General features: G+C 42.9%; 1 protein-coding gene across 1 annotated transcript; it reads left to right on the top strand.

Annotated features, from left to right (window-relative positions):
* Window positions 1–14,004: 14,004 nt before the first annotated feature.
* Window positions 14,005–40,579, top strand: LOC311246849 (ubiquitin carboxyl-terminal hydrolase 11-like; the record flags this gene model as incomplete). The annotated part of the gene is made up of 2 exons (XM_084337092.1): window positions 14,005–14,108; window positions 38,176–40,579. The coding sequence occupies 2 exons, from the start codon at window positions 14,005–14,007 to the stop codon at window positions 40,577–40,579; spliced, it is 2,508 nt and encodes an 835-aa protein (XP_084193218.1).
* Between the last annotated feature and the right edge of the window lie 31,510 nt (window positions 40,580–72,089).

The raw sequence follows: 72,089 nt of genomic DNA, 5'->3' as shown, positions 1-72,089 counted from the left end.
AATATACACACCGAATATACAGTATATACACACCAAATATACACACCGAATATACACACCGAATATATATACACACCAAATATATAAGTGTGAGGTGTTGACAGTCTGTTTGATCTGTAGATGGGAAATATGTTTTACTTCAGTGTTTACAAACATTACCAATGTAAACAAACTTCCACAAATTACAGCAAATACAATTAAAATATATTTGTACCTGTTTTCCAGTCTTGGTCCTTCAAGACCTAACTCAATCAACTAGACTCAAAATATCATATGGTATTTCTCCATTTTGGTGTTATCCATTTATTTACATTTGTACCACTGACTGGGTACCGACAGAGAAATGAAGGCTAGATAGACTAGATAGCACCTCATTGACGTGCTATTCATTCAAATGAATATATCTTACAAGATGGAGGTCTTGATGCAATTTACTGCTGCACACACACACATTTACATTCACATTTAGTCATTTAGCTGACACCTTTATCCAAAGCAACTTACAGGTTCTAGGTCAGCAGGAACACACACACACTGACAACTGACAGCAGATAGGATAGGATGATGATCCATTTATGGAATGACGTTATGAAGGCTGATTTGTCGTGTGCATGGCAGAGTGGCATTAGCCCGAGATTGGTCATCATATGTTGCTATAGAACAGAGGATGACTTGAACCAAGACAGTGAGGGGATATTTAATACCACATTATGGATCAACAGCTGTTGTGGGTGCCGGTGTAAAGGGGAGTCTCTGGTCACATGACCCTCTATAGTGATAGTCAATAGGGAATGAAAGAGGAGCAACTTCCCTTGAACTTTTTCTATAAACATAAGCTGAGACTGAATTTAGGTTAGATTGGAGGGCGCGACGACCAGGCGGCCAGGACATACGGCGGTGAAACTAACCTCTGTTATATTACTTGTTCTGTGTTTGTCAAGTAGCTCAGGCCGCTTAATAGCCAATAATTCTCTTGTCATCATATGTGCCACTAGTTTGTTAACAATCATTGATTTGTAGGCGGTTATGTCATTACATCAGAGCCTTATTATTGTAAAATGGTAATATAATATGAAGTAATTAAGATTGTTCATGATCATTGAGAAAAGAAGTTTGTGCAATCTATATACTCATCAACGGTGAATTGATTTATAAATATATTACTGCCTTGTAGTACCCATCCAGCACTGGTGTATGCTAGGGTTTGGAGGCTGGAAATTCTTATTAGGAGCTGTGGCTGTTTGGATGTATGAGCGTACGTTGGCCACTGTGGTTGTGGCAGGACGTGTCAGTTCTTATATAGGTACAGTACCTCGGATGACCATCTTCCCAGATATTAGATTATGGATTGTGGGAGACTGTTATTCACTGCTGTGGTCGCTGCCCCTATTCTGAAAGGTGCTGGATGTGAGGTGCTGGATGTGAGGTGCTGGATGTGAGGTGCTGGATGTGTGCTGCTGGATGTGAGCTGCACGAATGATAACATTATTGCAAACAGCTGTCGGGCAAGAGAGGAAGAAGGAGCATGGACCATTGCTTGTTGATAGTTTAGACCAGGGGTTCTCAAACTTTTTTATACCACGACCCCATTTTATTTGATTTACGTTGTTGAACTTGATCATGCATATTTATTAGAAGATGAAATTACAGCAATATGTTATCAATGAAATTAATTAATATTATCAACAAAAGCAACAGAATTGTTTCTGTAAAAAAATCTAAAATTAGGCATATTTAGCCCAACTATGTTGCCAGAACATAAAAGAAATAAAAGAAAATGCGTTTACATGCACTTTTCAAGAATAAAAAAACTAGATTTAATGGGAAGGGTGTGCTTGTCCATTTGAACAGTTGGCTGCATTGTGCTGAGAAAGAGGCGCAGATCCGCTTCTACTTTGAGGTTAGATCTGTTTTTATTTTGTCAGTGCCGAAAATCCGGCCTCACAGATGTATGTTGATGCGAAGGGGACAAGCCTTCTCAGCGCAGCATTACACAACACACTGGGTACTCGTTCTGGACTGATTTGCAAGGGCCTGTCCAGTTAACTTGACTTTCTCGACATACGAAATATCATGTTGCGTCATGCGTAATGAACGGATCTAGGATCCAGTTGTCCAAATTGTCTGTGTTTGTCTGTGTTCACCCTGAAGAAGGCCATGTAGGCCGAAACATGTTGGACTTTTAAAAGATTTTTCTAAATAATGTAAGCCACTTATTAAAGGCTTTTTAAAAACTGTAGAGCTGCCTTGGATCTCAACCTCTCTTATATAAGCGAATCCTACCCCGGATTTAATCCAAAGAGCACCTACCTGAAACAAAATAAGAACGCTGAAGCCCTCTCCATATCCTTTGTTTTGTCTGTGTAATAGTTCCGAAATGTTTCAATGAGCCCTTCGAAGTAGCTACAGATGGTGGGCTTCAAATAATTTTTTGCAACATTCTGTTCCTCCAAAAAGCCATCAAGCTGAGTAAATACCCCAAAATCTCCACTGATTATCCTGGAGTGCCACAATCCAGCTCTCCATTTTAGCTGCAAGTCCAAACAGGTCTGTGTCCGGACCTTGTAGTCCCAGATTCAACACATTGAGGCAGTCAAAGATCTCGCCCGGCGGCGGTCAGGTGGCGTAGCGGAGATTGTGCTCGTCACCAATGCAAGAGGCTGCGGTCTCGACTCCCGGAGAGTCAGCATTGCCTTGGCTCGGGCTGATCGCTATACTAACTCGTTTGGCTGAGTTAGGGGGAGGGGAGCCGTGGGTGGGTCCTGGGCGTTGTGGACAGCGACCCCTACAGTTCGGTCGGGGTGCCTGCTCAGCGAAGGTAGGATCTGGTGAGAGGTAGTGCGGCCTCCCACACGTTACACTCTCCCAGTGAGAATTTGCACGGCCCGGCTGGCTGCACATGCGTCGGAGGAAAGCATGTGACAGTCTCCGGCCTCTCGGACCAACAGTAGGGGAAAGTGCGCAACAACCAGGAAGGGGGTTGGGAATTGGCATAACGACTAACAGTGGGATGGGAGAAAAATCGGAAAAAGAAGGAGGGGGAAAAATATAATCAAAAAAAAATATATATATATCTCGCCCGGCTAGATATGCCAGCTTTGCCAGCCATTCATTATCAGCACATTTCTCTGCCAATGTGTTGTTTATGTCTGCAAGGAAAATCCGCGCTTCTTCTCTCTCGCGCTTCTGACAACAAACCTATCCATTGCGAGTGTCAATGTTACACACAAAAGACGAGACGTGGTCTCCACGATTATACTGTATATGCACAGGATGTAGTGAGATGTGTATAGGAATACTGTGTCGGCCTCCGTTGATCAAGGGGCGAGACATGGAAAATACAAACAGCTTCCAGGTGGAAAACTCAATCTGAGTTGGGCTCGTCGATTTTTCTCTCGATTTACTTATTTATTTATTTATTTATTTATTTTTGCCAATGCGCTGTCACGACCCCACTTTGGGTCGCAACTCGTAGTTTGAGAACCGCTGGTTTAGACGACTGCTGTTAAATATGTGAATGAGGAGGGATTTCTGTGGTGCTAACATTGCCTAGAGCTAAAACAGTCCATACAATGCTGCACTTCCTGGAGTTCTGATGGCTATGTGCACGCAATGTAAGCATCGCTAAGTAGTCTCAATTTCTTGAAGTAGTGAGAAGCAGTAGACTGTTGACATCATGCTGGCTGTTGATGCTGATGCTGAAGAGGTGGTTTCAGTGATTGAATCTCTCTTCCTCCCCATCTCTCTCTCATTCTCTCTCTCTCCAAACCTCTCTCTCTCTCTGTGGTAAATTACTTGGTACAGCCTTCCTTTGATTAGTAAGAAGAGGGTTGTCGAAGCAGTTTTCTTATCAGTCCTGGACTAATAACGAGTTGAGTTCTAACAAAGAACGTATTACATGCTGGGTAGGCTGATAGAGTGTATGCACGTTCACCCGAGGGGGAGTCAGATTCTGGCAGGGAGTCCGAATTCGGCACAACACCGGCACCCGAGACTGTCAGCTAGTGGCCACTCCCCTCAGAACCCCCCCGCGATTTATATTTTGTTTTACAATGAGTCATGACAAACCAATTACATAATCCAACATTGTGTAAACAACTAACATATTCCAGGTGAATGTATCTTTTTTGAATGAGTCGTTATGACGAAATCAATATATCCATTCATAAAGATTATTGTCCGCCATCTTGGTTTCATTCATAAAAACAATGAACGGTGGAGTGATTCGGAAAAAAAGTTATTCGGTTGTGGGCTGGTTCTGGGATCACGTGGAGTGTGTTATACGAAATAACAACCGGCAACTTCACTGTTTCAGCCAATCAGAATCAAGAAATGTGCATGCCATTGTATAAGGGACTATAATTAACCGAGATACTCAGATAAAAGGCACCCTTACATGTTTTTATGTGTCTATGTTATGTATATGTGATGTGTTGTGGTGTCATGTATGCAGGGCTTGACATAAACTTTTTGGCTCACTAGCCACTGTGGCTAGTGGTTTTCCAAAGTCACTAGCCACTCAGCATTTTCACCAGCCAAAAATCACCACTAAATAATTTTTTCATCAATACGTTCCCATTTTATAGCGTGATGATGAATAGGTTTAAAATCAAAATGCATATGATCGGTATCATGTTCCACCATGAATGCATGAAAGGGGGGGGGGGAAACGTTGTTTCTGATTATTGATTACCAATAACGGCATTCGTTATTGTAGCATCATACACTGCTGTGTCATGATGTCATGATGTCATGTATGTTGTGTATGTCATAAATGTCACTATATATTGAAAATGGGGGACCCTGATGTAAACAAGACAAACGTCTTTCTCTGGTCTGTATCCCCTTAAAAATTGTGTGTATTGAGCCGTACTGTATTGTACCCATTCTGCAATCTGTTAAATAAAGTTTTCATTCATTCATCGGCTGGTTGGCTATGCTAACAAGGCCTGATCAGCATGAAATCGTTCTTACCTGTGGCCGGTTGGATCCCAAAAAGGATTTCCCAGTTATTGATCGCCATCTGGTAGATCGTATGTCCATTGGCTGATGCTATATTCCTTTACTGCATACTGAATTAGGCGTCGCAAAAGGTATTCCATGCGATCTTATGAAGGCATAGCTTCACGCTAACAGAAAAAGTAGGCCTGCATGAAAAAAAGTAACATCTGGTCTGAAAACAAGGAGTACTCCATTCTCGAGACAGCACCACTACCAGGATCTGGCCGGTAATGCACTTTTCCGAATTGTTGTGGGAGTTGTAGTATTATGTAGTATCACTTGGATTGACTTAATTATTGCCGATGCCTTTTGTAGACTACAATGTTTTTTTTTATAGAAAAAAAGTCACCAGCCACTGTGGCCGGTAGAATGACAGAGTTAATGGTCAGGTGTTAATGTCAAGCCCTGCATGTATGTATGATGCATGTCTAAGCATTTCGTTCCCCTACCCCCCACAACAGGACCACAATGAAAATAAGCTCTGAGCTTTTTTGTGTCCATCCTTGGCAGTATTTCCTGACTGTGCTTCTGCCACATGTTATTTTATATATTGTCAAATAAAGTCATTCATTCAAGTAATTCATTCAAGTAATTCATTCAACCCAACGACCCAACAGGAGTGCAATTATAAGCTCAAGAGCCATTGCATAGAGCGCATTGGCCTGCTGAAAGTTTGGTGGCTGTGCTCGTTTGGCACGGGGGGGGCAGACGCAGAACACCCACCTCCAAACGCTGCAGCAATTCAGTCAAGAGGATCATACAACAGTTTTAAGTAAGTCTACCCTTGCAAGGTCTTAATCTAACTTTAAAAAACTAAAAAAGACATTTATTTATTTTGGTTATCACCGCAAACGCTAACGCAAGTGCAAGCGCAAAATAGTGGTTACGAGTTTTTATTCTCCATTGGGTTGCACAGGTAGCAATTTGCTTCAGTGACTCATTAATTTCAGTCATTACAGTGCAAATGTTGGGTCAGCTTGTCATATATTTCTGTCAATGTGCTGGTTCTGTAGGACTGCGTCAGTCAACACCCTTGGCTCCCGGCGCGCCGAAGATAGTCTGGAGGCTCCCTACTCCTGGGTGTCCACGGGAATGGGCAACTCAGCAGAGTGAAATTGACAACTTCATTAGATTGATTTATTCACAAAAAATATTTAAAATCATACAATTAAATATTGTTTAAAATAAAAAGCTAAATACTATTTTGTAAAATAAGATTGTTCACAACTAAATGATTTCTACCTTCAATTTGTTGGTTAGATGACCTCCGTGATCAACCTCCGTGAAGTTTCTCTTTTTAGTTTGCTTACATTCCACAAACAGGCATGTTTCCATGGGGGTGTTTAATTACCATATACTGTAACGTTTGGGGTTTTGCTCTCCTCAGGGAGCAAAGCCCTAGCGTTACCTGGTGGTAATTGGCCCTGATTGCATTCATTGCCATCTGGTGTGTCTAGTTAGGGTGGCTTTATATGCTCTTCCGTGTCACTACTGACACCGTGAGTCGATTGCCAGACTATCTGAGTAACACTTATCGCTCCTGCCATGGAGAATAAGTTTGTTCGCCATGTATATTAATTGCAGTGTCTTTTCCTTATCGATTGTGTAACCTTATTGTGTGGTTATGTAGCACCGTCGTCCGCTGTGTTTCTTTCATGATGTGTTTTGGAGACAGCGTTTTCTCCCCTTTGCTTTGCCAATTTATTATATAGTTCAGTTTATTGTGTTGTATATTTGGCTAGTACTTCTGTCTACGTGTGTGGACGACCACCGGTCAGATGCAAATGTAGCAGTGCAGATGAATCGAGTCCCACACAGGTGCAATTTGAGTGGTATCAAGAATGACTCTTTTATTGAAGGCGTCCTGGCAAAACGGTCGTCTCAAAGCATTCTCTATGGCAAATACACACTCGTTCTGGATTTCCCAGTATTCAAAAGTATTTAGTTACAAAGTTCTGGTCGTACAAAAGTTTCTTCTCCAGCAGTTTTCAGCAGCAGGAGCGGGCCTTCATCGTCGCCCAAATCCAATCTATGGATGGTGTTGTTTTTCTCTTCTTCTCTTTTTCGTCCGTCTCTCTGTCTCCATCCTCCTGTATCGATCCTTTAAAACCAACTCAGCCCGCCTCTTGCCCACGTCATTTTGCATGACGCTTGCAAGTGCTCAGCCAATCAGAGCAGCCGGGGGCCATCTCTGAAATGTGAGAGACAGAGAAGACTCCTCCTCCCTCTCTACCAACATGCTTTAACACCTTTACTTATTTGACCAAAACGGACCTTTGCACTGTATCATATCATATATTTTTGTTAAATTGGTCTCCTTCCCTCATAATTAATATCATAGTGCAATTCCTGAGACGATTTGGTTATCAGACAAGCCGTTTCGATATTCCATCAATTTAATAAGGTTTCTTTATATTCCAATAACACTTCATCATCATAGGGTCATCCAACACTAATGAGTACTGTTTTAGACTTTATTGTCTTATCTAGACCTGTGATCCTATATGATTTACTTAATAATTCCAGTTATTGTTATAGTAAAACCCACTTTCTTAATATCTATGCATTCAGAATAATAAGCAGAATGTCCTTATTATATTTCTAGGTTTGTTTACTGCCAATATTAGCTATAAATCCTGCTTTTGGTCAAAACGCTCTCTGTGTTTTGTGGGCAGATCTATTAGTTAACATCTGGTAGCCTCCTCTGGTCAGATTTGGAGCCAGGCTCTTTGGGTACCACTGACCCAAAGCTGCTATAAAGATTAAAGCTATAGTTCCTTTGAACTGTTGACCATAAATACCTAGGGTCCTGTATAGACACATTTAACTGATGCCTCAATCTTGAGGACTTGCTTAAAACATGGACCGCGGAACGCATTTGGAATGGGTAGGGCCAATTGGCCAAAATTATGTGACGTTGCTCCCTCCGACCCAAACCAAGCCACATGCTCGTAACGCATTTGTTTATTGATTATAGCCTACATTTAGTCACAATCAAATAGTATCATCATATGCATTACTTAACCAGTATGATTAGAAAGCATAAATAATGTGACACGGCGGTCAACCAGTTGCATACCGTTGATCAAATTGTATCATAATATGCAATGCATTACTTAACCAGCCAGAATAAGGAAAAGAATAAGGGGTAAGATGAAAAAGGCAGGAGAAAGAGCTTTTTCTTTAACGGGGAAGAGGGGCAACTAACGTAGGCGAAATTGTGTGCAGAAAAGTTTTGCTCTTGTTTAGTTGTTCGACAAAACGTTAGCCATCTGTGGTCCTTGAACCACTTGGGATGAACAGACCGGTTTCTTTGAGATACCTCTGTGTGCTCACATGACACAATAGCCAATCAATCATTAGGAAACAGAATTGGTTGCTTGTGATAGGCTAGTTCAAGTATTTTTTTTATATTTCTTTTTTACGTAGGCTTACAGATAGTGGAAATTAACCTGGGAAGCGTGCAGAAGTGCAATACATTAAAAACGTAAATGTATTTGCTGATATATTATATTATTAAATGTTAAAATATTAAATGTTTACATAATGTTTGATGTTTGATACACCCCAAAGTAGGTAGGGCCATGGCCATACTGGCCCTACCCGTTCCGCTGTCCATGTTGCTGACCCACCGTCCGTTGCAACGTGGCCATTTTAAGACCGCTGCTGATCTCATCTGATAAGGTTCTGTTCTGAACCGTTTTGGTGGAATGTGCCATGGAGTTAACCGGCTTTTACAGTCCTCTGACCACACATCTCAGCTGCCCGTTTGACATATCGGTAGGCCGATAATATCGGACATCCCTATCTCCAACCTTTGTCAATCAAGTTGTACATGTTTTATTTGTATTTTTTCTCCTTACATTTACATTTAGTCATTTAGCTGACGCTTTTATCCAAAGCGACTTACAAGTTCTGTACGACAAGTCATCAGGAAGGGCACAACTCTATCAGCTGAGTAACAATGGGTCTCATTCCCGAACGAATTTACGACCAAAAATGTCCTCTTAGGCAGATTTCTGCCCATTTAAGACATATTAGGGCTGGTAGCGCGAGTCCCCACATTTTCCTGAGATCAGATTTGAGCGTGGCTGAGAGCAGATTTAAGAGTGCTGAGGAGCACACTTATGATTGATTGACTAATTGAAAATTGTATTAACTTGACAGACTGTGTTCTCATAGTGATTCCTTCATGTTAACGCTACAGGCCTCCTTGGAATTAATTACTTAATCATAATTAAAATAAATATGACAATATTTGTACGATAAGAAATTACGCATTTGATGTCGGAAAAATAAATAATATGGATTCATCTGATCACAGGGCAGCTGCTTAACCATATCTGAACCAGCTATTTTGGACAAATGTATAATTACTTTAATTACTCAGATATTCAAACACAATTATGCAATTATTGTGAAATGATTGAGAATAATAATTATTTAATGCCTTCTGTGGAATTTGTATTTCTTATTTGTTACACATCTGTTTTAATGATTAATTATATACATTTGAAAGAATGCAGGTCAACATGCAATATATCCCATTGATTAGTATACAATGGGACAGACCTTTGTTTGATTGATTGAAAACTTTATTAACAGATTGCAGAATGGGTACAGTACAGTACAGCTCAATTACATACAATTGTTAAGGGGATGCAGATCAGAGAAAGACTTTCATCTTGTTTACATCAGGGTCCCCCATTTTCAATTCATCATAACATATATGACACACACGACATACAGATAGACAGTACTGCTACATCTATACATTTATGACATACCAGATTTGCAAATACAGTACTGTTTGTGATACAAAAAGAGTCCAGAAAAGAGAGTATATACATTTGACGTAGAAACTGTTGGAGGAGGTTGGGTAGGTGGGGTGGGGTTGGGTGGGTGTGGGGGGGGGACTGTACATTGGAGGTGGTTGGGTGGGGGGGGGGGTAGGTAGAGGGGTGGGTGGGGGACACTGTACAAGCAAAACTGTACATTGGAATATTGACAACCATACTTGGTAATTTACTGTACATTGGAGGGGGTTGATAGCTATAAACCTGCATTCCTTCGAATATATCATTAATCATTTAAAGTTATATTGAAATACACTATATAGCCTATACACCAACACTGAAATAACAGTGGATAAATAAGAACTAAAGTTAATCGCATGGAAATAGACTGCATTAATATTCCATAACAAGTCTTGTGTGCGCCAGTATGGCCTACGTGTCTAATGAACAGTATAGGCTTAATATATTCTACTTACTTGTTTCATTAGGATTTAGTAGATACTATATATATGCTCTGCCTCTGCCCTACGTACAGTATAAGTACAGACTGTACCTATACTGTACGTAGGGCAGAGCATATATCTACTAAATCCTAATGCAACAAGTCATTAATGGAATAATAAGCCTATACTGCGTTCATTCATTACGCCGTAGGCATTAATGGAATAATAAGCCTATACTGCGTTCATTCATTACGCCGTAGGCTACAGTATACTGCGTGTGTGTGTGTGTGTGTGTGCGTGCGTGCTGCGGCAGGTGTACCATGAGCTGTACTATATATGATGACAATACATTAATCTAATCTCATTTCGATGGGTCGCACAAGACTCGCAAGGCACTTCCGCATCCATTTCCACACAGCTGCGTCATTACTTTGCCTTATAAGGAGCTCTGGAGGCGATGTTTTGTATGCAAATGACCTGAACGGGAACGCGCTTTCGAATTTAAGACATAATGCCATTCTCCAAGCAGATATCAGATCATATCACAGGTGCGACCGTTTCAGCCACTTAAGACATATTACCAGCACGTTCGGGACTCAGAGTGAACTTGTCATTGATTCTGTCTCAGTCGGTTCCAAGATAAGTCTTCCAAGAGAACTCTTTGAAAAATGTTGGAGAATGAGACCCAGTGACATTTTTGTTTTCTTTTTTTTGCAGTGTAGCAATGCATTATCAGAGACAGGACGCATTCCACACGTCCGCCCATCCTCTCATCCCCTCTGAGATTCACTCCTTATACTCTGCTGACTGGTTAGAAGATGTTTTCCCTACAGCGCTTCTGTAAGAAAAGGTGTAGAAGAGAGGAGGAGATTAAAACACTCTTTCATTCTCTGCTTCTACTCTCTACAAAGTCTGCCCGAGTGGAAAATAGGAATTGTCCCTCTGAAATATTCATTGGAAACTGTTTACGTCTTGCTGGGCCCCTTTTAGCACATTGAGGCTGGGAGAGAAACGGATCAGAAGTCTCTCGTTCTTTCTCACTCTGGGTCATATGCACGCACACACACACACACACACACACACATACACACACACACACACCACACACCACACACACACACACACACACACACACACACACACACACACACACACACACACACACACACACACACACATACTCAGTCAGGGACTCTTGTACATATGTGTAACCGGCGAATGCAGAATCATATTAAAGCCATCATTTTGTATCATTAATAACAGATGTCATGGTACGAGCAGCTCACTGTATTATTTATCATCCTGAATGTCCTTCAGAACGGGGCTGATGAGGCAGTGGGTTAAATTTAGCTGTAATTGCAGTGTGGAGTGGAGAGTGGAAGAGACACTGACTCATTTACTAAAAACACCATTGCCGTATAGAGAGGGAGACACCAACTCATTTAGTTAAAAACACCATCACCATACCACCCCATGACTCATCATGGAGAGAAAGTGAGAGAACTCGAAAGGCAACTGAGTTTTCCCTAATTTACATTAACGTCAAGTGTATAGAAATAGGCATAAATAAAGCATATAATATCACACAACATATACAATCAAGAAGACAACAAGATGAGGGTAGCAAGGAACCGGCAAAGGGAACCGCTCCTGCTTATCTCCGGTTAATGGTCTCTAACTACACACCCTCAAGACCCCTACGCTCTGCATCTTCTGGTCGCGTCAGACCTACTCCTATCCAAGCTCCGGGAGGGTCATCAAATTATTTATTTTTTAATTAAAAAAAAATCTAACCCTAACTAACCTTACTGTCATGCACTTGTCCTAATAAACTAACCTACACTGTACTGCCCTGTCAAGGCTAACCACATGTAACTTCCAAACAGTGAAACTGAGAAAAATGGCTTTAAAGTTTTCTGACTTGCCATCCAAAATGTGTTATAGGTAGATAGATGATAGTACCCAGATTTAACATGTATTAATGAAGTAATCTTTAGGCATACAAAAATATGACGTAATTATTTGAATTAACCCCAAAAAATCTGATACTGCACTCTGCTGCACGATTTCCCTTAAATAATTATACAGGTAATGTACAGGCAAAGTGCAGTAACTTCAAATACAATATTGTTTTCCCTCCAGCTTTCATAACTTAACCTAGCCATTGTATTTGGATCATCATCATTCCAATATATTCAGGTGTTAAATTTCATTTTCAAAATGGCTAGGTTAAGTTATGAAAGCTGGAGGGAAAACAACACTGTATTTGTGTAACGCTCCAAGATCAACTCATGCCTGGGAGAGAGAATGTCCCAGGCAGGGAGCCACCAGCGGCCACCTGCAGACAATGCACTCAGCCCTGAACATGTTGGTTCAAATGAATAACGTCCTAATGTGGCAATTAGTGTCCTTATTACAAATGTTGTCTGTTTAGGGTTGTTCTGTGTTAGTATTCTTATTCTGTGTTTTGGTATTTAGCCTGTGTGTGTTCTTTGATGGTTGTATTGTATTTTGTATTGTATCAGTTCTAGTGTGTCTTCCCCCAGCTGTTGATCGTTGGTAATCATTGTTAATTAGGTTGAGTATATTAGGTTGTCCTGTTCCCACTTCCTGTTGTGGCGTCATACCGCCGTGTTACCCGTTCGTTGTACCTTGCTGTCGTCTACCTTGCCCTGCTGTTGTATTTAGAGTCAGTAAGTGATTTAGTATTCTGTTTTTGTCATCTTTGTTTTCGTATCTCAGTCCGTGTTTATAGTTAGCGCCAGCGCCGCTGTGCCCTTTTGTTTTGTATGATATATATTTCCTGCCTTGCTCTTGCCTTGAGTTCTATATTAAAGAACACCGTTGAGAAGAGTAACCACCGTCTCCTTTGTACTTCTAACCGCATATTGGGTCCTTCTTCATGCCGAATCGTAACATTATGACGCCACCATCACAAGACCCAGCGGGAAAGATAGTGGGAACGATGAAGGTTCTCTCCAAATTAATGGAGGGAGATCTGTCGAAATATTCCCCAGTGAAATGGGTATTTCTGTTTCAGACAATCCAGTCCGCAGCAGACCAGTATCCGGACCAGGAGGCAGAGATGAGGGTGATGGCTGACCAGGCTGCAGTCCTCATGGCGAGGTATCGCGTTCAACCCTCTGATCTGCCTCCTGTTTCTGCAGCTAGTCAGGTCCAACCGACTAGCATTCAACTCACTTTTAGCGTGGGTCCTCAGGCTGGCCGGGCTTCTAAAGCTAGCCTAACCCCTACAGCTAGCCTAGCTCCTACAGCTAGCTCAGGGCCCACGATCGGCCTAGCCCCCGCGGCTCGCAGGCCTCCGAGTTCTGGCAAGGCTCGGAGGGCGGGCGGGGCTAGTGCCGCTGGCAGAGCCTCCACGGCTGATCCGGTCGTCGGTGCCATCCTGGTTCCGATCGGCGTGGTCCTGGATGTCACCGCTCCTCCGGCTTCCACGTCCTGTCCAGCCTCTACGCCTGGTACGGCTACTACACTGGGTCCAGGCTCCTCATCCCCGGAGCCTACGCCACGCCTCGCCGCCGAGACCGGTCCGGTCTCCACGCCCTGCCCGGCCTCTACGCCTGGTACGGCTACTACACTGGGTCCAGGCTCCTCATCCCCGGAGCCTACGCCACGCCTCGACGTTGAGATCGGTCCGGTCTCCACGCCCTGCCCGGCCTCTACACCTGGTCCGGCTGCTGTGCCGGCTCCCGGCTCCCCGTCTGGTCCAGCTCTGCATCGTGGTCGGCGTCCTGGTCCTCGCCATGGTCTTCGCCGTGGTCTTCGACGTGGTCTTCGACGTGGGCTGCGTTGGATCCTGCTCTGGGGGTTGTCGCCGCCGCACCGCCGCTCCAGTTCTCCAGATCCGGTCCCTAGTCCGGCGGCTGGAGGGTCTCCCATCCGGGATCCTGCTCCGGGGTCCTTACCCTCGGTTCCTGGCTCCAGGCTCCTGGATCTTGTTTCTCTCTCCACCCCCCCTCTCCGGGCCCCTGTTTCTCTCCCCGCCTCCCCTCTCCGGGCCTCTGTTCCCTTCCCCACCCCCCCTCTCCGGGCCTCTGTTCCCATCCCCGCCCCTTTTCTCCGGGCCTCTGTTCCCGTCCCCGCCCCCCCTCTCCGGGCATCTGCGCCCATTTTCCTCCCCCCTGACTGCTATGCCCCTCCTGGGTTCTTTCCTCGGACTCCCGGCCCCAGTTCTCCGGGTCCTCGCCCTGGTTTTTTTCCAGGGTCCCGGCCTCCTGCGTCGCCCGTGCCCGGACGATGTTTTCGGGGGTCTGGTAGCCCCCTGTTCGGGGGGAGATACTGTAACGCTCCAAGATCAACTCATGCCTGGGAGAGAGAATGTCCCAGGCAGGGAGCCACCAGAGGCCACCTGCAGACAATGCACTCAGCCCTGAACATGTTGGTTCAAATGAATAACGTCCTAATGTGGCAATTAGTGTCCTTATTACAAATGTTGTCTGTTTAGGGTTGTTCTGTGTTAGTATTCTTATTCTGTGTTTTGGTATTTAGCCTGTGTGTGTTCTTTGATGGTTGTATTGTATTTTGTATTGTATCAGTTCTAGTGTGTCTTCCCCCAGCTGTTGATCGTTGGTAATCATTGTTAATTAGGTTGAGTATATTAGGTTGTCCTGTTCCCACTTCCTGTTGTGGCGTCATACCTCCGTGTTACCCGTTCGTTGTACCTTGCTGTCGTCTACCTTGCCCTGCTGTTGTATTTAGAGTCAGTAAGTGATTTAGTATTCTGTTTTTGTCATCTTTGTTTTCGTATCTCAGTCCGTGTTTATAGTTAGCGCCAGCGCCGCTGTGCCCTTTTGTTTTGTATGATATATATTTCCTGCCTTGCTCTTGCCTTGAGTTCTATATTAAAGAACACCGTTGAGAAGAGTAACCACCGTCTCCTTTGTACTTCTAACCGCATATTGGGTCCTTCTTCATGCCGAATCGTAACATTTTGAAGTTACTGCACTTTGCCTGTACATTACCTGTATAATTATTTAAGGAAATCGTGCAGCAGAGTGCAGTATCTGAATTTTTGGGGTTAATTTAGTCATATTTTTGTATGCCTAAAGTTTACTTCATTAATACATGTTAAATCTGGGTAGTATCATCTATCTACCTATAACACATTTTGGATGGCAAGTCAAAAAACTTTAAAGCCATTTTTCTCAGTTTCACTGTTTGGAAGTTACTGCGGTCTGCCTGGGTTTTGAGTGTGATTTTGTAGTTACTGCAGTTTTTAAAACCCCATATCTCCAAAACTGAGCGACATTAACATCTGAAACTTGGTCACAAGATAAACATTTATTGACAAGTTCAATTTCACTCATAACTCAATTTTGACTTTTTTCGAGTAAGTTAGCCTTGACAGGGCAGTGTAGCACTCAACACTTTGATGAACATTGGGTCTCATTCTCCAACATTTTTCAAAGAGTTCTCTTGGAAGACTTATCTTGGAACCGACTGAGACAGAATCAATGACAAGTTCATTCTGAGTCCCGAACGTGCTGGTAATATGTCTTAAGGGGCTGAAACAGTCGCACCTGTGATATGATCTGATATCTGCTTGGAGAATGGCATTCTGTCTTAAACTCGAAAGCGCGTTCCCGTTCAGGTCATTTGCATACAAAACAACGCCTCCAGAGCCCCTTATAAGGCAAAGTAATGACGCAGCTGTGTGGAAATGGATGCGGAAGTGCCTTGCGAGTCTTGCGCGACCCATCAAAATGAGATTAGATTAATGTATTGTCATCATATACAGCTCGTGGTACACCTGCCACACACACACACACGCGTGCACGCAGTATACTGTAGCCTACGGCGTAATGAATGAACGCAGTATAGGCTTATTATTCCATGAATGCCTACGCCGTAATGAATGAACGCAGTATAGGCTTATTATTCCATTAATGACTTGTTGCATTAGGATTTAGTAGATACTATATGCTCTGCCCTATGTACAGTATAGGTACAGTCTGTACTTATACTGTACATAGGGCAGAGGCAGAGCATAGTATCTACTAAATCCTAATGAAACAAGTAACTAGAATATATTAAGCCTATACTGTTCATTAGACACGTAGGCCATACTGGCGCACACAAGACTTAATTGTTATAATAATAATAATAATTCATTTAATTTATATAACGCTTCTCAATAACCCGAAGTCGCTGGAATATTAATGCAGTCTATTTCCATGCGATTAGCTTTAGTTCTTATTTATTTATTTATCCACTGTCATTTCAGTGTTGGTGTATAGGCTATATAGTGTATTTCAATATAAGTTTAATTGATTAATGATATCGAAGGAATGCAGGTTTATAGCTATATCAACCCCCTCCAATGTACAGTAAATGACCAAGTATGGTTTTGTCAATATTCCAATGTACAGTTTTGCTTGTACAGTGTGATGTGTGCATTCAATTTGAATGGAAGATAATAAAGTTTGTTTTGCTGAGATTAAGTGATAATTTGTTGCATTTAAACCAGGTGTCCACTTTTTGTAGTTCTGTGTTGAGTAGATCTTGTAGCTCGAGTGGATTTTTATGTGACAGAAACAAAATTAGTGTCATTAGCAAATATTACTTTGTGCAGAAGTTCAGATGAGTTGACAAAGTCATTTATATAAAGAATAAATAGTAAAGGCCCTAGAATTTACCCCTGGGGGACCCCATATTTGATGTCCATTTTTATTGATTTGTGATTTTTTATATCGACGTACTGTTGCCTACCATGTAAATAACTACTGAACCAGTTGAGAGCCAGACCCCTTATGCCATAATGGTGCAGTTTCCCAAGTAGAATAGTATAGATAATAATAATAGAAGTAGAATTTAATATGTCTTAAATGGGCACAAATCGCCTAAGAGGACATTTTTGGTCGTAAATTCGTTCGGGAATGAGACCCAATATTCACATGAGAAATGATCTCCGAATAAGTTTCTTGTTTTATTAAAATGTTATTAAATGTTATTGAAACCAGTGCACTGATCATTTCCCTTAAAATATTCTGAAATAAGGTTGATAAGTTCAATAAAAATTACTTACTATTTTATAACTTATTTGTTTAAGTAATTTTTGTACTTGACAAATGAGAAGAGGTTTCTAGATATCTAAATCTACTCTATTTGTGCACTTCCTATAGGCTACTGTTGATACAATTATTCTTGCTGCCCTATATATATATATATATATATATATATATATATATATATAAATTTTTTGCCTCTGATTAAGTCAGATTTTATGGTTCTGCTGGTCCTGCCATTTTATTGGCATGGAGGGAAAGGGCAGAGGGCAATAGGAAATGTGTTGAAGAAATAATTGGAGTGTGTATAATGTGTGTGTGTGTGTGTGTGTGTGTGTGTGTGTGTGTGTGTGTGTGTGTGTGTGTGTGTGTGTGTGTGTGTGTGTGTGTGTGTGTGTGTGTGTGTGTGTGTGTGTGTGTGTGTGTGTGTGTGTGTGTGTGTGTGTGTGTGCATGCGTGCGTGTGCGTGCATGCGTGTGTAGCCCATGCCAGTCAGGAGTTTAGTAGGGAGGATAAATGGGGTTGATATGGGGTAATAAAACGGGGTAAACCATGAAGCAGTGTTTGGTTACAGACCAGATCATTCATTCATTCAGAGCCTGGGTCATTTCATCATAATTAACTACTTGCTCACACACTGACCGGAGACGTGGCGAGTAAATTCACAACCAATGAAATTAACATGCAGTTCATACAGGACCTGCAGTGTTAAACAGTCATACCATGAGAGGACTGTGGTGGTAAGAAGACCCCTCTGCACCTCTGCAACCACACATACCCCCCCCACTACAACCACACATACCTCCCCACTACAACAACACATACCCCCGCCCCACACTACAACCACACATACCCCCCCCCACACTACAACCACACATACCCCTCCCCCCACTACAACCACACATACCCCCCCCCCCCCACTACAACAACACATACCCCCCCACTACAACCACCCATACCCCCCCCGACACTACAACCACACATACCCCCCCCACTACAACCACATATACCCCCCCACTACAACAACACATACCCCCCCACTACAATCACACATACCCCCCCCAATATAACCATACATACCCCCCCCCCCCCCCCACTACAACAACACATACCCCCTGCTGCATGGCCTGGGTCAAATCCCCCCCTACAACCAGGGCCGCCTCAGGGGGTGTGCAAGCAGTGCGGTCGCACAGGGCCTCGCGGGAAGGGGGGCCTCGCACAAAAAAAAAAAAATATATTTTATTTCTTTATTTATTATTTTATTTATTATTTTCTATTATTTAAAAAAAAAAAATTTGTGAGGCCCCCCTTCCCGCGAGGCCCTTTTTCATCACAGACCTAAAATCTAGTTTTGCTTATATGCTTATATATTTCACATTAGACACATTTGTAGAATGTGTCTGACTTGTTCCTGGCTCTGCGGCTCTGCAGCAGACATACTCACTATTGGAGCTCTGGGGCTCTGCAGCAGACATACTATTGGTTTCAACGAAGGGAGGGGTTACATGTGTACAGTCGGCCGGCGTGCGTCAGCTGCGTTTGACTATTTCGCGCGTGCAGCATTGGAGGTTATGCTTATGCCAGCCAAGACGAAGAGGACGGTCGTTCGGCAGATGGACTGAAGATGAAAGTTGTTGCATGTTAGACAGTTCAGTCAGGCTAGCCATGTCGGCTTAGCTAAAGGCAGGGACAGCTAGTTAGCTTTAGCTACGTTATAATATCGAGTGCTAACGTGTGGTTCAGTCGGGATAGCCATGTCGGCTAGTAGCTAGCTTAGCTAAAGGCTAACTAGCGTTAGCTAACCTAGAGAGAGCGCGTGCAGCATTGTTATGCCAAGATGAAGAGGACGGTCGTTCGGCAGATGAACTTCGTCAACTCCACGCGGTTGTCTCCATCCTCTTGGACGTTTGGTGAGTTTTTAATGCACTCTATTCTATTCCCGCCATGGATATATCTCTCTCTCTCTCTCGGGCCGGCTAGCTATCGTGGCTAAGGCTAACGTTATGTTGGCTAACGTTATGTTGAGCCAAGCGGGCCGGCTAGCTAACGTAGCTAACGTTATATTGAGCCAAACGGGCCGGCTAACTGTTGTAGCTAATGTTATATTGAGCCAAAGCGGGCCGGCTAGCTAACGTAGCTAACGTTATATTGAACCAAACGTGCCGGCTAGCTGTTGTAGCTAATGTTATATTGAGCCAAGCGGGCCGGCTAGCTAACGTAGCTAACGTTATATTGAGCCAAACGGGCCGGCTAGCTGTTGTAGCTAATGTTATATTGAGCCAAGCGGGCCGGCTAGCTAACGTAGCTAACGTTATATTGAGCCAAACGGGCCGGCTAGCTGTTGTAGCTAATGTTATATTGAGCCAAGCGGGCCGGCTACCTAACGTAGCTAACGTTATATTGAGCCAAACGGGCCGGCTAGCTAACGTAGCTAATGTTATATTGAGCCAAACGGGCCGGCTAGCTGTTGTAGCTAACGGTGTGTACCTGGTGTCAGTACCTGGCTACTCTATTTGCAGTTAGCCTATTTAGCTGATGTCGGCCGTTGGCTCCTTGCTACTTTGTTTTCTCTGGTATAGACCCTCTTCTCTTTGGATTTAAGTGTTGATCTTTGTCCTTTTGGATCTATGTATATTCATGTTGCCTTTGTGAAGTTATCTTTTCCTTCTGTTTTGTTCTTCTATTAAAAGTTGAATATCCTTTAGGGCAGGGGTTCTCAACCTTTCTGCTGCCAAGGCACCCCTGTGTCCAATAAAATATTCCAGGGCACCCCTACATACGATAAAGACTTTTCCGGTCCTGTCTTTTTTGTTACAATGATGACAAAAGTGCTTGCTTTCAAAATAACGTTTATTTAACCCATTGAAACCGGGAAACACATTTGTGTGTATATGCAGGCTATATAATGCATTATTAGCAGGCGTTTCAGGTCTAAATGTATAAATAAATATAGCAATAGTGTGACCATTTCTCAAACAGAAAATCATGTATTTTTTTTTTTAAATACAGAAAAGGATCACACAACATGATACCAGTCTGGTTTAGCATGAGAACACAACATTGCAGCTGCACTGTTTGACTGGGGCAATCTCAGCGGTCGAATTGGTACTGGAAGGTACTGAATTGGTATTGGTAACTGTAACCTGTTTCGATGGACGAGTTAAAAACGTGTCCATTTTGTGTGAAAATTCAGCTTTGCGGTTCACGTTGGAAATATTATTCTAGTGAGGTGACGATTGATTATGACATCACATCCCTGCAGAGTGCCTTTTACTGTTTATCTGTTAAATACAGTTTTCATTCATTCATTAATTTACATTTTGTATCATAATAATCATAACACAGCGGCTGATACACTCACTTGTTCTGCGAGTAGACCATCGCCGTCGGAAGCGTGTAATTAGCACTTTTCAGAAGCTGTGTGGTCCAGTCTTGAACTTTCCATAACGTGTCTCGATAAATCCATTTGATTAGATCCAGCACTGAATGCATTTAGTGATTATTATCACAACGACGATTGCGATAGCCGCTTTGCATTTCCTTGATAAGGGACATAGGACTGCTCTGAAAATGCGTTGGAAAATCTGTTGGTAAAAGTAATGACGCCTGCCGCAGACGTTAAGTTGGTGAAGTTTCTATAATAACTTAACGAAATGTGTGATCGATGTTATTAGATTAGGCAATTATTGTATACACATGAAGCACTAGATAGACTATTTGTTTAGTTAAATAGTTGCAGGGCTGTACGTTAACTTTTTTTGCACATAGCACTGGTGCTACAGAGGTTGATAGTTTTGTAGCACAGGCCAAAATATTGTAGCACAAGTATAAAATGTGTTATATTTGTAACAGTCACAAATGTGCCTATTGTATTTGTGTTATTTAGTTGCAGTGCCATGTTTGGCTGTCATTTTCATGCAGTTGACGTCACACAGCCTGACACGTTACGTGTAAGGAATTACATTACAAACATTAAAAAAAAAAAATTAGCTCTTCCAGACATTAATACAAATAGACCTCCTGTTCACTATAAAGTGCCACGTTTTGATATATTGAGCTTTAAACTTTAAGTAATTTTTTTGGAACACGCAACCCCTTCCTCTCCCAAACCGTTCCTGCAATTGTTTTATGTTGCATGATGATCACGCACACACACAGAGGGAGAATGCCCCCCCCCCCCCCTCCTCCCCAGTCCTCCTTCCCAGTCGCTCCCCACTCTGCTGTTCTCTGTCGCTCTGAACAGGGCTTTAGCTTGTTGTTAGCTTATGCTAACGGGTCGTTAATTCCGGTCTTAAACACGACGTGGTCATAAAGGAATGGCAAGGATTGCAAAGCATGTTATATGCATTTGACCCGTTGCGGGATAAAACAGCAGGATTTGTTTTGGGTCGCGAAAACACTATCCTTGCTCTGTTCACTGTTCCAGACGCTACTGCTGCTGCCTGAGACGCTACTAGTACTGCTGTGTGGAGATGCATCCTTATTGGCTGTGTGCTGTAGAGCGGATATGAGGATTTTCAAAATAAGAGTATCATAATGAACTGAATGTTGCTAGCTGTCGGAGCCTAGTTATTATAGCTGGAGCTGCGCTTGGGCAGAAATGAGACCCGCTACAGGATTTTCAAAATAAGACTGTTGTCATTCTATATTTTTAAAGAACATTCCCAGGCATCTCGCGGCACCCCTGGCAGCTCTCCCCTGTTGAGAACCGCTGCTTTAGGGGCTCATCTTAGCTGTCTTGCTTATCTCTCTCATACATGCTCTCTCTCTAACACACACACACACAGACATGCTCTCTCTCTCTAACACACAAACACACATGCTCTCTCTCTCTCTCTTTCTAACACACACAGACATGCTCTATATCTCTCTCTAACACACAAAATGACATGCTCTCTCTCTCTATATTTCTCTCTCTTTCTAACACACATATACATGCTCTCTCTCTAACACACACACACAAACAGACATGCTCTCTCTCTATCTCTCTCTTTCTAACACACACAGACATGCTCTATCTATCTCTCTCTCTTCAATTCAAATGGGCTTTATTTCACATTCTTGTATTTCTCCCAGTAGGTATGGGAGTTTTGAGTTATTGTCCATGTTTTCAAAGTGTCTTTGGGTGTTTGCAATTTGTGGGAAGTATATGTCTTGGTATAGTGGGCAGGTTGTTAAGAAGTGGAGCTCGGTTTCCACCTCATCTTGTGTGCAGTGAGTCTGTCTTCGCTTGGGAGCCAGGTCTGCCTATGGCGGCCTTTCTCGATGGCTAGGCTGTGCTCGCTGAGTCTGTACCTAGTCAAGGATCTTCTTAGTATTGGGTCAGTCACAGTGCTCAGGTATTCTGCCACTGTGTACTCTCTGTTTAGGGCCAAATAGCATTTCAATTTGCTCTGGTTTTGGGTTGTTTCTTTCCAATGTGTGTCTCTCTCTCTATCTCTCTCTCTCTCTCTCTCTCTCTCTCTCTCTCTCTCTCTCTCTCTCTCTCTCTCTCTCTCTCTCTCTCTCTCTCTCTCTCGCGTTTAAATCTTGCACAGGGCCTCGCATTTCTCCCAGGCGGCCCTGCCTACAACCTTCTCTTGTGTGTTTCCTCCACCGTTCGTCTCTCCTACTGCCTCAATAAAAGATCTGTCTACTCTCCGTTGTGTGTAAACACATGGAAAGGAAATCATTCCTATTCATGTCCTTGATTCCTTACTTTTACCGCCTCCTGGGTAAACGGGTTTGGTTGGCCCTGGCTGTGCTGCTACGTCTAACCATTTGAAATGCTGCGCTTATTGGAGGGATTTTATCAGATTAGAAAAGCTGTTCAAACATCTGTCCATTTCACCACAGGAGAGTCGACTCTAAACACACTCGTCTTTTACGGACCTCCTTTTATGTAATGTATTTTTAATGGCGCTACCTCAACCCATTTCTTTACATTTTCTTATGTTACAGTTGTATGTGTTTAATGGTGTTTACTATGCTGCTTGTGTGTGTGTGTGTGTGTGTGTGTGTGTGTGTGTGTGTGTGTGTGTGTGTGTGTGTGTGTGTGTGTGTGTGTGTGTGTGTGTGTGTGTGTGTGTGTGTGTGTGTGTGTGTGTGTGTGTGTGTGTGTGTGTGTGTGTGTGTGTGTGTGTGTGTGTGTGTGTGTGTGTGTGTGTGTGCGTGCGTGCGTGCGTGCGTGCGTGCGTGCGTGCGTGCGTGCGTGCGTGCGTGCGTGCGTGCGTGCGTGCGTGCGTGCGTGCGTGCGTGCGTGCGTGCGTGCGTGCGTGCGTGCGTGCGTGCGTGCGTGTGTGTGACCCCATTGACTTTGCATTGGTTTTTGGCTAAGTATCTGAAGCTAGTATGAGGCTTGTGCTGAGAGAGAGAGAGGGGACTCTAAAGATTTACAACATCATTGGTAAGTAAGAAATAGAGCTAGGGCTTAAAAAGTCACAACTATCCCTTAAGGCTGCAATGTTCACAGCTTTGGATTTGAAGTGGTGGTTTTTATTTGTCTTTTTCTCCATCTTCTTATTATTATTCCTTCCATCATACTCTGTCAATAATTTTCTCTCCCATTCAGCTTCGTTGTCTCTCATTCTCTGAAACTGGGGAGAGAGGGATAACTGTGTTGACTTCGTTAGAATTGCTGTCACTCCCAGTGTTATTCATTTAAATACCAGATACAGTTCTACCCCTAGAACTGTGGATTAAAACGGTATCTTACTTGGAGAGTTAATTTTCCGGTCTATTAAATGTGGTCATATGATAAGGTTCAAATTGTAATAACACTGGCAGGGGTAAATGAATGGACTTGACAAGTAGAGCAAATTATGAGCTTAATAGGAAATTACTGTATCAAAACGTCTGGACTACATTTGCAGATTCTATTAAGTATTAACTGTCTCCAAACTCTCTCACTCTCTCTCTCTCTTTCTCTCTCTCTTTCTCTGCGTTGGAATTCAGTACTTAGGTCCACTTGGGCTTGTGTTATTGTTAGGGTTGCTAGGGTGAAGGTGGGGCCTGTGACAGTAGCCTCTCTGACCCTGAGTCATTCCTCCTGTTTCCTAAGCCATCTTTAGCCTGGGGCAACCATTTACTCAGCATGCAGTGAAGACCTGGTTTATTTAACCATGCCTAATGCACAGACTTGTAAATTATCTCCAAGCCCCTCCACTCTCCTGCCAGTAATAGCCTTTACAGTTACCAGATGGATTAGATTAGATGGGGAAAACACAATAAAACACCTCTAGCTGATGGGCCTCCTATGGGGTAGGGTGTGTGTGTGTGTGTGTGTGTGTGTGTGTGTGTGTGTGTGTGTGTGTGTGTGTGTGTGTGTGTGTGTGTGTGTGTGTGTGTGTGTGTGTGTGTGTGTGTGTGTGTGTGTGTGTGTGTGTGTGTGTGTGTGTGTGTGTGTGTGTGTGTGTGTGTGTGTGTGTGTGTGTGTGTGTGTGTGTGTGTGTGTGTGTGTGTGTGCGCGTCTCTGTGTGTGTGTGTGTGCGTCTCTGTGTGTGTGTGTACGCATGTCTGTCTGCGCACATGTGTGTTTAATGTGCATGTGTCCTGATTGGTAGGTGTGGTGGTGTCTGGTGTGCTAATAGAGAAAGCAAAGTGGCACAGATTACGTACCTCTGATCACTTACTGTACACCGTGCACAATAAACATGTCCACCAAAAAAGGAGGGGAAAATGATTTGCTTATTTCATTGATAAAAAAAAAAGGAAAAAAAAGATTTGATTCAATTTGGCACGAAGGACTAATTTAGAAAATCCTTCAGAGTGGAATAGGTGGTAAGGCGCATGATCGTATGTACATGCAGAATAAATGTGCAGTGAAAATAAATAAACAGAGAACAGAATACTTGCCAAGGTCGAGACGTGAAGCAGGGCTCTAGTTTAAGTCCTACTTTGTTTAATTTATATATTCAGGAACCGGCACTAGCACACACACACAGAGGTAAAATACCTGATCTACAGCATACAGACCTTGTTCTGTTACCTCCAACCAGAGATGGTATTCTGCATAACCTGACGTCCGTCAACAATACTGCCATAATTGGGCCTTTGAAATTGAAAGAATAAGAAATGTTTGTGTTAGGGTTTGGTTGGTTATTTCCATGTCAAATTTCACTTCAAATGACCATTATGTAAAGTTATGAGATTTCACTCCACACATAACCATTGCTGCTGTTCTTTAATGCAGCCATCAAGTTGAAATACTAGACCAGTGGTACTCAGACTTGACCAATTCCACGTTACAAAAACACCTTGTTCCTCAACCAAACCAACATCAGGCGACTAATAGGTGATTTACAAGCTATGAAAAAGCATGATCATGTTCTGTTGGCTGTACCAGTAGGATACTGAAATATATTACTCTTACAATGGCAACCTTAACTATTAACTCATTCACTGCCAATGACGAGTATACTCGTTATTGGGCGGCAATCGTTGAACACCAACAACGAGTATACTTGTTATTTGATCGTTATTTATTTTATTCGATATTTCTATTCATTACAGGCATACAGACTCTGGGTTAACATGGGGAATCCTCATGAGAATCTAAAAGTGCAATACCTGCCTCATCACGCTAGACGGCGGTATCGAGCAGTCTATAATTATTGTCATTCATGTTTTCCCCTGTAGTAGCTTAGGCTACAGACAGCCCACCAGCACAAAGTCCATGTATGTAGTAAAGTACATAACCAAATATAATAATCTATAGGCTTAATCACCACCAAGTCCACAGTTTTAGATTATCTCTACCCCAGGTTGGTTATAATGTCCCTAAATTAGCTAAGTTTGGCTCAAGAAAGTAACCACAGAAAATTAAATGGTGCATTTCCACTGCACAAAGAATAAGGTGATATGGATCATTTGGACAACTATCATCATATTTCCAGGCTAACTTCCTTGGCAAAAGTTCTTGAGACAAACAAACTTGAGATAAACAATCAACTCAAGTTTTTTCTCTCAAATCACTCAATAAAAAAAAGATTCAGAGCCAATCACAGCACAATTGCAGCCACCACATTGATTACTAATGACATAATTTCAGCTTTAGATAATAGGAAAGAATGTGCTGCTCTCTTTATAGATCTGTCAAAAAGGTGATCTAGTATTGGCATGGATAGTGTGGTGTACTGTATGTGATTATGTTAAGGATTATCGATCTCCTAGACGTCAGTGTGTGAAATTGGGTCCTGCTAATTTCAGTTATCTGAATTATTGTCCAGAACATAAAGGTGTGCCACAAGATTCCGTGCTGGGTCCTGTCCTTTTGACTATTTATATTAATTATATGGTTTCTTATTCAAATTACTGCCATGTCCATTTGTATGCAGACGATACTATTGTGTACTGTATTGCTGACACTGTTCAGTTGGCCACTGAGAACTTGCAGATTTCTTTTAATGTTCTCCAGGAAGCTTTTATCAATCTTAAATGAGTCCTCAATGCTAGTAAAACAAAAAGGTATGCTGTTCTCCAGAGCCAAACATTTTGATTATGATGAAGTACATACAGTAATATCTACCATAAGAGGTTCTAACATTGAGAGAGTCAGGGCCCGCGTCCACTTGGCGCATATTTCTGACCGCACGCATCTGTTTTCAATGTATTCCAATGGGGAGGGAGCGCAAGCGGCCGCATGCGGCCGCCTCTAGGAAGTGCGCTGCCGTCGGCTTCTTTTCTCAGCTTTTTTGTGCGGCCGAAAGTTGTAACTTTCTCAACTTTCAGAGCGATGCGCTGGGCTCATTTTCAGACAACCAATCACAGCCATTCATCTACCACTCTGTTTGTAACCTGACACCGGAGCTGCCTGCCTGTCTGGCTGTCTCCCACAGACCATTGAGATTCGCGACAAAACTAATAATAATAACTACACGAATACACTACTAAAAAGGTAATAAAAAGCAAAGGGCGAACTGTGGTGTCAGGCAATAACTATATATATAATTAATATACAATAAAGTTATTCAAATATGCTATAATATGTGCAAAACCGCGGCATGGCTGTAGATTTCTTTCTGTCATCTACAAGATGCGCTGCATGCCAGCGCTGCCGGCGCACTCCCAGCATGTTTCACGGAGAAATATGCGCTAGGTGGACGCGGGCCCTCACTGAGTTTAATATCTTGGCTTGTGACTCGATGACACATTTAAATTCTTGCTTCCAAGCTGTGACAGAAAATTGTCTTCCTGTACAGAAATAGATCCAGCTTTCCCGGCATTAGTAGAAAGCTGTTTTCTTTTTTTGGACTATGGTGATATGGCTTCAACTCTTAAACCGCTGGACTTGGTCTTTCATTCTGCCCTCAGATGTATTACTAAGTAATGTCGACCTCAGTGTCTTATGAGTTGAAATAAAGGTTTGAAATCTAATAAAATGTGTGAAGGAGTGAGCTTCATATCATGTTATTATTAAGATATTGTCACTCACTCACACACACACACACACACACACACACACACACACACACACACACACACACACACACACACACACACACACACACACACACACACACACCTACCTCCCTCATAGTGCATAAAATACCCCATAAAGCAAAATACCAGGGCCCTCATTTATCAGATTTTCTTAGAAAGTATTCTATTTTCATACGTAAGCACAGAATTTAGAATGTGTGCACGCACAAAAAAAATGGTATTTATCAACCGTGCGTACACAGGTCCTACGCTCCTCCGTGTTGATAAATACCTCTTTGTTCTACCGTCAATGCTCGTGCATGATTATCCATATATGGTCATGAAAGTGATGAAACACCCCCCATGGGATGTGAAATAATGGACTGACCCGAGCGGAACTCTGAGAAACTTCACGGGAGATTGTTCACTGAGGCGCTGCCGAACCAAGAAGACACAACGCGTGTTATGGGATAAATAAAAGGCTGACTTGTAAACGGTGATGTCAGATATCAACGGCTCCCTAAGACCATTGCTGCAATTCTGCCTGGACAGCTCAAAATACTAATAAAGACCGTTCGTTGACCACTGTTTGGCGTTGGTGGTTTGATTGATTGATTGAAAAGTTTATTAACAGATTGCAGAATGGGTACAGTCAAGGCCAGATTAAGACTTCAGAGGCCCCTGGGCCAGATTCTTGTGGAGGCCCCCCCACACACACGTGCACGCACGCACAGTGGCGTTTTTATATGTCACTTTAAAAAATATATAGAATACCGTAATTCCTCTAATAGTAACCCCGGCTTGTATTTGTTTCAACTGTAGTGGATACCAGGCTTGTATTAGGAGGAGGCATGTATAAGAGAGAGGCCTATATTTCTAATTTTCGTATCTCTTTTATTTTTTTTACTGAATGAATGAATGAATGAATGAATGAATGAATAAATGAATGAATGAATGAATGAATGAATGAATGAATGAATGAATGAATGAATGAATGAATGAATGAATGAATGAATGAAAACTTTATTTAACAGATTGCAGAATGGGTACAATACAGTACAGCTCAATACACACAAGGCAGGGGATGCAGACCTGAGAAAGACGTTTGTCTTGTTTACATCAGGGTCCCCCATTTTCAATTCATATAGACATTTATGACATACACAACATACATGACATTTATGGCATAGGGACATATAGGTATTTAGTACTAGTACTAGTGTGTAGTGTGGAGGCCCCTAGTCGCGTTATTTCTAAACCTAGCCGCATTTCTGGCAAGACGCTCTCTGATTGGCCAATGCCTGTTTCTACACTGGTTAAGCTTAGGCACTCTTTCAAAGTTGGTTAAGGTTAGAGTTTGTCTTAGAGCGTGACAGGCTGACGGCAAGTTCTTTCGACGGTTAAGCTTAGGCACTCTTTCGAAGTTGGTTAAGGTTAGAGTTTGTCTTAGAGCATGGCGATAGAACGCCAGGTAGTTTGCAGGCTGTTTGACGAGGAAATGGGCAAAGACACAGCTCGTCACGCGATTGGGCAAACATGTCAGTGGCCAATCAGAGAGCGTCAGTCAGTGCCAATCATTCAGTGTCACAGTATGACATCGATCTCCAAAATAAGAAGAAAAAAATTAAATAAAATGTGGGGCCTCTAGTGACGAGGGGCCTCCAAAAATGTTTAAAATAAAAGTAAAAAAAAAAATAAACAAATATTTGGGGCCTCTAGGGACGAGGGGCCTCCAAAAGAAAATAAAATAAAAGTAAAAAAAAAAATAATAATAATTTGGGGCCTCTAGTGACGAGGGGCCTCCAAAAGGCCTCGAGTGACGAGCGGCCTCCAAAAAAATAAAAAATAAAAGTTAAAAAGAAATTTAAAACAATTTGGGGCCTCTTGTGACAAGGGGCCTCCAAAAGGCCTCTAGTGACGAGTGGCCTCAAAAAAAAATTTAAAATAAATGTGGGGCCTCTAGTGACGAGGGGCCTCCAAAAAAATAAAAAATAAAAAATACATTTAAATTATTTTTTTTTTATTTTGAGGCCCCTCATCACTCGAGGCCCACGGGCCGCGGCCCGGTCGGCCCGGTCGTTAATCCGGCCCTGGGTACAGTACAGTACAGCTCAATACATACAATTGTTAAGGGGATGCAGACCAGAGAAAAACTTTCGTCTTGTTTACATCAGGGTCCCCCATTTTCAATTCATCGTGTGTGTGTCATTATAACCGTGCTGTAATATGAATGCCTTTATTAGTTGTGTTCGATTGGCTATAATAAGATTTTTAGAGGCATCTATTTTGAATGAATGAATGAATGAAAACTTTATTTAACAGATTGCAGAATGGGTACAATACAGTAAGGCTCAATACACACAATTGTTAAGGGGATGCAGACCAGAGAAAGACGTTTGTCTTGTTTACATCAGGGTCCCCCCCTGTTGTTGTCGGTATTAGCCTAATACCGACAACAAAATAGATGCCTCTAAAAATCATATACTATTAGGTAGCCTATATGAATTACATATAATAGCAGCCATAGCCTACATTATGCAACAGTAACTTGCGCATACCAGTGTATGCAACGGACCAGTGTATATATATCATATAATATTCATATTCATATAATAGTTTACTCTATCAGCATACCAGCATGTAATACGTTCTGAGTGTGTATCTACCTCAACTCCTTATTATTTTGCGCATAAATTGCAGAAATACGGGAACGTTTTGATTTATATTAAAAGGCTTTGACATTGTAAAACTAAATACGTGGAATTCTGTAAGCATAATACAAGTCATATCACCCACACGATATATGCTCTGTGTCCAGAGCATGTATGCTTTTCATTAATTTAAGACACATTATTGCAAGGGTTTTGTAATACACATACACCCTGGTCTCATTGCAATGCGTTTTTTATTCTTTCTTATACAGTCGGAAGGGGGAAGAACACTATATCGTGGGTGTTCATATGACTTGTATTCTGCTTACAGCTTCGAAATTCCACTTGTTTCGTTTAACGTAAAGCCCTTTAAATATAATCAAAACGTTCCAGTGTTTCTGCGGTCTGTGCGCAAAATAATAACGAGCGCAGTCAGTCAGTACACCTTGTATATTCCGATAACGCTATATAAACCATGCTGCATTCATTCTGAATTATTATTATTATTCCAAATGCTATTTATAGGGTTTTGACCATAATTACACTACTGTTTTACAATGAACTATAATGAATTACGGTTCATACAGAACATGCCAGTGTTGAAACTAATGCACAGAAGCTTATTTCCTTGTTGTAATAATATATTCTACCAACGGGCACCAGCTACGCATGGTCCGACCTGTGCTTAAATATACGCACAAAGTCAAGAACAAGTTCAAATTGATAAATCCCACACTTTGCTTAGAAATGATCATACGCACGGGTTACGCACATATCTGTGCGTACGCCACGTTGATAAATGAGGGCCTAGGTGGTGTACAGTAAGTAGCAATTGAATATACTACAGCAGGTATATTCAGCCCTATTAAATGCTGAGATGACATTGTACTATTGTGGTTGGCTAGTTGGCGTTTTTGCTTTGTTTCAGTTTGAAATGATCACACACTTTGGACTAGTGTTGTCAAAAATATCGAAGTATCGATACATATCGATACTGAATATTTAAAACGGTTTCGATACTCATTTCCCGAAATACCGATACTTTCTGCAGTATCGGTACCAGCTGGCGAGTGTTCTACCGCAAGTTGTTGACACGCTGTTCAGAGCACACTTGCCCCTCCGCCTCCTCCAGCCCTCCCCCTCACAGAGCCGTCTTCAGTTTGTAAACAAACATTTTAGCTGAAGATGGCAAATGCAGATCCTCCGCAACTTGTGCTTGTGGATAAAGAAAACAGCAGAAGTGCTGTTTGGAGGTACTTCGGGTTTGAAGTAAACAACGAAGGACAAGCTAAAGATGCCACGATGCCCATTTGCAAGCGGTGTTACAGAGCAGTGCCAACGCGGATCTCCATAAAGAAATGAAAGAGGTTCGTGACAGCTGCTCTTTCAACGTCACTGTGACTGAAGCATTAAACCATTAACTCTAGTTTAATACATGATACGTTGTCTACTGATGGCGCATAATATCAACAGCTGATTCGTTGTTAGTAACGTTACAGCTATTAGCTAACGTTTGCTAGTCGTTCCTCCGTTAGCTCCGTTAGCTTAGCTTAGCTGGCCACCTTTATAATTACTGCATGGAAATGGAGTAACGTTAACGTTTAAACGTTATGTCGAGGTCATACAATACTACAGTTGACATAAGGTTAACGTTACCCCGTCTCCATGAAGTGTTTAAATAGCAGCAATCTTGTTGAAAATGTAACGTTACTAAATGCTCCAAGCATAGCTGATCTCTCTCTCTCTCTCTCTCTCTCTCTCTCTCTCTCTCTCTCTCTCTCTCTCTCTCTCTCTCTCTCTCTCTCTCTCTCTCTATCTCTCTCTCTCTCTCTCTCTCTCTCTCTCTCTCTCTCTTGTTATCTTTAAATAAACAGTTCAGTTTGTCAGGTACATGCAACACAGATTACAGTGTTTACATCTGTCTGCTTGAGAAAATACCATGTTATGCATCTGCAATAAAAGTTATTGAAGTGAGATGAACAGTTATTTTTAAATGTGTGATCTAAAGATAAACAAAGGGTTTTAAAAGTGTTATATTTATCTTCTCTTATAGTACCAGAGAGAAGCTGAGGAGAATCAACCAGCAACAAAACCTAAATTTGTTTTATATTATTATTATTATTATTATTTTTTTTTTTTTTGTATCGAAATGGTATCGAAGTATCGATACTTTTCAAGGTATCGTATCGAAGTCGAAATTCCAGTATCGTGACAACACTACTTTGGACACTTTCTGTCATTTTCTCTGGCCTGTCTCTTCTCTCTTCCTCCATTTCAAAATCCATGCCATCAAACCATGTCCAGTCACAGCATAAGTGGTTGTGCAACATAAATAATAATCTCTCTATCTCCCTCTTTCTATAAATCCCTGCAAACACAGACACATGATAAAGAGAGAAGAGAGAGAGAGAGAGAGAGAGAGAGAGAGAGAGAGAGAGAGAGAGACACACACACACACACACACACTCAAACACAGACACACACACACACACTCAAACACAGACACATGATAGAGAGATAGACACACACACACTCAAATACAGACACATGATAGAGAGAGAGATAGAAACACACACACACACACTCAAACACAGACACATGATGGAGCGAGAGAGAGAGAGAGAGAGAGAGAGAGAGAGAGAGAGAGAGAGAGAGAGAGAGACACGATGCTCACACACATAGTCTTGAACTTGCTCTCTCCCTGACACTCAGGCTGGCCCTCTACACACTCAAGAGTCAAACTCGGGCTCAAACTCTGTGTGTGTGAGACAGTGTATGTGTGTATGGTGCGTATCCACTTTTTACGTGTGTTTTGTTTACGGCAGCGTGATACTGAACATGGGCCTGTCTGAGTGTTATAATTACAAGCGAGTTGGAACTTGTCAATGCTGTGGATATGAGCTTCATGAAAGTCAATAGACATGTCTCCATTTAATTACAGGGTGGAAAAGATTTATTGTGGAATAAATCTCCAACCAATTGGGCACAAAGTTGCTATCCTATAGCCAAGTTTTCTATACTGAAACCCCTGGGCAGAGCTGTGCCGCAGTGTTTTTCACTGTGGTACCGCGTGGCGCATCTTTACCCTAAAAAAAAGCCACTTGCAGAGATGGAAGCGAGCGGAAACTGCAGCTGAGCCGCTGCCATGTCAACCCATTGAACACGGTACACCGGCAGCATGCTGTGAGGTGAAGCAGCCCAGACGTGGCGCTGTGCACTCAGATATGCTGCTCCAGCCTCTCTTTTGTTTGTTTGTTTGTTTGTTGTGGCCTGTGCATTGCCCTGCTTACAAGTGGGTACAGATGACAGCGGGGAGCAGGATTTCTGTCTGACAGAACTAATGAGCTGCTCACATTATGTTTTCCAGTCTAGTTTCAGGGTTCTGTTTCGTAATGGATCTCGCTCAGCGTCACGACTGCACTATACTTCACTCGTGCACGCGCACTGAATAAAAAAATTCCACAATGTACCTTTACATCCCAACATTCGTCTGGCCACACCCCTATCAGCTTACCTTCATAAGCAGGTGTGTGGTAATAACGATGTTTTCCAAAACGGGTGTTGCTGCAATACATTTAGGATACGACGCGAGTTGTGTGTGAATTGTCTTGTCACTGGTATTAGCTTCTCCATGCAAATCGGGTTGTTTGTTACAAATGTAAAAATGATCTGGTTTGTTGTGTTGAGAAACATCATGTATGTTCATGTACCGTGTACTCACAACTAAGGGGGTTAAATTAACCTATAAAGCTATGCTTAGTGACATATGAGTGAAGAATGAATTATTTTCTCAGCCTGTAATGACAATGAACAGTGTGTTCACATATTAACAGGTTTACCTGTTCAACTGGCCGTATTAAGGGTAAGGTAGGAGGGGTGTTCCCCCCGGTTCCCTGGGGACTTCCCCACCCTCCTCTCAGACATGTTGTTTACAATATATTGTGTCACTGTGTTGTGGGATATGATCAGTGTTGGGACTAACGCGTTACAAAGTAACGCGTTACAGAAACGAAGTTACTTTTTGCCGCAACTAGTACTCTAACGCATTACTTTTGAAATTCAGTAACGCTACTTACGTTACTGAATGGTTTGTTAGTTCGTTACTGCGTTCTTTTTATGTAGATTCATAGCGAGCGTCCTTATTTCGCCTGCGTTTGTTTTGTTTACTGTAGACTGAAAGGCGCTATATAAAACGAAGTATTATTATTATTATTATTTCTTTCCGTAGCCTCATTCTGTTTTCGCACTTCTGATTGGCCACTGACGTTCTGAAAGAAATAGGCGCTCTCTACAGTAAACAACAAGAGGACGCTCGCTATGAATCTACATAATAAGAACGCAGTAATAATAACGAACTAACAAACCATTTAGCAACTACTTTAGAGATAATTAATATACAACATGGAAACGAGATAAAGAACATGTTTGAAGGGCTGCTGGAGTCAACTGGACTAACGTTACATCTCGACCACCGCAGACTGGTGACGGTGAGTGCAATGTGTTCACTGAAACTCAAGATCAACGGATTTGGACTGTACGAAATCTGCCAGGGAATCTCATAATACTAATCAAACAATATAAATATAGTCCTTTCATGCACAATTGATATCCTAACTATTCTAACGTTGCAATGCTTTGATAACAACGCTGCAAGATGGTTATGAATGAATTAATGAATGGATGAATGAATGAATGAATGAATGAAAACTTTATTTAACAGATTGCAGAATGGGTACAATACAGTACGGCTCAATACATACAATTGTTAAGGGGATGCAGACCTGAGAAAGACGTTTGTCTTGTTTCCATCAGGGTCCCCCATTTTCAATTCATATAGACATTTATGACATACACAACATACATGACATTTATGGCATAGGGACATATAGGTATTTAGTACTGATACATTTGTGACATAAGCGGTATTCAAATATACAGTACTGTTACCCCTAGATCCTGACAGAGTATATACATATGATGGGGAGGGGACTGTACATTAGGAGGGGGTGGGTGGGTGGGAGAGAAATATACATACAGCGGGGAGGGAATATATAATGAAACGCTCTAGACCACATTGCTTAGCAGAGTTCGGTGATGTGAATGGAAACTGTCAAGTTGATCAACCGATTTTGAGTATATGGGGCATGGGACTTGAGCAATTTTTTTTTTTTTTTTTTTTAAATAACTAAATAGTTACTTTTCACAGTAACTCATTACTTTTGGGTGTAAGTAACTAGTACAGTAACGAAGTTACTTTGAAATGAAGTAACTAGTAAAGTAACTGAGTTACTATTTTTCAGTAACTAGCACAACACTGGATATGATGTAACCCTTAGCTTGGTTGCTGGGGTTGTGCTAAAACCGCTTGAAAAACTATATTTTCCTAAAGAAAAGATTGTTTGGTCACTTTTCGTGTGTGCTTAGCAAGGCCTGTGGCCGATACTAATCGAGAATTATGTATTCTCTCATTATGAAAAACGGCGTTCCTCTGTAGAGTGTATTTGCCATTTTTTGTGGTGATAAAGGGTTGTGTGTGTCTTGTGATCTACAACTGGGTTAGGTTGGCCACAGAAGCACATGTGTAAGTCTGGTACCGGGGCTCTTAAGGGGGCCCTCTCTATTCTGTGTTTTTTCCTTAGTAAAAATCAGATAGCAGGTTAGCACATGAGCTGTGTGAAGCTGTTAGACACTTCATGTAGCTGACTATGACTGTGTCATGCTCTTTTTTGTCATTACATCGTATCATGGGTGTGGGGTCGTAAAGGGGTGAACTGGTAATCCTTCCTCCCCTTTTGATGGGCAGGGGTTACAACCTCCTGTCCTTCAAGGTTCCTGTCACGTTGCTGTTCGGCACGTTACAGGGTAAGAGGGGGGGGGAGGGAGTTTCCTGGTCCCACGCCCTGGAAAATTGGGCGTGTGCACCTGAGTGCTAGTTCTAAAGTGGCAGAGGAGCAGCAGAACAGCAGCAGAAGGGATCAGGATTTTCAGTGCTGCATCTGTATCAGTTCAAATAGTGTTTGGTTTACCTCCTTGTTTTTTTGTTGTTAGTAATTGTCTCTAGATTAGAAGTAAGTAAGTAAGTAAGTAAGTAAGTAAGTAAGTAAGTAAGTAAGTAAGTAAGTAAGTAAGTAAGTAAGTAAGTAAGTAAGTAAGTAAGTAAGTAAGTAAGTAAGTAAGTAAGTAAGTAAGTAAGTAAGTAAGTAAGTAAGTAAGTAAGTAAGTAAGTAAAGTTTATTTATATAGCACTTTTCACAGAGACAACTCACAAAGTACTTTACATACAGCAGAAATAAAATAAAATAAAATAAAAAGCAAGAACCATTCAAGAGATAAGAGACAGAACAAAACGCAATGCATCACAGAGAAACAAAACAAAACAAAAGACATATTTTATACCTGGAGGAGAAGCTCAAACATTACCCAAAGGCCTGTTTAAACAGTAATGTTTTTAGCTGATTTTTTTAAATGTCAACAGACGCTACAGCTCTTAGGCCACGAGGAAGGGCATTCCAGAGTCTAGGCGCTATAGTTTGAGGGGCCGGTGTAGGAGCCAAAGCTATATATTTAGGTTATTGTATTATATGAATGTTTATATGTTTATTTTTATAACCTTACGTTGAAACGGCATTAGGAATATTGATTGGATTTAGATAAAGTCATTGGACCGTCTTATTTGTCATAATAGAACATTCTAGAACATTTGTGATGTCACAGTATGATGTCATGACCGAACGTTGTGGAACATTTGTGATGTCACCTTATGATGTCATAACCGAACATTCTAGAACATTTGTGTATCTATATATAGTCCACAATTCTCTCTTGGTCAATGTAGTTGATGACGGGGTCCAGTAGAAGAAGAAAAAGAAGGTGAAGAAGGAGAAGAAGGAGAAGAAGAAGAGCCCATAAAAAGATTTGCGGAGGGCAGTAATACGCCACGATGCGTCTACTCTGCCGGAAATTCAAATAAGAAGAAGAAGAAGAACAGGCAGAGTGTATCTTGAAACAGGACTGAACAGAACTGAACAGACTAAACAACATAGACTGAAGCCTGCATTTCTCAACCAAGGTGCCAAGCCTACCGTTTTGCTGTGGAAAGAGCCGGCAAGTTGATTTACGGCTTTCCAGTGTGGAGGAATTTTCATGTGTCGAGTCGGCAGGGATTTTGGAGACTGGGAAAATACAGTAGGAAGCAGAGCTCGAGATCTTTGTGAAGAAGAAGCTGCATGAGGCGGTGGTAAAGACCGCCCTCCTACGGTGTGCCACGTACTAGTGACCTCTGGCACCAGGTATTGGTAATCCCGCAGCAGAGACACTTCTCAGTTGAAATAGTGTTTGGTTTGGCTCCTTGGGTTTTTAGTAGTTGGTAATTGTTTCTAGATTGGAAGGACAATTAGGGGCCGGTATAAGAGCCAAAGCTATATATATTTCGGTTATTGTATTATATGAATGTTTAATATTGATTGGATTTAGATAAAGTCATTGAACCTTCGTATTTGTGAGCATTCTGGAACCTAGAACCTTCTAGAATGTTTGTGATGATGTCATAATAGACTTCTGGAACATAAAACAGTCCGGAACGTGCACAATGAATATTTAGGAAAATAGCTTTAGGACCACTTCTGTAAAGAAAGACTTCGCTGTGGAAGAGAAATACACCATTTGGATATCTTTGTTTTACACTGGAGCGGCTGTGGACATAATTTTTCTTCATCAACGAACGTTGGCTCGCGCTCCGTTCCAACGAAGTTAGTCCTGTTATCTGAACAGGACTTTTTTTTAACAAGACTGAACAGATCAACTGTTAAACAACATAGATTGAAACCATTTCTCAAACAAGATTGCCTCGCCTACCGTTTAGAAAGATATTGATCACGGAGATGAGGAACGCTGACGGCACCTGGCCCAGTTCCAGACCTCAGATCATGGGGAACTCGGCGGAGGAGCAGGACCCGTACCGCAGCGTGCCGGGTGTCTGTGGTCTGACCAACCTGGGGAATACCTGCTTCATGAACTCAGCTCTACAGTGTCTCAGTAACACCCCTCCCCTGACAGAGTATTTCCTGCGTAACTTGTACCTGAAGGAGTTGAACGTCACCAACCCTCTGGGTGTGAAGGGAGAGATAGCAGAGACGTACGCTGATGTTATTAAACAGATGTGGTCTGGAAGACACTATTCTGTGGTGCCGCGCATCTTCAAGACCAAGGTGGGACACTTGGCCTCTCAGTTCCCGGGTTACGAGCAGCATGACTGCCAGGCGCTGCTCTCTTTCCTGCTGCACGGACTGCAGGAAGACCTCAACAGAGTCAAGAACAAAGAGTACATAGAACAACGGGACGCAGACGGACGTCCCGACCAGGAAGTGGCGGAGGAGGCATGGCGGAACCATCGTCGCCGTAACGACTCGGTGATCGTCGACACATTCCACGGCCTCTTTAAGTCCACGCTGGTCTGCCCAGAGTGCCACAAGGGCTCTGTGACCTTCGACCCCTTCTCTTACCTGAGTGTTCCGCTCCCCGTCAGTAAGGACAGAGTCGTGGAGGTTTTCTTTATCTCTCTGGACCCAAACGCCATGCCTTTACAGTATCGTGTGGTGGTCCCTAAAGCAGGCGAGGTATCTGACCTCTGCTCTGCCCTCTCAGTGATGACCAACGTACCAGCCGGCCAGATGGTGGTAGCAGACGTGTTCAACCATCGGTTCCATAAGATCTACCACGTTGACGAGGCCCTCGGCTGTATTCTGGACAGAGATGACATCTTTGTCTATGAGTTGAGTGGAGGTCGTGTGGAGGAGGATGGAGAGGAGGTGGTGTTGGCTCTCTACCTGCGGGAGCGTTCTCACCACAGGGACCATGGCTCTGGGAGCAGTTTCTATGTGACCTCCCTGTTCGGACACCCTCTGCTGATGGCTGTACCTCGCAGCAGCCTGTGTAACACAGAGGCTCTGTATGCCATATTCCTACAGAGACTGGCACGCTACGTACGACCCCCTGAGCCCTCGGATGAGGTGGAGGAAGAGGAAGAGGAGCTGTATAAGACTCAGACCAACAGTGTCAGTGACGATGAGGGGGAAGAGGATGGGGAGAGAGCAGGCCCCTCCCACAGAGACAACTGCTGTGGTGACGGACAGGCTGACAGCCAAGCAGATGGCTCTGCTATAACCAAGCCCCACCCTGATCCCACCAAAACTCAGCCCTCACTGGAGCACGCCGAGCAGGAGGCCAATAACGTGACGAGGATGGAAGACAGCCCTTCCTCCTCTGCCATCTGCACCACTAGCGCCACCGCTAGCACCAGCACGGACACCATTGCTAACACTAGCAGTAACTCCACCGCTGCAGCTAACGATGTTAACACGAGCGGGAACGCTACCGCTATTTCTAGCGCAGTACCATTCATAGACCTAAAGGGGGCAGAGTGGCAGCCTTGCGAAAATGACGAGGAGGAGGAGAAGAAGAAGGAAGAGGCCTGTTCTCCTGGCCCGCTAGCCAACGAGCAACCGGCTAAGAGGAAGGTGTGCAGCGGTAAAAGGAAGAGGTGTCTCTTCTCCATCCAGGCGGTGAACTCCAACGGAACCACAGAGCGAGGGACGGGTGAAGGAGGGAGCGCCTTCTCCTTCAGCTCTCAGCCGTACGTGGCCATAGACTGGGACCCTGACATGAAGAAGAGGTTCTACAACGAGAATGAAGCTGACAAATGCGTGAAATATTCCAGCATGGAGGTTCCTCGGCAACACACCACGGTTCAGCTGCAGGAGTGTATCCAGCTGTTTACTACTGTAAAGACCCTGGAGGAGGAGAACCCATGGTATTGTCCTCTGTGTAAGAAACCTCAGCTGGCCACTGAGAAGCTGGATCTGTGGTCTCTGCCTGAGGTGCTCATCATCCATCTCAAGAGGTTCTCCTCCAGAGAGAAGCTTGACGGCATCGTCGACTTCCCACTGAGGGACCTCGACTTCTCTGAGTGTCTGCTGGGGAAAAGCCTGACCGACAGGGAGCCTCCGAGCCGATATGACCTCATTGCTGTGTCCAATCACTACGGAGGACTTAGAGATGGACATTATACCAGCTGTGCACGGAACAAGGATGATGGCCAGTGGTATTACTTTGATGACAGCACGGTGACGTATGCCAGAGAGGAACAGATCATGACCAACGCTGCCTATATCTTGTTTTATCATCGACAAGACAAAATCCGACAGCCGACTCTGCCCGCCCCCTCCTCCGCAAGCTCGGCCTCTTCAGCAGTGGCGTCATTTCAGTAAAAGGGGAGTAAAGTAAAACCGGGGAGTGTTGGACGTAACGCGATGATGTCAGGGAGGTTGCAACCCTCTCTGCGCCACCCCCTATCTCCCTGTCTCCAGCTGTCTCGGAGCGATGACCGGAGTGTTGAATGTCCCGTGATTAAGACGGGGAGGACGCAACCCTCTTTGCGCCGTCCCTGTGCCTCAAATAGATTCGCTATCAGCTCTATCTTTAATCTTTCAAAATGTTCAGTTGCTGTCGCTATCAGCTTTATCTTTAATCTTTCAAAATGTTCAGTTGCTATTGCATGCACTCATCTGTGTTTCACTACACACATGAGTGCATGCTTACCAACTGTCCGTCTGCAACACTACTATCACCGACATCTAAGAAGGGAGATCCCCCCTTGAATGGCCCTTCTAAGGTTTCTCTCCTCCACACTGCCTGTGGAGCTTTTTTCCCTATTGTTAGGTTTTAGTGAGTTTTTCCTTACCTTCGCGTGGGGTGGGGTATGTCTGGGAGTGCTTGCATTCTTTCATTTATTTGCATTTATTTTAAATTTGTTGGACCTTATGGTGTTTTTGTTCTGTTCTTGACTTATTGTTATGTTTCTTCTTGACTTCTTTAAAGAAGACATGTACGGCCCATGGGGACATTAACGTGTGTTGTCGGGCCTTACAAATACATTTGATTTGATTTGGTGGATTTTTTTGGTCAAATCAGTTGTGAAATAGTAACTTTTGGTGAGTTGTTTCTATACAATTCACTTATATGACATTTAGGTATGACACAGGACTACACAAGCATTTTTAGTATAGAAATGTGTCAACAGACTAAAGCAGGGAACCACAATATTTTGCATACAAATTATGCAGAATGTAATATCATAACTGTCTATTATTTTTCTTGCAATTGAGCCAATTTTCCTTAGGTACGGTTTTGAGGTGTGTGTTCAACAGAATGTAGTATCAAAAACACGTTCACAAAAAGTATGGGTTACTGAATGCTGAACTGCACTGTTATAATCACTAAGCCATTGTAAGACCTTACCTGTTTCCCTGTATCACTTGTCTCTGCTGCCCTTTGATTAATAAACGTCTATGTCCATTTTCCTTTTTTTTGGCATATTTCAGTAAAAGTCACCTAGTAAAAGTGAGATAATTGACAATATCAAAACATGCTAGGGCTGTACCGAATAGTTCGAAGCTTCGTTCATAATGTTGACATTCAAATTCTAAATCAACATAAAAAATTGTAATTATAAAAAAAATTAACAAATATATATATTTTTTAATAAAATTTTGCCAAGGTATGGCGAGTGCCATACCTTGCCATACCAAAACGACGCCCCTGGGTGTGTGTGTGTTAAAACTAACCGCTGTGTGCCACTAAAACATCGAGTGTCGTCGCATGCCGAATAAAGACCTCTGCAACAGGTCCTGCATTATTATTATAACATACAGTATCAAAGAATATTCTGGAATGCTCAGCATTCCATTGATGGGGGGGGGGGGGCAGAACTAAGAGCGCAGTATGAAATGCAGTTAGCAAATCATTAATTTCAGATCAGGTGGAGGAGAAACTTATGCGGTGCATCTTTTGAAAATCCTTAGAGGGTAGTAAAAAATACAAATTGAGGCATAAATATGCAACAGACTCAAGAGACCAAGAAAAGAACAAGATGACAGAAAAGTACTACACCTTGACAGACAGTCAACATGAGTGTTCATTTGTAGCCCTGATTGGGGTTTGGTACCGTTCACATTTGAACCGATATCGGTACCTGTACCGGTTCCTGAATTCGGTATTAGTATCAACATTATCTGGCCCAGGGCTCCAGACTAACTTTTTACATTGGTTGCACCAGTGCGCCTAACTTTTTCATTTAGGTGCACCAGCACATCATTTAGGTGCAAATAAATATGATCAAACTCCTCTGAACTCGTCTGCTCTTACAGTAATATACAATACACAGTAATATATATATATATTTGTGGAAAAGGCTCCCTCTTGTCTACTATATTACACTCTTATACTATACTAAACATGTAAAGGTACGGAAATTTGGTACTGATTGATCTAGTGTGAATCGGTAACTCAGGTAAAACAGTGGATCAGGAGGTAGAGCAGAAGGTTCCCGGTTCGATTCCCGGTTCTCCTGGGAGAAGCCACTTAACCCCTAACTGCTCCCGATGAGCAGGTCGGCACCTTGCATGGTTGCCTCTGTTGTGCCAAAATCCTACCCCTTGCCACAATCTTACCCCACCCACTCAGTCAGCGTTGGTTAATACTGCTGGAGCATTGGTTCATTTTTGGTCCGATCTTTCCTTGCGCGATTTTGCGCGCCGCGTGGGAGCAAATTCGAGACACATATTCGGTTGCAAAAAGGTGTCCCATGGTCTCCTCTATGGCCGTGAATATTTTCACGCGGATCGAAATCACGGCGCGCCCGTGGGACACTTTTCCGTTTCGGCTAGTTTATTCCACGCTTTCGGCTTTCCTTTTCTAAGCATTTTCGGGGCTACATGTGAATGAGTAAAAGTTGCGGTACGCCCAGATGTACCCACGGTAGAAAGCTTGCGTGGAGCCCATAATAGGCTCACTTAATACAGCGTTTTAAAAAGCCGACCTTTTCCCCTCGTTTTTGATGATGGAAGTGATTTAGGAAAAGCTTCGGCACGCCGAGAGGTACCCTGTGGATTTAATCTCGCAAGGATCGGGGCAATATTCGGCCCGTGGGAGCAGTCACGGGAGCAGTCACGCAAGTTATTGAATTTGTACCGTTTTAGTGGGTGGGGTAAGATTGTGGCAAGGGGTAGGATTTTGGCACGACACCTCCTCCACCGTCTGTGTGTGAATGAGTGAAATGTGAGGAATGAAATTGTAAAGCGCTTTGGATAAAAGCATTATATAAATGCACCATTTCCCATTTACTACCGATGTAAAAGTATTCTTAAAAGTACAGAGTTCGGTACCCAACTCCAGCCCTGATTCTCTCTATTGTTCTTTATTATTTTATTCACTTCTGCCACTTCCTCACGATGCAGTCAGAAGGAACCATTAGCCGCGGTGGATTTCAGACGGTCTTCCTATAGAGCTGTGTTGTGGTTTTATATTTCATCTACATGTACTGTATCTCGGTCAGTCACACGGGGTGCAGTGAGAGAAAGCTTCCCTTACGATCAGTGAAAGGATCTCCACGCAGCGGCTGCACCCACGTGGGCTTCTGTCTGTACAGCGGCTTATTCTTTTCCCTCTCGTCTGTGAAATTAATAAGCTCCCGGCTTCATTGTATGAGTAAAAAAGCATGTGCAAGGCAGCGCATCATGCACAACGCGCGACGGGTCTCAAGGCTAGTCACCGCGCACGATGGGTCCCAAGTCTAGTCACCGCGCACGATGGGTCCCAAGGCTAGTCACCGTGCCCGACGGGTCCCAAGACTAGTCACCGCGCACGACGGGTCCCAAGGCTAGTCACCGCGCACGACGGGTCCCAAGGCTAGTCACCGCGCACGACGGGTCCCAAGGCTAGTCACCGCGCACGACGGGTCCCAAGGCTAGTCACCGTGCACGACGGGTCCCAAGGCTAGTCACCGCGCACGACGGGTCCCAAGGCTAGTCACCGTGCACGACGGGTCCCAAGGCTAGTCACCACGCACGACGGGTCCCAAGGCTAGTCACCGTGCATGATGGGCTAGTCACCACACGACGGGTCTCAAGGCTTGTACCACACGACGGGTCCCAAGGCTAGTCACCGCGCACGACGGGTCCCAAGGCTAGTCACCACAGTTCCCCTGAAACAGAACACAGATGAAATGTTCAAAGAAATTACACAAATATTACGAATACTAATATTCAAAAATGTCCCTATAGTGCATTTGTGTCTCTTTGTTTCAATGTCCATTGATGGGCTCACTGTCCTTATTTTGTTTCAATAAGGTACATTAGTATTAGTACATTAGTTTCATTTTCCTCTTAAGTCATTCCACCACACTCTTTAAACTAAATGAACAGTACTAGCTGTGTATCTTTGCATCTTTTCAGCATTTGTAGATTTGGTGCCATGGTTACTAAATCAACTAGAAGTAGTCGTTTAAAACTGCTCTCATTACAAAACATTAAACACGTCATAGAGCGAATGTTAATTAACAAAAAATATCAATTTGATTCAAACTCACAAAATTGAGGATTTACACCTTAAACGTTAACTAAGTGCATTTCTGCTATGAACTTCTTATGAAATCGTATTTAATCTCGTAACAGTCCTGCAAATCTAGCATTAAAATGCCTGTCGATTGCATACCCAAAGTAAATTGAAAGCTATTCTTGAACCATGAGTCTGGATGTTTTTTTTTATTAATTAATTAATTAATATTTTTTTTTTTACTTCTGTCTGAATTATTTTGCAAACAGATGCCTCTTACAGGTTCCAGCTGAGAGGTAGGAGCTGGAAAACACAATGGGCCCATAGCCTGAAGTCTTTTATTTTTTTTATTTTTTTTTGCGTTTATCGCTTTTCTGGTCAAGCATGACCGACAGATACAGGGTGAAACGGGATATAGAGCAGGGGAAGACATTCTGGCAAATGACGGCGGGTCCGGGAATCGAACTCGGAGTCCACCAGATCCGTGACGCGGCACGGTTTTCCCCGACGCAGAAATAGCGCCGAGATATGCGGTGAGCTACTGGAGCTCCCCCATAGCCTGAAGTCTTATCTAGTACAGGTCCAAAGTTGATAACAATACCACAGAAGATTTGTGTTTGACACATGTTTTTCTAATGGTATGTATAGGTATGTTTATCCAAAATGGCCATTTGCACCAATGAAGTAATGCGCGTCAGCAGATGTCGAACTAGTCTCTATATATCCTGGGAAACATCGCTCAAGTTTCCCAGAATTTCATTGGCTACAAAAATGGTCAATCATGTTCACCGTCACGGGTGATTGGTCCGGTCACCGGAGGTGGTAACTTTTTTTCGAAACTGACGCTCGTTGGCTGTTTGAAATTGGAAGCACGTAATAGGTCAAGTAGGGTGTCAATCGAACGTCGGCCATCTTAGCTTTCAACCGATGTATTGGTTCAGAGACACTAAAACAGCAGGACGCCGTCAAACGAGGGCAAATGTGTTGCGACGTGCGGACGTTAAATTAAGCATCCTATCAACAGAAATAACCCTATTCAACATATCTGTCACGTATAACAATAGCCATTTCCTAAGAATGCCGCAGTATGCAGCCCTACACTCTCACACTTTTTAAACTCGATACTGAACACTAAAATCCCTAAAGCTCATCTCACTCGTGCTACATTCATAATTGGTTGGTCTGGTGACAAAACAAATACTGGTTTTCTTACAACGTTCCCTGGGTGTTCACAATGTCTGGAGGTAAAATGGCAATCCCAAGACTCCAGCGTTCCACTTCCTCATTCCACACACTCTGCGCTCCCCCTCTGTGTCACTGAGTTCACAGTCCTCTGGAAACTCCAGCTGACTTAAAAAAAACAATGTTGTTCCCACTACCCAGCGTACACATGCAGACTCATTACCACACAGTTATCAATGTTCCACCCCAGGTGAAAATCCGCATAAAATGTATACCTAGGTAAATGGAATATTGCTCCACTTCTACAAGGGCTATTTGCATATTCTTGGTATCTAGCTACATCTATGGACCTTCCGGAAGACCAAAGCGGGCACACACGCCTCCATCTGCACCCTCTGTATCAACGGTGGAGCGCGTCTCCAGCTTTAAATCCCTGGGTGTTCACATCCCCGAGGACCTCTCTCGGACCCTCGACACCTCAGCACCGGTCCAGAAAGGCGCACCAGCTCCTCTTCTTCCTGAGGAGACTGAGGAAAGCCCATCTGCCTCCTCAGATTCTGGTGAACTTCTACCAATGCGCCCATAGAAAGCATGCTCACCAACTGCATCACAGACAGTCTGACACGGCAACTGTTCTGCCTCGGATCGGAAAAGCCCTGCAAAGAGGGTGGTGAAAACTGCAACGGAGACTGTCCGGCACAAACGGTGCCCGAGGGAGGCGTGCAACATCATCAAGGACCCCTCTCTCTCACGCCAACCAGAGACTGTTTGCCCTACTCCCCTCTGACCTTGACCAGCAGGCTCTGTTGAACTATACGCAATCCATACCGTATAAACTCGGAACTCTGTTGCCTATAATCAAGGCTCCATTACCTATACCCACCCCATACAGTATGAACTCTGAATGATGTTGCCTATACTCAATCCATTCTTATCTACTGCCTACACAGAGAAGGTAAAGACGGTTTTGAACTGTTGAACAGTAATCCAGAACTATTTTATTGCACTGTAAAAACTTTTTTTTTAATCTATTCTATTCTACTATTTTATTGCACTGCACTATTGCACTGTTTTACTCTGTCTATTTTTATCTTGCTCCTTTTATTATTGTCTATTTAAAACTGAATCAAACCATTAACAAGGTGGCCTGTTGGGATGTTAGATCCTAATGTGAAAAACTGTGATTTGATATGTCTGCACTTTATGTGCTCATTTTATGCCTTATGTCTTTTTTCTGTTGTGAAGCACTTTGAGCTGCAGTTTCTGTATGAAAGGTGCTATACAAATAAAGTGTATTATTATTATTATTATTATTATTATTATTATTATTATTATTATTATTATTATTATTATTATTATTATTATTATTATTTATTATTATTATTATTATTATTATTATTATTATTATTATTATTATTATTATTATTATTATTATTATTATTATTATACTGCCCACAACTGTACAGTATACCACTATATCTCATCTATAGTCTATCCATAGAACACTGTATAATAACAATGTATAATAATAACACTGTACATAGTGTATATACTGTGACGAGCCTGGTAGTGTTCAGACTCACCACGGTTCAAAAACAAACAAATTCGAATGTCCACACAAGAGCAATATCAATCAATAAGAATATTTATTGATTATGGGCAGAATTCAGTCCGATGGTCAAAACACGAAACAGGCTCTCGTACAAAAATAAGGGATTGTTCAATACTCAGAGTAGTCGTCCGGTCCAGGGTCAGTACACAAGGGGGTTTCTCAGCCAGTCCAGGGTCCAGTACACAATGAACACCTTCTCACCTTCACCTCTCCTCTCACTACCTCTCACCTCACAAAAACTCAGAATATAACAATCTCTCTCTCTCTCAATACAACAACTCCAACCTCACCGCCACTCAACTCATCTCTCACTATCCTAGTGTATTTGTAGTGTGTGTGTGTATGGGGTGTGTGCACGTGAGATGTGGGTGAACTAATGATGCACAGGTGTGTTCTATCAGTACTAATCAGCTACCTAATTGTTTCCACTCCTGCCACAATACATGTATCTAAGGCCCCGTTTAGACGGAAACGCTAGCAGGTGAATCCGCAAAAATAATTTTTCGGATGTGCCTTTCGTTTATACGGAAACAGCGTTTTTACGGGGTGAAACCGCAAAAAAGTGAGACTACCTTCCAGGGTGGAATTCCTAGAAACGGTAAACCTTCGCGCTCTCATCTAAACTGTCAAACCGCATAAAACGATGACGAAAGGGTTGTCACGGCTCTGGTCGCGCGTACTGCTTACATCACAGGCATGCGCCAGCGCCGCCAGTAGCCTAGAAGCGTAAACAGAGCATGTCTGATTCTATCCATGGCGATCACCTGAAGGCTACATTGGCAGTACTTTTAACCCTTTCACTGCCAGACGACAGACGGTTAACCCTTTACTATCACACAACCGGCTGTCGTGTGGCAGTGAAAGGGTTAAATACACAATAATCTGTCCCGCGGCGTGACTGGATCCATCTGTCTGTGAGTGACTCTGCTTTGGTCCAATCACATTCCCCATCCACAGTCTGCGAATCAGAGGCAGAGTAGGGCGGGTCTTCACAGCACGTCATGTGACATATGCGCCAATCGTGTGACAGCGGGGCTCCGTCGTTACAGCCTCGTCTGCACGGAGAATTCCACCCCAAAACGCTCGTCTAAACGCAAAATTAAAAGTGAAACCGCAAGACGACTTTTGCGGTTTCTGTTCAGACTCTCTCCGTCTAAACGTAGCCTAAATCTCTATATATGTCCATACCTACTAATATCAGTTAAACCACTGGCTAGACGGGTTTATTACCACTGTATATAATAATACTGTACTGTAGGACTCTCCTTCCCTGTGAGGGAGCCTCCTCAGAGTGCAGAGCCTCCTCTTCAGATTGTCAAGGTGAGTAGAACTTCAAAAAGGAGTCCTGCTCTATTATGTGTGTATTCGATTCAATTCGATTATTGAGTGTGTATTGGTTCAGTGCCTCCTCCTCGGAGAGCCCTAACCCAAAATATTACATGGCTCATTGTTGCAATATGTTCTTTTCAATCTATACAGCTCGCGTGGGAGGTCTCTTTGGGGATTTCCGTCTCCTCCCTATGGGAGGGTGGTGGGATGTAAAAATGTAAAAAAAATTAACCCTCAGCGGCGTCACGAGGGATTCATGTCAGTCTGTGTTCTTTCTTTTTTGAATAAAAAGAGGAAGGTACATGAAGCACGACGGCTCCGTGTCGTTCTCCCAGGCGACTTGGAGGAACAATGTTTGGTGTCTTGCTAGACTATCCATTGATGTGTTTGGGTCTCGACGCATACATAGTGCTGGCTCAGGTGTGTTTCTGTAACAGAATCACACAGGGGCTAAGTGCGCCTTGGTTGCTTGTTAAAACAGCGTTTTTATAGGGCAACTGGGATGGAGTTTTGTCTCTTCCGAGCGCCAGTTTACTAGGTTGTCTCGATGAATTCTCCTTCATATCTGGGGGATGTTAACGGAATAGATCTGAACATAGGTAGAGGGGTCTCACGCCCTTGGGGTGGGCCACTGAGCACGGTCTAAATGGGGACCGTCTGGGTGGCGCCCTCTTTTTATGTTTTAGATCGACACGCATACCTACCCCCTCTCCTGGAGTGGGCATGTCGGCGTGGTTAGGACACAGGACTGGTCTGGTCATGCTGGTCCAGGTCAGTTAACCCGTTGTCCGCCGGGGATGCAGATCTGTTGTTCTGGTACCCTGAGGGACTTGTGCTTTTTTCGGGGGGAAAAATGCCGGGTCGGTCCGGGTGTCACAGGGTTAGGCGTTATGGAGACCCTTTGTTGGGTACATGTTGTACTCTGCACTATCGTAATGGCTTACGGCCATGCCAACCTGTACACGCCCGATCTCGTTCGATCTCGGACGCTACGCAGGTTCGGTCCTGGTTAGTACTTGGTTGGGAGACCGCCTGGGAATACCAAGTGCGGTGTGCTTAGGGCTGGCTCTCCATTCTTTTCGCTCCTCTCTCACGCGTGGCGAAGAGGGGCTGTTGGGGTGGTTTTGGACCTCCTCTGGTAACCCTGTGCTTCCCGTGCCGCCGGGCCCGGTCCGAAGTAAAATTTCGTTGATACCGTAGGCCTGGGATAACCCTTTTTTGAAAACTGAAACACTTGTACTGCGGTATAGCCAGTGTATGCCCGCAGGTGTGTTTTGGAGTTTTTTCTTGAGGGGTTATAGGAACAACCACCGCATATGGTAACGACAGGGTGGTTGGTTCCCTGGTGTGTTGGAGCAGAGTCAACTCCCGGGTTACCCGGTTGAGTGTGCCCCTGCACGTTCATGACGTCTGCCAATCATGTCAGCCTTCTCTGCCTCAACCCCTCTGGGTGAATTTATTTTAATGGAGGCTTTGTCATGGTGATCGACAACGCCAGCATACGCCCCTTCCGCCGGGGCGGCTGTTTTCAGCTGACTCCTTTGGCGCCTGTCTCGTCCGCAGTGCTCCAGGCTCAGGTTACAGCCTGTTGCCTGGTTTTCCCCGGTGCGCTGCCTGCTTCCGTTGGTTAACCTTTTTTGTGTGCTTACGGCCATGCTGACTGCCTGTTCTGCAGGGTCAGTGTGCCAGGCGGTGTGCTATTGGGGGGAAAGGGCCCGCTCTTGGAGGGGCCTTATCCGAATACGCTGGCGATGTGGGGGGCGGTGTCACTAAGTGACCACCTGGTGGGGTCTTGATGCCTGGCGTTATTGACCTCTCCGGGCCCCCGTTTTCCAGGGCATCCAGTCCCTTCAGTGGGTCTGGGTCTTCCTTCGCGCTCCGCTGCTACGGCCTTGCCACGGGGTTGGCTCTTAACCCCGTGTTTTCTGGGGGCAGTAACGAGGTTGTTCCTTCCGTTCGTTCCCGGGTGGCATGCGGGTTGTGCGTGTGTGTAGTCGTGGGGTCAAGCCACGGTCTGCTCACCCTGTGCGTTGAGTTGCTTGAGTGCCTCTTCGCACGGTCGGATCCGTCGCCCTCCCGTCAGCCTCCAATAGGGAGGGTATCCTCTAGGGATGTCCCGATCCGATCACGTGATCGGGATCGGCGCCGAGCACGTGCTTTTCAGAGGATCGGGATCGGGAATCTTTTTTAATAATAATAATAATACGGAGGCCTTAGTTTTGGTTTTAAATTACATATAATATATCATTAATGTATTTATTGTCACACAGAGCAGAATAATTGTCCACAACAAACACATCCCCTTTAATTTACACCGTTGCAACAAACACTTTCCCTTTAATTTTAGACGCTCACATCACAACAACACGTTGCTCCCCGAAACGTTATCCACTGACTTGAGCAGCTGCTAGAGGTTTGTAACTAAGCATTTTAAAATAGAAAGTCAAGCCAGTCCAACAGCAATTGCAATGTTTGCAAGGAGGACATTTCGCGTGGAGGAAAAACTCATGAAGCAGCAGGAGGCGGAGTTTTCAGACTAACTTTTCAGATAATGGCAATTATTTGCTGTGTGACTGAGGATTATCGTCGGCGTTTCAGACCAGAATGGAGCTAATCATTACGTAAGTCGAACACTGAATGTATACTAATGTGCAAACATATATTGAAACTTTTAATATTTCTCATATGAAGCACATATGAATGTAAATAACAAGAGCCGCCGCGCTCGCGCCCCGGACTATAGGCAACAGAGGGGCTTCTTGCTCCGCCAGTTTCTGACACAAATGCGTCAAAATTGATTACTAATGTGAAAGATCGGATCGGGAACGATCGGAATCGGTAGATATTTAAAATCACATGATCGGGATCGGATCGGGGGCAAAAAAAGGCAATCGGGACATCCCTAGTATCCTCCATTAGGGAGGGTCGGGGGGGCTCGGTCCTCCCCGATCTGATGGTTGTGGGGGGCCTCAGCGGGGTACATTTGTCGGGCTATGGCTCTCGCTCAGCCTCCCTTGTGCAGTCGTGACGCTGAGCGAGATCCATTAGGAAACAGAACGATAACTATAACTAAGTTCTGTGAGTAATGGTGACGCTCAGCGTCAGGCGCCGCTGCGGCCCTTGATCTCACCTTGTGGTGAAAGCTTGGGAAGGAGGCGAGTAGGTGACCACACACCTGCTTATGAAGGTAAGCTGATAGGGGTGTGGCCAGACGAATGTTGGGATGTAAAGGTACATTGTGGAATTTTTTTATTCAGTGCGCGTGCATGAGTGAAGTATAGTGCAGTCGTGACGCTGAGCGTCACCATTGAATGAATGAATGAATGAAAACTTTATTTAACAGATTGCAGAATGGGTACAATACAGTATGGCTCAATACATACAATTGTTAAGGGGATGCAGACCTGAGAAAGACGTTTGTCTTGTTTCCATCAGGGTCCCCCATTTTCAATTCATATAGACATATATGACATACATGACATACAGATAGTCAGTACTGCTACATCTATACATTTATGACATACCAGATTTGCAAATACAGTACTGTTTGTGATACAGAAGGAGTCAAGAAAAGGGAGTATATACATTTGACGTAGAAACTGTACATTGGAGGAGGTTGGGTGGGGGTGGTTGGGTACATTGGGATATTGACAACCATACTGGGTCATTTACATTGGAGGTGGTTGGGGGGGGGGGGGGGGGGGGGCGGGGGGCACACTGTATAAACAAGTAACACTGTACATTGAGGGGGGGGGGGGAGGAGACACTGTACAAACAAACACAATTGTACATTGAACTATTGACAAAACCATACTAGGTAAATGACTGTACATTGGAGGGGGTTGGGTTAGGATATTTACAGGGGCCAGTGTTGAATTGCAGTCTCCCGTAGGTGTCCCTTGAGAGAGGTTTTGAAAGTGGGTAGTGATCCACATTCCTTTACAGCTTTGGGTAGGGCGTTCCACATTGATGTGGCATAATTGCGAAACGTGTTTAGTCCCTTATTTGAGCCGAATCTGGGTTTAACATGATTTGTGGAGCTCCCTCTGGTGTTGTGATTGTGGTATTCACTGACCTTTGGGAAGTATTTTGACATGTACATGGGTACCTTGGTCGTGTAGTGTATCTTGTAGACCAGGCCCATTGCAAGTTGTTGTACTCTGTCGTCTACTCTAAGCCATCCTAGGTTGTCGAAGTGGGCAGGGGTGAGGTGGGTTCTAGGAGTAAGGTCAAGCAGTAGTCTGACCAGTTTGTTTTGAGATGTTTGTAATTTTGTTTTTAGCGCCTTTGAGGTGCTTTGGTACCATGAGGTGCAAGCATAGTCGTAGTACCCCTGAATGAGTGCTCCTGCCAGAGTCTTCAGGGTGTTCTTGTTTACCAGAGAGGAGATCCGGTACAAGAATCGAGTTCGTTGGTTGACTTTTTTTATTACATTGGATGCCATTTTGTCACAGGAGAGATTAGCCTCTAGGATGGAACCCAGGTAGGTAATTTCATCTTTCCTTGTGACAATATTGTCACCCACTGTAACTGAGAAGCCGTCGGTCTTGCTGAGTTTGTTATTTGAACCGAAGAGAATGGACTCTGTTTTGCCCATGTGTAATGATAGTTTGTTATCAGCGAGCCATATGCAGATTCTGCCTAGTTCCGAGCTGAGGGTTTTTTCAACCTGTAACTTGTTCTTGTCAGAGACCAGCAGGGCTGAGTCGTCCGCAAACAGGAACAAGTTGCAGTCACAAGCTGACGACATGTCATTTGCATAAATTAGGAACAGTAGCGGTCCTAGTATGCTTCCTTGTGGAACACCACAGCTCACTGTGAGGGGGGGGGATAGGGTACCGTTTACCTCCACCATCTGTTCCCATTACTCACAGAACTTGGTTATAGTTATAACCTATCGTTAATTATGATTAGATTCTATCAAAATCTATTACAGTATATACTGCAAATTCTATACTGCACCTGTGTATACTTTATACTTATACTTTATACTTTATACTTATACTTACTCATAGTATATATTCAAATTCTAAGGGCTAGATCCACAAAGAATGGATTGCACGGTGCTAATTGCACACTTACTTACAATTCATTATGAATTGAAAATGGGGGACCCTGATGTAAACAAGACGAAAGTCTTTCTCTGGTCTGCATCCCATTAACAATTGTGTGTATTGAGCCGTACTGTATTGTACCCATTCTGTTAATACAAATTTCATTCATTCAATCAATCTGTGCGGTGATTGATTGAATGAAAATGTTATTAACAGAATAGGTTTCCTCATCGGTCGGTTTGATTATAGTTTTGATTATAGTCCAACATAGTCCATAGTCTGGTGGAAATGCACCTTATTGTCCATAATCATCATCCATATAATCCATTTTGTCTTCTTCATAATATCCAATAGTTCGCTCGCCATCGCAGGTTACTATTGTGTGCTCAAGCCAGACTATACCACGGAACCGAATAGGTTTCGTCATCGGTCGGTTTGATTATAGTTTTGATTATTGTCCAACATACTGTAGTCCATAGTCTGGTGGAAACACACCTTATCGTCCATAATCAAGTATCCATATAATCCAGTGTTTCTCAAAGTGTGGGGCGCGCCCCCCAGGGCAGAGGCCTTGAGATAAAAAAAATAAATAAAAATTGGATTACAGAAAATCACTAAAGTGCTATCTGTTGCAGCTGCACTGTTCTCCATGAAAATACCATATTTGGATAAGTTTGACCATTTCTCAAAATCTGAAAATCATTATTTAATAAAACACAGAAAAGGATCACCAAGTTACTCTGGATAAAAAAAAACTTTACAGACAACATTGAGACAAAGCTTCCTGATACATCTCCATCCAAACTCTTGGAATAACTCATTGAAATCTCATCTGATACCACCTGGAGAGCTAGTTTCAGAGTGTGGTGCTGAATACCAAGTATCTCATGATGCAGCAGTTAAGGTGTTGATACCATTCAGCACCAGCATTCAGCAGATACCATTCAGCACCATTCAGCATACCATCCTGATGAATTGAAAATGGGGGACCCTGATGTAACAAGACGAAAGTCTTTCTCTGGTCTTTCTCTGGTCTTAACAATTGTGTGTATTGAGCTGTACTGTATTGTACCCATTCTGCAATCTGTTAATAAAGTTTTCAATCAATCAATCAAACATATCTGTGTGAAGCTGGCTTTTCATCCATGACAGCTCTGAAAACAAAATATAGGGCCAAGTTGAGCCTTGAGGATGATATGCGTGTTGCCTTGTCAAAGACTGACAGCAATAAAGACTGTTTGCTTATTTCCTATGTTCGCTTTGTAAATTCCCAGTCACTGAGTGAAGATCTGCTGTTTTGCAAATATGTCAAAAACAGAGCGACAGCTGATGAGCTCTTCAAAATTATTGACAGTTACCTGACAGAACATGGACTGAAATGAGGGAACTGTGTGGGCTTTTGCTCTGACGGTGTGCAGGCCATGGCAGGGAAAAGGAGGGGGCTACAGGCGCTCATCAAGGGGGTCTCGCCAAACGCGCAATGGACGCACTGTAAATTCACAGAGAGGCGCTAGCGTCAAGACAGCTTAGCCCTGAGCTGAATGAGGTTTTGACAGAAGTTATAAACGTGGTAAATTTCATCAAAATCCGACCCCTGAAAGCGCGCCTGTTCTCTGCGCTGTGTGAGGAGATGGGAGCTGACCATTCTGCAGTGCTGTTTCACAGCGAGGCAAGGTGGCTCTCGCGAGGGAAGGTGTTGTCATTTTGAAAGGTCACGATATTGGTGTTATTTCAATAAATTTAAACATGGCCCATTTCATGACTATTTTGTTGGGACGAGGGGGGGGGGGGGGGGGGGGGGGCCCACAATATTTTGGTCCGCCAAAGGGGGGCCTGACAGAAAAAGTTTGAGAAGCACTGATATAATCCATTTAGTCTTTTTCATAATATCCAATAGTTCGCTCTAGGCGATCGCGATTGTCGAACGTGTGCTGCTCAGTGCTGCTCGCAAAGACTCCCCAGTTGTTTGGGGGCTGGCACTAATGGCCCATGTTCATAAGGTAGGCGATGAATGAATGAAAACTTTATTTAACTATAATGGGCTTCAGACCAAGGTCTTCCGCTGTTGCCTAAGAGGCTGAACAAAAGACCCTAATCTGGGGCCGGTGTTTGTAAACATTGTCAGCTAGCCCCCATAGCACTAACAGACAAGTGGAGCCCGCAAGCAAAACATTACTCACCAACCTGGAACCCACCGCTTCTCACAACAGCGGCGCGTCCTACAGTTCAGCTGCGTCCTGAAAGGTTTTATCGCAACCAGCCACAGCAAGGAACTGCAGTTGGGAGGCATGCAGCGGCGCGCCCCCAATACGAAAACCGGTGGAGGTTTTTAGAATGATCACCATCTTCCAGACACTCCAGTGACGAAGACAATATCGCCGTATTTTCTCGAAAATAGTGAGAGAGAAAATAAAGATATGATGTCAACGTATCTCCTTGTTCTTCCTTTCCTCAGAGTAAATATTTTTCTCCACGTCAAGTGGGCATATGAGCAGCACGTTGCTTGTGATGAAATTTGAGAAGGAGATGAGTGTGTGGCACCACCCCTGCTTACTGTATGTAGGTAAGCGGATGGGGGTGTGGCCAGATGAATGCTGGCATTTAAAGGTACATTTTGAAATTTATTCAGTGTATATACGCTGAAGCGAGATATATGCAATATGACGCTGAGCAGTATGAAGCAGAACTGTAACTAGTTACTTTTTAAAAGCAACTTGCCCAACACTGGAAACAGTTACTGCAGTTCTGCAACACTAATAATCTGAATCTATCAAGTAAAATGCTACTGCCTGTGAATAGCTACACGTACGTCAGTGAAGCATGGCATACAGTGTCATGGTTAGACCATTGCATTTGCACTGCGGATGTGCATGCCTCGCTGGACACTACAGCATGACGATTTGTTACGATCTGGCCACCACAGATCACATACCGGTTGTAATGACCCTAAATATTGAAAACATACCAGTGCTAACTGTGGAAGACAACAGAGTATGTGCAGGGAAATTAGACTGGGCGAGAATAACGGTGAAAAATACTAGCAGTTACACCGCTGAAACTGACATGCTGTTGGATACTATTGAACTGCCAAAGGATGCCTTGTTGTGTTGTTATGTAAACTGTAAAAATGTTACCCATTGTAACGACTTGTGCTTTTTCTATGATTGTATAATCGAATGTCTCCACATCTCTAGTAAGCCTTTTTATAAAAGTAAAAATAGGCCTAATGAGCATGTGGCAGAACTACATAACGAAGCCAGGGAAGCTTTTAAAGAATGGGCAGGGTCAGGTAGAGTGAGACAGGGGCCCTTGTTTGAACACAAAAAACGTTCTAATGCAAGGCTCAAATATGCTGTCCGCTTCATTAGCAGGAATGAGGCTACAATGAGGGCTGACTCCCTTGCTTGGAAGCTTACTAAAAACAGCTATGACTTTTGGAAAAAAGTGAGTGTTATGAACAATTGCAAAGCTGCACTTTACTGTCTTATTGTTGTCTCACTGTTCTGTCCTGTTTTGCACTTATTTATTATTATTATTATTATTATTATTATTATTATTATTATTATTATTATTATTATTATTATTATTATTATTATTATTATGTTATTCCTATTTGTGAAAAATGCATGCACTGTAATGTCAAATCACGTTCCATTTGTACCTGTACAATATGGTGAATAAAGTAATATGAATCTGAAAGCTCCCTTGCCATCCAATATCAATGGTATCTGTGGATCAGATAAGATTGCTGAGTTATGGAGACAGCACTACTTTGAGCTGTTTAATTGTATTAGAAGTGCACATTTGTACCTGAAGATGTAGACCCCTCTGAGAACGTATGTGTTAGTCCAGAGGAAATCCAACATCCTTAAGCTAGATAACAACAAGGCATGTGGTGCTGATCATATTACTGCTGATCCCTCTTGTCGCTCTGTGCTTCTCTGTCTTTTTAATATGAGGCGCCGATTGGGACAAAAGCCTGTCGAATGCAAGACACCATCTATCCAGTTGGTCTGCGCGCGCCGCCCAGTTTGTGCGCCGATTGGGACAAAAGCCTGTCGAATGCAAGACACCGCCTATCCAGTGCACGCACTGACCAGTTTTGGTTCCTTTGATCCCCGTTCTAAACACTCACTCGGAGCTCCCTAGGTCACCCTGGCACAGCTGCCTACGTTGGAATTGCAATGACGATCGAATCCCGCCAGGTGGCAGTATCGCCTACCTTTTGAACTGGGGATATCACTTGTCTTCCAGTACTGACTTACCTCCGGCTGCTTCCGCCTAGGAGTGGATCACAACATAGCAATCGGTGGAAGATTTGGTGCCTCAGAGCTATTCTTTCCCTTAGGTAGCCATGCCCAATATACATGAGTAATTGTGATTGCCATGGGATCGACTGGGATTTATTCATTTTGGAATACCTTCTGGAGAGGGAGCTCCACAAATCATGTAAAACCCAGATTCGGCTCAAACAAGGGACTAAACACGTTTCGCAATTATGCCACAACAATGTGGAACGCCCTACCCAAAGCTGTAAAGGAATGTAAATCACTACCCACCTTCAAAAACACTCTCAAAGAACACCTACGGGAGACTGCAATTCAAAACTGGCCCCTACAAATGTCCTAACCCAGTTGTACAATAAAGACCAAGCATGGCTTTGTCAGTATTCCAATGTACAGCCCCACCCAACCCCACCCCACCTACCCAACCTCCTCCAATGTACAGTTTCCATGTCAAATGTATGTCAGTATTCCAATGTACAGTGTCCCCCCCCCCCCACCTCCAATGTACAGCCCCACCCCACCTACCCAACCTCCCCCAATGCACAGTTTCTATGTCAAATGTATATACTCTTCTTCTGGATTTTTTTAGTATCACAAACAGTACTGTATTTGAAAATCTGGTATGTCATAAATGTATAGATGTAGCAGTACTGTCTATCTGTATGTCATGTGTGTCATATGATGAATTGAAAATGGGGGACCCTGATGGAAACAAGACGAAAGTCTTTCTCAGGTCTGCATCCTCTTAACAATTGTATGTATCGAGCTGTACTGTACTGTACCCATTCTGCAATCTGTTAATAAACTTTTCAATCAATCAATCAATCACTGAGGTAAGGTCTATCTTAGGTAACCTGCTGGTATTTTACCTAAAACATGCTTCTGTACCGATTAGTGTCGTATTTTACCGGACCTAAAACATGCTTTTGGTAACGATCGCAGTTTCGAGTTAAAACGACCCCCCCCTTGATGATTTTGTGAAGACACATATGTATATGGTATATACCTTTGATTTGGAAGTATTTGGAGTTGCAGGCGAGCAACTATAAGTGTCTTATCTCGCAATCTATGAAAAAAGACTGGATTATTTTGGAAAGGGGCAATGTTTAGCATGGAATAGCGCACAAACTACAGTATGTAGAAATGAACTGGTTAGTAAGTGTGGTAAATATTGAGTTGAATTTCATAAATAACCTTGTATACTGTTTAGCAGAAGTGGTTGCAGGGCTAAATGAGGAATGAGACGCAGGGACAGTTGGATAGATAAAGGTCACATCTAATGTGACCAGATTAGTACTGTATGGTAAAGGCCCAAAAGGTCAAAGAGTATTCACACCCCCCCACCAGAGGACATCATGCCAGCCCCCCCTCGTGAGACAAGACCCAACACAGCGACCACACGGACGGGGGCCACCAGCAGAACCCCTCTGTGCTCAGCGGGGGACCACACCGACGGGGGCCACCGACGGGCCCCCTCTGTCTCTGTCCCATCGCGTCGCCACGGCCCGGAGGTGGGGGCTGCCAGCCCCCACAGGAAAGCGCCCACAGGAGACGCATGATTGGATCAACTGTAATAGTGAACTGAATTCTATTATTGGCTAGAAATTGTAGTATATAGGAGGAGACAAATTGGTAATTCGAGAGCCCTCAGACCAGACCGACCCCAGGGGTCTGTTGGGCTCCACCTCTCCTTCCACCAGAGAGACTGTGCTGCTTTTTATGTGAGTAAATCATGGACCCTTGGTTGGTTAAAATAGAATGTAAAGATACTTATCTTAGAAACCAGGCTTACTCATATAAAAAGGGGCCTACAGGAAACTATGTATGTTCAAATTATGTTAACGAGTGACTGTTTTATGTACATGTTGGGGTTTGAGATGCAAACCTGATTGTAATTTCTGTACACAGATAGCCCTGTTAATGTTTTCTGATAATCTTTTGTCCTATTCACCTTGGCCTCCTGGCTCTGATCAAATAAATGTTGAATTGGACTATAGTTCATGGTTTGTCTGGCCTACACGTTTAATTCTTCATCTGCATTAAGTCAGATGAGGAGATCAACAAATTCTATCAATATGATCCCTTTCTCCTCCTTCCAGATAATCAATCTCATTGTATTGTACTACAATAACCTCAAATTATTGTAGAAGTTCTGTGGGAATTTACCACAGAAATGGTGCCGTTCTTCCCACCCTATTGTGTCTCCCCCTGAAAAGGTGCGGTAGGGTCTTGTCATAACAAATCTGGACCTTACTGTGTGTTGGGGACACGGGGCAAAGAGCTGGGGGTTGCTGCGTTTGGAAGTTAAAGACGAGGGGCTTGTTGTCTGAGTGAAGGAGAGAGGGACAGGATGAAGGTTGGTTGTGTACGCCACTTGTTGGGACCCACAGTGAATATGGCTTTTGCATGCAGGGTTGGGGGAGCGGTGACTTAGGTTAGGATGTCCGGAGGTATGAAGATCGCGCTTGTTGTGCAGTAAACATGCAAACATGGGCTTTTTATGTTTGTGTGTTTGTTCAGACACAGGAGGCCGGTCCCGGCCTATGCGGGCCACGGGGGTTGAGTTGGGACTCGTATGGAATATACTTTATGAACTATACGGGGGGGGTTGCACCAAGAAGAGACGGCATGTAATGGGATTGCGTATTGGTGGCGCACAGACTATCTGATCATGATGTAATGGTGGTGGCGTCGCATGACGGCAGATAAAAGGCTTTTCTGGCTAGGAAGCACGGTTATCTGGTGTGTACGACAGGGGCGCGTTCTGAGTATATAATTGCCCTAAAATTATTCTCAGGAAGGGGGCGCGGGTAAGTTGGGGAGATTTGGTTGTTCTGAAATGGAAAGAGAGCTGTGTCCGATGAGCATTATGACCCTGCTTATAGTCACAGATAGCGGGACGGGGACCGTGAGTGAGGACAGTATGGGCATAAATGCGTCGGGCTCGATGTAAAGAAGAGCTCTGTTAACTATTCAGAACATGCAAGTCAGGTATGGTAAAGATGAGTGGAACCTGGCATGATCAGCGCAGGGGGTCTGTGCGATTGCAGGATTAAAACGTAGTAATTAATAGAAGATAAGGGTGCCGGCGTGTTCAAGAAGGCTCGGATGGACGAACTGAAGTCAGGGACCAGTCGGCCTAATTTAAATGAAGGTATATATGTCGTCCTTAGGCATAGTATCGAACGGATCGGGGGGTCCTTTTTAATCTTGAGCGAAACCGGCCTGTTGATTCGATTACGTTCGCTGTGATACAAAAACAATTCGGTCGAAATGACTGATAAGTACTTAATGGTTGTATGGGGGACTATGGCTATGGTTAGGAATTGTATGGGGGACTATGGCTGTGGTTAGGAATGATTGGCGAAACGTAGAAGCTTATTGTTGTTTTGTTATGATATTTTAATGACCAACGAACATAGGTCGGAGGCGAGTCCTACTGGTGGTTGGGGCTAGCTAGCTTAGCTCTGTGGAAAAGTCCACGGTGAAACTGGGGACGTTACGATGGCGTTATGAGAGAATTGATTAAACACTGTGGCGGCGATTGCAGGTAAGAAGCGAATCGAGACGTAGGGTGGAGAGATTGTGGCCGTTTTGAGGGTTATTATTGATGCGGTAGCGATAGTGTATGATATTAAGAAGTCGCTGCTTGATGACGTCATGGTGTTGTGGAGAGTGTGTAACGTTCGCGGTGCTATGAAGTGAGGCGGAATAGGTAGGAGAAAGGATTCGTGTTGGACTATGTGTGCGGCGTTGGTTGGTGTGAATGTTTTAAAAATTATTTTCTGTTAGAGTGGTTGGGTATTGTAAGCTTGTGTGAGTTGTTTATGCTTTGATTGGTACTGAGCGAATTGCGTGGATGAACGGATCTTGAAAGGCACGGCTCCCGTGAGGGCCTTGAACGTCGCATTAGAGCTGGCTAAGCTAGTTAGCTTGCGTGCCGTTGTTGTGTGGCGTTTGCGGGCGACATATGTTACGTTTCGAGTTTTGAGAATGATGTTTGGGGAGGGTTAGAGAACGTGATGAATGTCGTGGCAGTGTGTTATGTTGGAACAAGGCGTTTATGATAGTTGTTATGCTTTGCCGTAATACATCGTCCGGGGAGCAACGTTGGCCACTGCGCATGCGCGGTACAGCGTGGATTGGGTCTATTTTCATTCGTGGTAATTCGCTCTGGGGCCAGGGAAAACGGGTGAGTTTATATTTAGCTTTGTGTTATATGGTTGTATTTGTATATTGTACATTGTATTTTTGTGTAAACAGGGGAAGAGATGTAACATGTATGGTGGTTAGATTAGGGGAGATAGTCAATAAGGGTTTACTTAGGCTGCAAACAATACAGTGAGCCTATTGAGGAGAAATGAAATAATGGATACATTGCCTATGATAAATCTGGAGTTCACAAACTAGCTACTCTGGGTGATTGTATTATTAATATTAGGAACATACATATACACATTGGACACAGGTGTATATTCTTGACCAAAGGGGGGAGTTTGAGAGTAGCTATAGGCTGAATTTGGAAAGATGCTCTACACTAGAATTACATGTTGCTTGCAGTAAAATCAATTTATCACATGGGTATGAAGAAAGGAGCATTTGGAACTAACCGCTAATAATGTTTTTCTAAATGAGTGATGCTTATATTTGTAATATGTTTTTCTAAATGAAAGATGCTTGTGTTTGTAGTATGCATAAATATTGTTTTGTGAAGATGTGATTTTTAAAATCTGTTTAGAGTGCAATTGTTTATGCTTGTTTTAGATTGTTAAATCTTTAATACACTGTTAATGTGGTTAGGACATGTGTTTATGCTTATTTTAGAATGGTAAGTCTTTAATACACTGTTAAAATGTTGACACAAGCCTCCGACTTGTAGGAGATTATAATTTATTGATGGAGGCTTGCTGTGTTGAAATACAAATTTGTTTAATAATGATGTTGTGTTTGACTGGAGTTAAAATGTAGCTTGAATTAAAATGTATAGGATACATTGATGTTAGGATGTCAGATTTTGGTACACGGTTGTATTAATGTTGCTACAAGTTCTTAGGTCATGGGGGTGATAATTTTATAATGTAGGCTTGTCGGCGTATATGTTATTTTGTTTCATTGCTATGTTGAAATACTGTTAGAATGTTATATCTTTAAAGCCATTGATTTACATAGGCTGATGTTTATATTAGGATTGATTGCAAATCCTTGGGTCACAGTGGGATAATTTAGTGACGGGGGTTGTTTAGAAGCTGCTATGATGTAGGATTGTGTTTTAGCAGTTATTATAAATGATTTTGTGTGTTCAATGATTAATCCTTCTGTTGAGTTACAGGGAGGTCACGGAAACTCACAGGAGTGACCCAGGCTATCTTTACTAAGCAGTAAACGGCCCAAGGGGGGTCGAGATGTACAGCTGCTTACAATGGCTGTTCTTTTATGACAGGATGGCGTGAGATTAGATGCAACAGGAGAGAGGTCAGAGGTGAAGATGCAGGAGACAGTTGTAGAGTGAGAAAACAGTTGGCAGTTATTTTTATGACGGGGGAAATGTTGAGACAGGAAGCGGCTAATTTAAGAAGACAGGGTAGGAGGAGAGGTTGAGTAGAAGCCAGATCAGATGAGGTTATTTACATTTGATTGGGGCGGACTATTTGATTGGATGAATAACCTGGAGTTATCACCAGTTCTAGCAGGCTGGGGTGACTTCAGGTTGAAAAAGGGGTTCTGCTAGACCCTTTGAGAGTAGAGGTTAAGAAGAGATGAGTGTAGCCTGATGAGGGAGCAGAAAAGTTAAGGGCTAAACAAACTAACCTTTGTTTGTCAAAGATGTGAAATGATTAACGAGTGTGGTGGAAGTATATGTTTATAGTATGAAGGATAAGGTTGAAATGATCTGTGTGGCTGAGAATGAGAGAGAGTGTTGGTTATTTTGTGTGGTTAAGGTAACAGCCACTGTGGTGTGCTCAGGAGGGGTGGATGATGTTGAATTGTGATGTTTGATTGAGTTTTGCTTTTGTTTCTTTTTTAAAAAACTCTAAGGTTCAGGATTGAATGTGTTGTGACACTGTGAAATTGGATGAGTGCGTTTACTTTAGGTCATATTTTTTGGTTGAGTTGGTACAGATAATATTTTTTATTTAAATTTAATTTTTGTATGTATGTGTGAGATTGAGATGTTGTCTGTTTATGTCCTTTTGATTTCAGTGAATGATTGAGCTGGGGGTGGGGGCCAGGAAGCCTTAATTACCCATTCACACACACAGACACTCACATTCACATTCACATACACACACACACACTCACATTCACATTCACATACACACACACACACACACAGACACACACAGACACACACACACAGACACACACACACAGACACACACACACACACAGACACACACACGTTCACACACACAGACACACACACACACAGACACACACAGACACACGTTCACACAATCTGATCACACATACATACACACACACAACTTAGCTTTCACTTAAGGTGAAACTAGTCTTAAAAATAACAAAATGTGTTTAAGTATGATATATCTGTGTTTATGTAATCAATTGGATGAGGGATTGAATTTAGATTTTTAGAGTTCTTTTCTATTTTTAATCTTTGAATTTAGAGTTTTGGATTTCTTTTCTTTTCTTTCTAAATAACCATTGAGGTGGTCTGCGGTTGGAGCTGGTTAATTTCATTGATCTGCTTTCACATCTGTTGGAATGTTTTTTTGATTATTTGCCTTTTGTTGTTTCTCTGTTATGATCTGGTGAGAGGACTGTTGAAGGCTGGGATGCATTGGGACAGATCGAGGCTGGGATGCATTGGATCAGATCGATGGCAGTTAAGTGGTCCCATCACGTTTGCATAATGATTGAACATTTGGCTTCTCTTGAGAATATTTGACATATTGTGTGAAGAAAATTTGTTTTGTGTTTTGTTCCCTCGCAGTTCAGTCGAGGGGGAGGACGGACCGTCACAGGTGGAGGGGTCATGGAAGATGTGTAGGAATACATTTCATTAGATTATGACACAATGGTGTGAACCCGTTCAGTCAGTTCCTGTGGGAGATTGTTGGATTGTGGAGAGAGGTCGCTTGTAGACGCTGGCCCCTCCTTCAATATAGCCCCGAGTACAGAGGCCGGAGGTTTGGGACAAACCTCCAGACTGACAGAGTCGTCTGTAGATCCATGGAAATACAGTCATGGGACAAAATATGACGAGGTCACAGGCCTACAAACATTGGCTTCAGCTGAGGCTGGCCGACATGGGGTGGAGGGGGGGGGGGCGAAAACGGTCAGAGACTGTGCAACCAAAGCGTTGAACAAGGGCCTCTGTGTGATTGATTGGTATGTTGAACGGGAGGTGACTGAACGGTAACAACTGATATAGATTATGACACAACGCAGGAGTACTAAACACATGCACATAGGTAGAATATTAGGTGTGGATTATGGCCGAAAAGAATGTGGGAGAAAAAAATTTTTCCTTGAGTGATGCTCCGCCCTCCCTGTCCGTCTGTGCGCTGAGGTGGTAGGTATTATGTCCATAGGTATGTTCATAAAGGGGGGAGAGGTGAGAAGACCAACTGAGTTGATTATGCAAAATGTGATTGGGCTGACTTGGAAAAGGAATTAACAAGAGAGGAGAAGCAAAATGTATGAAAGAATGAATAATAATTTCTGTGTCCTCCCCAGATCATGTAAACGAATACTGTAATTTTAAAAAATTGTGATGGATTATACTTTAAATGTGTAATGTTTAGATTAAATTGTTTTAATTGTTTTTAGCATATTCAAAGTGCCCAGAGGAACAAGGCCTGATGAAAGAGTGGTAAACACTGTTTCATTTAAGGCAGAATAGGTTAAATGGGGATCTGGATGAATGGGTCACCAGGACTCCCGGGAGGGAACATAGTCAGGGGCAAATGTGGGAAAACAAGAAAACAAGAAGGCCAAAATTGATGAGATGTACGAAAGAAGAATGGAAAAAATTTAGAAGAAAAATTGAGAAAAATTCAAAATTTATGATTTTTGTTATTTTGTTAAATTGTATGGTTAGTATGTATAGAAAATCAAGTCAATATATCATATGTGACGATAAGAATCGTCAAAACGGGGAAATGTGGTAAATATTGAGTTGAATTTCATAAATAACCTTGTATACTGTTTAGCAGAAGTGGTTGCAGGGCTAAATGAGGAATGAGACGCAGGGACAGTTGGATAGATAAAGGTCACACCTAATGTGACCAGATTAGTACTGTATGGTAAAGGCCCAAAAGGTCAAAGAGTATTCACACCCCCCCACCAGAGGACATCATGCCAGCCCCCCCTCGTGAGACAAGACCCAACACAGCGACCACACGGACGGGGGCCACCAGCAGAACCCCTCTGTGCTCAGCGGGGGACCACACCGACGGGGGCCACCGACGGGCCCCCTCTGTCTCTGTCCCATCGCGTCGCCACGGCCCGGAGGTGGGGGCTGCCAGCCCCCACAGGAAAGCGCCCACAGGAGACGCATGATTGGATCAACTGTAATAGTGAACTGAATTCTATTATTGGCTAGAAATTGTAGTATATAGGAGGAGACAAATTGGTAATTCGAGAGCCCTCAGACCAGACCGACCCCAGGGGTCTGTTGGGCTCCACCGCTCCTTCCACCAGAGAGACTGTGCTGCTTTTTATGTGAGTAAATCATGGACCCTTGGTTGGTTAAAATAGAATGTAAAGATACTTACACAGATACACAGATAGCCCTGTTAATGTTTTCTGATAATCTTTTGTCCTATTCACCTTGGCCTCCTGGCTCTGATCAAATAAATGTTGAATTGGACTATAGTTCATGGTTTGTCTGGCCTACACGTTTAATTCTTCATCTGCATTAAGTCAGATGAGGAGATCAACAAATTATATCAATATGATCCCTTTCTCCTCCTTCCAGATAATCAATCTCATTGTATTGTACTACAATAACCTCAAATTATTGTAGAAGTTCTGTGGGAATTTACCACATAAGTCTTGGACTATGAACAATGCCTGTCAAATACTATTACTATTGTCTCCATAGCTATAATACAGAACACACGATGGGTCCACAAACATCGCTAAAATGGCCATTGAGTAGAGATGGGAAAACAGCGTGGCGGTCAATGAGTTAAAGCAGACCTGGGCATTGTACGGCCCGTGGGCCCGCGGGATGATTCTGACCGGCCCGCGAAAGATTACATGATAATAAAAAAAAATTTAAAAAAATTTTAAAAAGATTTTTTTTTTTTTATATTTTTTTTTCTTTATTTTTTCACACGTACAATATACGCTTACCTAGGATTTGACTTGATTAAAAAAACGGTCAAAAGTGTGGTTATTTGAAGTTTGGATTTCTTTTTTCACAACTGAGGTAGGTAGATTAAATTTTTAGAGACTAAAGTACAGAAAAAAGGTACCGTTGGGTACCGGTATCGATTCACAGGTACCGGTACCGTATCGGTTCAAATATGAACGGTACCCATCCCTACTGAACACACAACTGCAGGGCAAGGGCATTTTTGCTCATGAAATGCATAGCCATGTGAAAGCCTTCATGACAAAGTTGCAATTAATTTCAAGGCAACTAGGCAGCAACAATCTCAAACACATGAAAACCCTGAAAGAAGTCAAACCATCAGCTGATCACCGGCACAGGTACTCATCCATGTTGGGAGCACTGCATGATGAATTTTCAAGGCGTTTTCAAGATTTCAAAAAGGTTGAGGATGAAATGCAGCTGGTTTCCTCTCCCTTTACCTGCAGTGTTGATAGTGCACCCACTGATGTTCAGCTTGAACTCATTGACCTGCAGTCTGATTCACTACTGAAAGAGCACTTTAAGTCAGCATCACTGCTAAAGTTCTACTCTGCTCTCAAGGAGGAGAACTTTCCAAACATGAGGAGACATGCTCAGAAGATGTTGGTTTTCTTTGGATCCACCTATATGTGAACAGACATTCTCAGTCATGACGTTTACCAAGTCCAGGTACAGATCCTCTCTCACTGATGAACATCTGGCAGCTGTGCTTCGCATCTCCACCTCAGACATGCAACCTGACTTTGATGGACTTGTTAAAGCTCAACAGAGACTGGATTTATCACACTGAATGAAGAAAAAAAGAGCTGAAGAACACTAAAATGTGGAAATATAACAAGTGAAATGGGACACTTGATATTTTTTTTTTCATTTTTTTGCACAGTTCTGAAAACATTAAATGTTTAATATAGGCATGTAAAGTAAAAAAGGCTACTGGGACACTTTTCTTTACACAGTTCAGTAACATGTCTTGTTTATTTTGGCTATAAGATGATGTGATGTCTTTAGAAAGCTAAGAAAATCCTTGTTTCAATAGTATATGAAACTCAAAATAATAACTATTTGTATAGCACTTTTTCATACATGCCCTTTGTTATTAATGTTTCACATTTTGTTTATCATTTTGGAAATAAATTCTATTTGAATAAATGATATTTTTTAAAGCTAACCTCACCTTTTAATTGCCAAATAATAACATACACTCTTACCAGGGGTCAAAACAAAGCCATTTACTGCTTTTTATATAGAAATAAAATGTATATTATGCATAATTGAGTTTGGAATTTTGGCCCGGCCCTCCAACATATTTTCAGTTGCTCATTCGGCCCCCCGGGAAAAATAATTGCCCACCCCTGAGTTAAAGGCTATTGTTTTGTTTTACTCTAAATCTGTAACGACATGAAATGTTTCGGCTGTACATGGCGCAGAATAATAATAATAATAATAATAATAATAATAATAATAATAATAATAATAATAATAATAATAATAATAATAATAATAATAATAATAATAATAATAATAATAATAATAATAATAATAATAATAATAATAATAATAATAATAATAATAATAATAATAATAATAATAATAATAATAATAATAATAAATGTTATTTGTATAGCACCTTTCATACAAGACTTGCAGCTCAAAGGGTTTCACAGCAGTAAAAAAAAAAGCAGGCATAAAATGAGCACAAAATTGGCAGATCAAGAGCAGCGCATAAAGTGCAGACATAAAATGAGCATAAAATAGACAGCAGCTACAGTAAATAGACAAAGTCAAAGTAAGGCATTAGGCATAGAACATTAAGTCACGGTGAGATCTATACGAGGATCTAACATACACTAGGCCTATTTGTTTACTGTTTCATTATTACTGATACTTGAGCTTTTGTGATTTATGATCACAGGGACTCGAACCCACTCGTATACTCTTTATTATTGAATAACAAAATATTTCTATGTAATGTATGCTATAGCCACTGGCAGCAATCAACGCTTTGGCATTTGGCCTTCCTTTTCCCACATAAACTACCGGGTGTATCAGAGATGAGCTACAGTAAGAAGAGATTGTGATAATGACCCAGACGTCAGCCGGTCCATTGTGCTGCTGTGTGAGATGAGATGTGGTGAGAACCCTTGTTACAAACCAAAGTGGTTGTTGAGAGACTAGAGGCAGAAGGGCTCTAATCTGCTTTTCTGACCATCGTCGCTCTTTATCTTTCCTGCACCACACACACACACACACACACACACACACACACACACACACGCACACACACACAGAGAGAGAAAGGGAGTATACTTGTCACAGCAGACATGTCAGAAGGATGCGTGACATATGCCCTTGCTTTTATTTGAAAGCTAGCACTGCTTTTAATTGCAAATTTAGCTGTGTCCTTTTATCTTGAACCTTGCTAACATGCCTGTCATGTCATGATTTCCAGCAGGGCTTAAATGCTGCACCTTCAAAGCATGGAACCATGGTCAGGATCAATGGTGCTGCTGCTCATGACCTGGAGTTAATATTTCATAAGCGGAGACACTCCAAGTCAAGCTGGGTGCTCCAAAAGCAACTCATCCTCACACAGGAGCAGCCATGACAGAGAATAATTTAGATCAGTATGGACAGAAAAGAGAGATGCACAGGCAGAAAGAGAGAAGAGAAAGAGACACACAGAAGATGAGAGAGAGAGAGAGAGAGAGAGAGAGAGAGAGAGAGAGAGAGAGAGAGAGAGCTTCCCATTTCAAATGATTTTATTGCCAAGTGACACCTGGATGTTGCATCATGTGTTTTGCTCTCCCCTACTACATCATCAAGGTTAAATGAGAAATTCTGGCTTTGCTGGACCCCTGTACATTTCTCATGTTTTGTACCCAAGAACAGAATAGTCATATTATGTATTATTATATGTATTATTCCAAATCTTAAAGGTATCCAATAGAGGCCTTGCATGGAATGTTTGTGTAATTTTCATTCTTCCAGTAGTGGCTGCCTCTAACCATTGGTAAAAAAAATATATATATTAATGTGTATTAATGTCTTCCATGTCCTTATTCATTTTCATCTGAGGTTGACTGTGCACAGTGACTGAGGAGTTATACCTTTACTCTGGGTTGCCAGGTTGTGCAGGAATAATTAAGCGTAGTGTATGAAGGAGATTAGACAGTCTCTCAATCTAATCTGGCAACGTAAACCCCCCATACAAAGTCTGCTTTTAATTTGTGTCACAATACAACTCAATTAAAACTGTTTTGGGGTCAACGAGAGAAATGGTTAAAAGGGGTGAAACCCAGGAAAAACAAGTAGGCCTATGGCAAATATGTAATCCTAACAAACGTGAGTCTGAATCGCCATTCAGAAGCCCCCAGAAAGGTTATTTTTGGTGGGTGCAGGTTGGAAAAGTCACTCTCCTAAACATAATATGGCCAAAACTGATATATCTAGTGATCTATGCACAAAGGTGATTACTTTAATTACAATTCGATGTAAGTATGAACTAAGCAAGTGAAAGGTTTGCAGGTCAAGTATTTAACTATCATTCACGCTTCCGGACTGCTGCACCTCCGTTCAACAACTCTTGTTATCAACAAGGCTTTGAAACTCTGTCTCCGGAGAATGAGCATAACGTATGGGGTGTAAAGTACTTGAGTAATTGTATTTCGTTACAATACTTAAGTACTGTTTTGGGGGATTTGTACTTTACTCAAGTATTATTAGGTTTGTATATTGTACTTTTACTCAATTACATTTCAGAGAAAAAAAACATACTTTTTACTCCTTACATTTAAAATGCAGACCTACAAAGTACAAATCTCGCAGGTCCAACCATTTTAATTAGTATATTTGAGTTTTCACACAATTCTCCCTCTTCTTCTTCTGTTTAGTTTAATAGTGGCTGGCATCTATTCATTGTTGCATTACCGCCACCTACTGGACTAATCTCTGACCTGCAATACCCAGGCTATTTCCGGCATCTTTCTCTGCCCCCTGCCCCCACTCAAGTCCGAGTCCTGGACTGATTTTCAGGACTCGTGGACTTGAGCACTGACTGCATTCATACTCGGAAGGTGGGCGAGGACTCGGACTTGTTAATTGATAAATAGCCTACAGTTGTTTTTTTTATATTTTTTTTGTAATAGGACCTAATCATTTGGCATACGATATTGATGGCTAGTGCATTTGTTTGGCTATTGTGTCACAAAGTAAATAAACTCCCTTTGAAATGGTGACCACTGTGTCATTTATGTTTAATGTAGACCTTTTTTTATTTGTCTTTGACTGCCAGAGTGGAGTGGACTCAACCTTGATGACTTGGACTCGGACTAGGGTAATGGGGACTCGACTCAGGCTCTTATTTGGTGACTCGGACACGGACTCGAACACTGGGGACTCGAGACTCGACTCGGACTCGAGATTTAGTGACTCGACTACAACACTGTCTGTACAGTATGTCTTCTATCCGTACAAACTAACACCATGTCATCTCTATATCACACACAGTGTAATACGAAACCACACACTCACACACCTGCACTCACTCACTCACTCACTCACTCACTCACTCACTCACCG

This window comes from Notolepis coatsorum (assembly GCF_963971535.1).
Source record: "Notolepis coatsorum genome assembly, chromosome: 20".
In the NCBI taxonomy this organism is placed as follows: Eukaryota; Metazoa; Chordata; class Actinopteri; order Aulopiformes; family Paralepididae; genus Notolepis; species Notolepis coatsorum.
The sequence above is the reverse complement of the archived record's forward strand: the minus strand, read 5'-3'. Positions and strand labels throughout refer to the sequence as shown.